This window comes from Podarcis liolepis (assembly GCF_965112155.1).
Source record: "Podarcis liolepis genome assembly, chromosome: 4".
Taxonomy (NCBI): Eukaryota; Metazoa; Chordata; class Lepidosauria; order Squamata; family Lacertidae; genus Podarcis; species Podarcis liolepis.
In genome coordinates, this window is record NC_139558.1 from 64,863,200 (window position 1) to 64,935,288 (window position 72,089).

The following is a 72,089-nucleotide window of genomic DNA, read 5'->3' on the forward strand; positions in this document are numbered from 1 at the left end:
AAGACTAGGCTGCTACTGCAATATGCTCTAATCAGAGATACTCTGAATACTTTTAAAAATACAGTGGTGCCCCGCAAGATGAATGCCCCGCAAGATGAAAAACCCGCTAGACGAAAGGGTTTTCCGTTTTTGCGTTGCTTCGCTAGACGAATTTCCCTATGGGCTTGCTTCGCAAGACAAAAAAGTCTTGTGAGTCTTGCCATTTTTTTTGCTCCCCCCCCCTTTTTCTAAGCTGCTAATAGCCTTTTAGCCGCTAAGCCTTTAATAGCCGCTAAACCGCTAAAAGGCTAATAGCGCTAATCCGCTAAGCCGCTAATAGGGTTGCTTCGCAAGACGAAAAAACCGCTAGACGAAGAGACTCGCGGAACAGATTATTTTCGTCTTGCGAGGCACCACTGTATGTTGTAAACCACCCCTGACCTTCGAATGACATAAGTAATAATGAAGAAGCAGTAATCATTGGAGAACAGGACAGCTTGTTGGGGCAGGTTGCTACCAACAGAATCTTCTCCTTTAGCTAAGTGGACAAAATTTATGGTGGAAATATGCTTTTTAGTTTGTCCTTGCCTTTTTAAGCATAGGTATAGCTTATGCTTATATCACAGGTACAAGATAATGGAAAATGAACCAATGGGGGGGGGGACCTATGATGGAAGCATATTTCTTTCAATGTTACTGTTGTTTTGCTAATAGCTAGCTAACATATTTCTGACAAATAAAATCTACAGTCCTTCAAATAATGTGCTTTTTTACTTCTTCAAATGATGTGTTTATCTTTAAAATACCTTGGAATAAAGATACACAGCTGCAGGGAAATCTGCAGCAGCACATTAATGTCATGAGATGAAAGAAAAGAAATAGTTGCCTGCCAATAGGTAATTTGGAAAGAAAGTTCAAATGCCTGCAAATCTGAAAATGGAATATGAACAGCCTGGTGTTTTAAAAAAGTGTAATTCATCACAATTAAGAATCTACACATCTGGATTTCCCCCCAAATCACAAGGATTAAATTACATTTCTTACCATAAGTTTTTTTTAAAAAAAATTAGGATTTATTTCTAAGCCAGTAATCCTATACACTGTGAAGATGGTTAGCCACATTGAAGACCATGTCATTTTCCATTCTTAACCTAACCCCTTCAGATCCAAGGCTACTGATCGTGGATGTGTATGCCAATAACCCACTTGTTACCTTCCATGGAGATACTGGAGAAAGGGAATTAGAGCCTGGAGATGGCCAGCTGAGAGGAAGGAGTAGGAAGTGCAGTGGTACCTCGGGTTACATACACTTCAGGTTACAGACTCCGCTAACCCAGAAATAGTACCTCGGGTTAAGAACTTTGCTTCAGGATGAGAAATCGTGCAGCAGCAGCGGGAGGCCCCCATTAGCTAAAGTGGTGCTTCAGGTTAAGAACAGTTTCAGGTTAAGAACGGACCTCTGGAACGAATTAAGTACGTAACCAGAGGCACCACTGTACTCAAACCATAAGGTTCCTGCCTTTGTAAACTATCCCAACAACACCTAAATAAGCTCCAATAGACAAGAGGGGAAGGCAAGAGCAGGTGGTGCAGAACTTAAGAGCACTCCAAACAGGCTTTGGAAGGCACAATGCATGGAACAATTCCTGTCACTCCCCAGAGGAGGAAGAGACGTGGTGGTGTTAGGTGACTCCCTATAGTAAGAACTGTTCTACAGTGGAAGAGTCTCCCTCGGGAGGTTGTGAACTCTCCTTCCCTGGAGGTTTTTAAGTAGAGGGTTGGACTACACGACTCTTGGGTCCCTTCCAGCTCTATGATTCTATGATCAAACTCTACAATCCTATGATCAGAAATGTCAAGTAATCCAAAATACAGCAGTCAGAATACTGGCTGGGGTTCCACTGAGATCTCACATAAACCCTATTTCAAAATAGCTGCATTGGTAATCAGTTTGTTTCTGGGCCTAATTCAAATTGACCATGGTAATGTTTAAAGCCATAAATGACTCAAGCCCCAAGTATCTGAAATACCACCTCCTTCCCCATGAACTTTCATAGGTGTTAAGCTCTGGGCAGGAGACCCTCTTGGAAATTCCACTGCCCTCAGACACTTCTGGGGTAGAGGCCCAGGAAGGTCCCACTGCCAGCACACAAATCCCTACGATTACTTTTACTTCACAGGGAACAAAAGTTGTCCACCCACCACTCTACTGCCTCATGCAGAGAGTGGCATCACTGAATGTATATGGTGCAGAACTAGGAACAAGCAACTCATTTTTCACTTGAATGTGAAGCTTGCTGCATTCTGGGACTCGAGTCATGTTACAATTACATGAAAATGTAGATATAGCCTATGATGCGCTCAAGGCACTTCAGTCAGCACGGAGTAGCTCTACGTGTCTGAGACATGACAGCAATAAAGGGTTCTAATGGGAAGTGCAAGTGATGTGCAGTAGGACCTGCCCCACTTGTCTCATCATTGTAGCAACCTCAGTGTATGCCACTTCATCGTGCCTGGTTGCAGCTACAAGCTTTATGTGTAAGGAAGAGACTTAAAAATAGGATTGACGGATAAAACAGCCAGAAGATGGGAGTCTATGGAGCAGTAGTGTCTATTCTCTAAATTCCACTGAAGACAAAACACTGATACAAAGAGCTTTTCTCCTACAACAGACACTCAGGCTAACAAAAATGCTGGAAACATACTCTTACTAAGAATGCAGCAAGATATCAGAATATGAAAAAGATGTAGCCACTGATGCCTACTTAACGGTCTATCTAGTTTTCAAGGTAATTATGACATTCTGTACACCAATTAGTATTTATTTTTATTCTTTAGTATATTTTGAATGTGGCAGCTAAATTACTATTAGTAATACTAAATATTACCATTTTTTGTTGACAAAACTTGATTTTATTTTATTTTTATAAAATCAGTGCTATACTGCTTAAAAGAAAACAAGACTATACTGTATGAATTTTTTTGGGAAATGGTATACATCACTGAATAAGATTACAATGGGAAATTACAAAAGCAAAGTTCTGTGTGAGATTTATATTATTATAGCATGAAACATAAGTCTCTTTCAGCAGTGATCTGGATCTTGTTTAGTTAATTACTACATATAACGTATTGCATACTTTCTTTACCTATTAAGAAACCATTTATTTATTTAAACAAGAAGAAAAAATGTAGTATTTATGCTGTCATCTCTTAAATTTTACTCTTGCTTTCCCCCAAAACTGCCTTTTTCAATATGCAGAGATCATGCTTTTTGGCATACCATCATTTTGTGCCCTGCACACTGGTTTATTAACTGTACTGGGTTTGTCATGTCAGTTGGTTTGTTGTGTAATGTATTGATTGTATAGACTCGTGGAGCAAGGAGTGCGGCAGAAGGCAGCAGACAAGAGCCTCAGTGGCAAGCTGGCAGGTTCCTTTGGTGGGCTGGCAGGTCCCTCTCCTCATCTACACTGTACAGGTTCAAAATGAGCATCAATTTTAAAAAAATCCAGACAAGTAATCTTGGTCATTCAAAACAGCATGTTCAATATGAAATACGAACACCACACAAAACTGGAACAGCTCTACTGCTGCAATTGCAAATAGCGGTTTGGCATTTTGCACAGCATCTGCCAGCTTTATGAAGCATGCCACACTGAATTGTACGGCTGGAAGGGATCTGAACATCATTTCCTCTAATTCTGACAACCTGTATATCCAAATGTTACCCTGTAAGATTCTTCTCTAAGCAAACGGAGAGCCTGACATTATATTAGGGCACGTATGACAAACTTCTCTAATCTCAGGAGCCAGACTGGGCGTGCTCAGTGTCCTAACACTGACATGATCAGGAAGGGCTTTGCAATCATGTACCATGTGTCCTCGTGGCTTCTTACGGAAATATCTGCATATTATACACAAAACACAGATGTGTGAGATTGTACTTTACAATGTCGCTATTTCTTACAATTTGAAAATATTCTTTAAAAGACTTATTAGGGGCCTGCTTTGGGGGGCCATCTCCAACCTGCAGACTCAGCTGTCTCTCCCTGGCATTCCAGGAGTCAGGCAAGTCCCAGGCTGCGGTCAAGTACAACCCTCGCCGACCTCTTCCCTACTTTCCACACGGAAACACAGGCTGTACACAGAGACTGTACAGCCCACATGCTAAGAGCTACCCAAAACCACTGCATGGCATGGCGTCTGCCCTGCATTTCGGATTCAGCGAGGAAGCGTTTGGTGCCCCCTCAAACCACGCAGATGCGCCCAGAGTGCCGAGGCGTCGGGAAGCACCGCTGTGTGGCCGCCTCTGACACGAAGATTTAACCGACCCGAATTTACACGTGACCTGAATGCCTTTTTCCCCGGCCAATTTTCTATCGGTGGTGGTGGTGATGGCGGAAGTGGGTGTAAAGCTCGAATAAAACATCTGTTTCAAAACAACCCTCCAAAATGTTTCGACTGAAAGAGAGAGAAGGCTCGCGCGCTACATTTCCTCAAACCCGGGATTGTCGCTCGGCCGCTTTGCCACCTCGACGGCGACACTCTTGGGAAACAGGTTGTCGTGAGGCGCGGCGCTGTGAGGTATATCCGCCCGTCCTCCCCGTGTGTGTGTAGAGCTTACTACTACCCGCTCACCTTCGCCCCCCCCCCCAAAAAAACCCCAAGCACAACCCTACCCTGCTGCGTGAGGGGAAAGACGGTACATAGATAAATAAATGGATAATAAGTTAATAAAACAAACGTCCTCCCACCCTGAGGACGTGCCACCACCTTCGGAAAAAAACCCTCCCCCCTTCAACTAGGTCGTGTCATGGCAGCGGCTACCAACCGTTCCTGCCCCCTCACCGCTCGCGCGCTGTCACGTGAGAAACCGCCGCTCATTCCCCCCCCCCCGCTCCCCTCCAGCCCGGCCAGCCGCGAAGCCGACTCCGCTCGCGAGAGGGGCGGCCTCCTCTAGCCCCTCCCCTCACGGCAAGCCCCGCCCTCCGCGCCAGTGGCGGCACTGGGCGCCGCTGTTGCTACGGCCTCAGCCTCTTCCCGAAGGCGGGAGGCGGGCTTTTCTCCTGCTCGTCTCTGAGCTTGCGGCAGCAACAGCGGCAGCCTCCGCTTCCTGGTCGGTCACCTGAGGAGCAGGAAGGAGCCCCGGTGGCCCCGCTCTCCTGCCTCGGTTCCTGGGCCGCCGCCGCCGCCGCCATGGCGTCGCTCTTCAAGAAGAAGACGGTGGACGGTGAGTGACGGGCGAAGGAAATCTCCTGCTGTGGTGGGGCGGGGGGTCCTTTTTCCTTCCTTGGGGGTGGGCAGCCCTCCCCCCTATTCGCTCTCTGACGACACCGCACCCTAGCAAACGGGGGGGGGATTTCCCTCCACCCCTCGCCCCAAGGCTCCCCCCGCCCCTTTGGAGAGGTATTTCCCGATACTTCAGGGAGTGCTCGCCCCTGTGCGCTCCTCGCTTCGCCCCTGAGCTGAGGAGATCCAGCCTAGTTTGCCCCTAGAATATGACTTCGCCTCTCCCCATAGAAGTCTTCCTCCCTCTCCTTTCTGATTGCCCTATAGCTGTCGTGGTGCCTCCTGCGCTGCGTTCTTTGCCCTTTGCCTTAAATGGACCATCAGGCTTGAATTTTAATAATACAAATAAAAAATAATGATGCAGCTCAGAATGTAGGCTTGGGCACAATCCGTGTGTGTTGTTGGGTGGCAGTGGTGGTTGTTTGTGCATTGAGAGAGAGAGAGAACATGCATGACTCATCTCCTGATCATGTGTGGAAGTGTTACGTACAATGTTAATAAGCACAGCACACACAAAAACACCTTGTGGAACTGCCAGCACCAGGTTATTGAGGGATTGTGGCTGTGAGCACATGCACGCTTACCTGGGGGTAAGCCATGTTGAACACACAGTGGAGATTGCACTGCTCAAATGGAGAAAGAGCTACTGCAGAGAATGCCTTAGAAGTAGGGCAAGGTTCTTAAGAACTGTTTTTTTGCAGTAATTTTGAGAAATTGTTACAATAGATGACTACATGTAGCCACCTATTTATTTAATAAATAAATACTTTGTGTCGGATTATTGATTTTGTTGGTTACTCTGTTATGTATTTTTGTGTTTTTATTCTGCCCTGTGACCCTTGGATGAAGGGCAGTATAGGAATGTAATAAAAATAAATAATTATCTGTATTATCTGTATCAATTTCAGTAGCCCTAAAAAAAACCAAGGAAACAAGATGCATTGTTTTATTAAAACAAGAGCATTCTTTCCTATCAGGAACTGCCAGGGTTCTTCAGTGTTGCCAGAGAGCTGTTTCCTTGATGTAACAAAAGCTCTTAGTGTCCTCTTCAAAATGATGCCCTTTATTACTATTGCTGCAGTACTGGTTGATATTAAAAAGTGTTCCTTCAATATTTCCTAGGGATTATATTTGTGTGGTGTGTGTAGACAAAAATTCCACCTACTGCTGATTTCTAAAGAAGTATGAGTTAAGTCTTCCTTCGTTTAGAGAAAGACACTTCAAAGGAATGTTTTGAATTACATTGAAGCATTTGGCATATTTGGGAGGGAAAGAGCATATTTTGTGACTATTGCAGCATAATGTTGTGTGATCATTGCTGCTAAGTGAATTTTCTGTATGTGTCATGCACTATTACGTATCTCCCACCTCTGTATTTTACTGTTGGCTATGTCATCCATTCATGAGTCAAAACATGGACACTCATTTTCTTTAGAACTGGGTTCTCAAGAAAAGGTGACATTTTTATTTATCTTATATGTATATTGTTTTACAACCATAATGGTTATCAAAGTGGTTCACAATATTGAAATTAGACCTATAGTTGGATGATAGTGCTACCCCAATGACAAATCTGAAATACCAGGTAATGGTCATGTGGCTTCTGGTTCTTCTTCCCTGAAAGGTGTTGATGGCTGGGAGGAGGGCATATATTCTTCAGAGTCCTCTCTTGTTCCTCCTGTTTGTACATCTCTGAGCAGATAAGATGAACGACTCCCAGCACTCAGAATTCTCACAGTCATTAGCTCTTGAAGGCACTGAGTTGTCTAGTGATGTATAAATTTTTTTATCCCCAGTCCTGCCAGCTTTGCTGCCTCACTGTATTACTACTCAGTAATTGCAGTGCATCAAACATAAATTTAGTATTTTCTATAACTTGCCTGGTAAAGAGTTTGAGTACAAAATTTGATGGCACAGCTGGCTTTCTCTGCTTTCCACTGATATAAATTTGAAGGAGTTGCTTCTTTTGTGAAGCTTTTTGTCACACAGGACTGCTATAGGGTGAATAGATAACGAGGTTACCATATGGTTTGGTTTTCTATCACACGACCACTTGATAATCTATTACTACAAATGTGGTATAATTTCTTTTCTGTCACTTATTTTCATGTGTGGTGAATATATCTGGTAGTAAAGCTATTCCATATTTATTAATTGAAATAATTTATTTTCTGCCTTTGTTGTGCTCATGGCCGAGTGCAGTAACAAACAAAACACCCTGCCCCAAATAAACCACCCCATTAAAAGCAGAAAAACAGTAGTGATTAAAGCTGAACAATTGAACGGGACTCAATGGAAGATATATGTTCTGCTCCACTTCTGGAAGGCCAATGAGGTGTAGCACTATGGTTCTCGGTGGGGAGTTCATTGTAAAGAGCAGGGCTCATGGGAAGGGCCATGGCTTGGGTAGATAGCAGCCTTTGCATTCAAAGATCTTGTTCAATCCCTATATCTCCAAGTAGGCCTGAGAGAGACCATGGAGAGCTACTGTTAGACAGTGCAGATAGCACTGAGCTAGATACCAATAATGGCGTAAGTCAGCTTCCTACTTGTGGTAGAGGTTCCTACCTGAAACCTCAAGGTTCAACCTTGAAGGAAGAAAACATAAAAAGTATAAGCTGAGACAAAAACTTGTAAGTGTGAGTGCGTGGTCATAAGGATTGGAAAGTTGGCATTCTTTGACAAATTCAGAAGTAAATATATAGTTTCAGACTCTCAGTATTTATACCCTGGAAGCTGCTCTGTCTCTGGTATCCTTTTGTTTAATCAGAGTTAGCCAGCATAGTGTCTTCCAAATGTTGAACTACAACTCCAGTTATCCCAAGCCAACATGTTTAATAGGGATAATGGGCATCTAGAGGGCACTAGATTTACTGTCTGACGTAAGCAGATAAGTGCCACCTCCTTACCTCTGATCTGTGAAGAGGTGCTTTTGAGTAAATAACAAGGAACTTAAATTTTTGCATTATCACGGGATATTGAATGAAAAGTTTTGTCACATTTAGTGGTTTTGTGTGACAGCCATTTTGTAGACCCATTCATTAGGATTGAGTTTCATCTGGCCATCGTTACCACGAGGTCGTCTAGATGTAAAGCTGCATCCAGAATAGTCCCAACCTGTAAACTTCATTTAATCCCTATTCCAGATTTTTATCTCTCCCCCCACCCCTTCCCCCACCAAGAGTACATTTGTTTTGTCTGGTTTGAGCCTCAGTTTGTTACCCCTCATCACCTGCTGCTGATTCCTGGTGCTGGTTCAGAATACTATCCACTTGATTAGTTCCCTATCCCAATATTGACCAGGTATTCAACAGGATCACTGACTGGAGCAACAGGAAACTTTCCCAGGGCAGTCAGGAAACTATTTGAGCCCATTTTGTTCTGAAGGAAGATCTTCTGTAACACCCCCATACCTGCATCAGGAGTCCTGCAAATCTAAAACTTAAAATGTTTTTTGACAACCCCCAATACCCAGATCACATTCTCTTGTCCAAAACAAAACAAAACCAAAAAAACCAAAAACCAAACAAACCCAAGTTCAGGGTAATTCTTAGAGTTGTCAACTGAGACTTCTCATGTTCCCATAATTTTGACTCTTAAGTACGGATTTCAATCCAAATCAAGCCCAATTGTACAGTACAGTGGTACCTTGGTTTAAGAACAGCTTAGTTTATGAACAACTTGGATTAAGAACACTGCAAACCCAGAAGTAGGTGTTTTGGTTTGTGAACTTTGCCTTGGAAGCAGAACATGATCTGCTTCCTTTTGAGTGTGTTCCATTTGTAAATTGAGTCCCCTGCTGCTATAGGAAAGCATGCCTTGGTTTAAGAACAGACTTCCAGAACAGATTACGGTAAGTTCATAAACCAAGGTATCACTATACAAACTTTTTCATGCAACACTCTTGATTTTTCCCTATGATAATCATTCCATTGTATTTAGTACTTACATGAGACTAATTGTGTATAAGTTAATAAGGGTAGTATAGATGCCTCAACATTCCCTATGATAATCATTCCATTGTATTTAGTACTTACATGAGACTAATTGTGTATAAGTTAATAAGGGTAGTATAGATGCCTCCATTGTATTTAGTACTTACATGAGACTAATTGTGTATAAGTTAATAAGGGTAGTATAGATGCCTCAACATATATAGATGCCTCAACATATGAAAATGTTTCCTGCCAGGACTTCTTAATGCTGAAATCATTTCATCCTGGCATGTCTTGGAACTGTATCTAGGAAAGAAGAGTCTTTGAAGAAAGGATTAATGTAAAATAAATCTATGGCTGCAGTTCATGCTTTATTCATTTTTGACAGTCTATATTGTGGGAAGCAACAGCAACAAAATCCTATCATTATTGTTAGATTATTTTTTTAGATTGTGAAAGCAAGATGGAAACTTACTTTTGGGAATGCTTCATTTTCAAAAGAAATGGGATTTTTAATAGAATAAGACAAGTCATCTCTGTAAAAGCGCGGGGGTGGGGGGTTGACTCTCTTCTGAACAACTCCAAATAAATTATTTTGACTTTATTGTGTGCTACTTTGAAATGGCCTCAGGCATAAAAAAACCCACAAAACATACTTTTTTATTATGAAGAAATAGATAAATGTAATCCTTGACTGGCAGTCCTATGATTTAAAAACTTCATTCCCCTCTAGAAGCCATAGCCACTAGTTCATGGGAATGTCACTTGCTTCTCTTTGAGTAAAAGAGGATAAACACTCCCAGCCTGCAAAGTGTCATATCTTTGTGGTCTAAAAAGACTTTTAGAAAGTCATTACAAGTATTCTCATCTGATAAAACACAACTTCTCAATTTATAGCTAAGAGAACAACCCTCTTATCGAAATGAGAATTCCAACTCTGTTTGCAAATAGTATTTCAATACAAATATATATACTTACAAAGTAGGCCACTGAAAGCTTGAATGTTATGATTCCATAAGGTTCAGATTCTTGCACTCTTTCTATGTGGAAGAAAGTGCTGGTTTATTAAAAGGCTAGAAAATATTTGTGCTGCAGGTGGTATTTTGTTTATGCTGTGTTACAATTTCTTTGATAGGGAAATTAAAGGGAAATTTCCCCCAAAAAAATTGTAATGTGGAGAGCACCCTTTCTATAACATCAGAAGGATAGAAAAATGAGAACAATCAAGTGCTGGTACTTGGGCACAGAAGATGGGTTTATCTCTAGTCTATTTATACTGCATTGAGACAGTAGCAGTTTTCTTAAGTTGATATATAACTTATTTAATAATGTATCTGGCTATGATTATATGTACAGTGAACATCTTTGAAATAGGAAAAAATGCAATAATGGGGATAACAAATAATACCAACAGTATGAATTTATGTTCAAGCAATAATGATAGTGTCAAAATAGTAACGTAGTAGGTTGAATCCAAAGGTGCCTTTCCTCCAAGGCATACATAATTCAAATATAAAATTCCTCAGGGTTGGATCCAGAGGAAGCCTCTGCTTTCCTGTGGATTTAAAACAGTATGGCTGTTTTTTAAATTACGTGTACAGAAAATTTGTGATATCATTTGGAGTTTGTGTGTTCACAGAAATCAAACTGCTAAGCCCTTTTTAACTTTGCCAAGCTTTTCGTGTGGGTTAAGTTTTATCTCCCTGTTTCTTTGGTGAATGCTTTCATATTAATTATCCACAGGAAAAATGAATTGGTTTTATTGTGGTTTTATGCATTTTATGGTGAAAACATTGTAAGCATTTTTCAGTCTTTATAAAATAAAGATGGGGCATTCATGTTTGAGTCATATTCACAACTTCAGTCTCAGGTGACCCAGTGAGCCATGTGCATTAAATGGAAGGCCTGCATAGCAGCTGTGTGTGTATAACACTCTCCTTCTGACTGAGACCCTAAAAAAGCAGGATACCCAATCATGTGAATTTAGGGGGATTTTAAACACATATTGTCTGTGCAGGCCTTCAAATGTACACAAGTAGGTTGTGGAGTCAGGACGGCATATGATTCTGTTCCCCATATGTACCGTAATTGGTTACTTGCAACTGAAGACTATAGTATTTCTATCAAGTACAGTCATACCTCGGGTTGAAGTAGCTTCGGGATAAGTATGCACGCTGTGGCGACCTGGAAGTAGCGCAGTGTGTTACTTCTGGGTTTCTCCGCTCGCGCATGATGTCACGCGCATGCGTGAAAGCGGTGAATCGCGACCCGCAGAGGTGGGTTGCATTCACTTCTGGATGCAAAAGGGGCTCCAAAACGGATCCCATTTGCATCCAGAGGTACCACTGTATTATCTTATCTGCCCTTTACAGTAAGGTCCCAGGTAATATACAATTATAAAACAAGTACAACTATTCCAAATGGAACAAACACCAATAACTGAATAAAAGAGGTGGGTCCCACTAAACGAAATACCTTAATTGTCAAAAGGCTAGGGTAAAGAGGTTGCATTCAAAGGTTCAGCATAAAGCAGTACAATGAAAATGCTAGATGCACTTCTGTGAAGTGAGAGTTGCACAAATGAGGGACTGCCACAGAGAATGCAGTCTTCTGGGCCTCCATCCCTCACACTATTCTAGTAGTCTGTTTTCCAGTTATTCCAGTAGTCTATTTTTGAGACATCAGTGATACTGCTATTAGGAATGAAACACCTTTCACCTAAAACTTATGTTTTCACCATGCATGTCTTCACCACACTTCCTTATCCATTATACTAACTGTAAATATTTTGTTTCTTAGATATAATTAAAGAACAAAATAAGGAGCTAAGAGGCACCCAGAGGGCAATAGTAAGAGATCGAGTAGCTTTGGAGAGACAGGAAAAGCAACTGGTAAGTAACTGGAGAATCTTAGTTCATCTTTCACAATCAGTGCCCAAACTGGTTATGGTAAATGATAGCTTGTCCATTTCCTTAACACCATTTTCCGCCTGTACTCCTAGCTTTTAATTTTGTAAACATTGTATTTTTTTCCTTTTTTCCTTTTTCCTCTTGCATGTCTAATAGGAATTTGTTTGAAAAAAATCAACTTTTACTCATTAAACTATCATAGTATTTATGCTGGAAGATAAAAAGTGAATACAAACTAAAAAACAGTTTTCCTTTTAATAAATAGGAATTGGAAATAAAGAAAATGGCTAAAACTGGAAACAAAGAAGCCTGTAAGGTTCTAGCAAAACAGCTTGTGCAACTGCGAAAACAGAAAACTCGAACCTATGCTGTTAGTTCAAAAGTTACATCCATGTCAACACAAACAAAACTGATGAACTCACAGATGAAAATGGCAGGAGCAATGTCAACAACAGCAAAGGTAAGCAATCAAACTTAAGTATCCCAAATATTGTTCATAGGATTCTGGTTTTAATTTACAGAAATCTGTGTTTCAACTGTGGTTTATCATGATGGGATCAAATCTAGGCTTGTGCATTTCCCCCTCCTCTGGCACTGCAGTAAGTGGGAGATGAGAAACTTTCACTTATGTTTTTAATTAACTGCAGTTTAGCATTATCCTCTGAAATTTAATCTCAGCTATGGCTTGTTGAAGCAAGCCAAGCCAAGGTCATAAACCCTGGTCAGAGTTGTCTTGTTTTAAACAAACTATGTAAGATTAACCACAATTTGCTGGGTTTCGACAACAACAAGCTGCAGTTAAATGGGGGGGGGGGTGAAAGCTTCTAAATTCTGTCTTGTAGCTTCACTTGAGGGGGGTTCATGTCAGCCTAGGATTGTTCCTGTTGAGATAAACCACAATCTATTGTGATGTCTAAAACATAGCAGCATTTTCACCAGTAATATACTTCTGAGTGAAGTCGACATCACGGTCTGCTCCTCATACTGGTCCTGGGTGATATATTGATATATCACCCAGGCCTACTACCTGCCCTTCATCAGCAGGTCCCAGGTTGAGTTACAACAAGTACTCTGCAAAAATCTGACAATAAAGTACAGTAGTACTTTGAGTTACAAATGCCTCAGGTTACAAACTCCGCTAACCTGGAAGAGTTACCTCGAGCTGAGAACTTTGCCCCAGGATGCGAATGGAAATCGTGTGCCGGTGGTGCAGTGGCAGCAAGAGGCCCCATTAGCGAAAGCACACCTCTAGTTAAGAACAGTTTCAGGTTAAGAACGGACCTCCTGAACGAATAAAGTTCATAACTAGAGGTACCACTGTAGTCTGCAATTTATGATGAAAATAGTCAAGGCTTTTATAGAGTATGCATGTCTAAAGAAGCTAAACTGATTAGCTGGCAAATAGCTTCTCACAAAAGAAAAAAGGTCAATATGTGACACGCTGAAGGCATTTGTACTACCATGTAATTAAATGTTTAGGGAGTCTTTTGCCTGTGGCTCCTATCCTGACCCAATCCCTCACTGTCATTTTGCAGCTGGGTAAGCACACTGTAGTGCTATATTGAGTTGTGTACGTATGGAAGCAGTGTTATGAGTAGTAAAGTGGATGACTAAGCTTACGGATGTTCTGTTTTGACTCATGCTGATCCAAGAGCTTTTGCTCCCCCAGCTGAGCTGTCAGTCTCTAAATTGCTTGTTTGTATTTATATGGATTCACAGGCTTGTGCAGAATATTGGCACATATGCATCCCATAGCTCATATGAGGAATTAGGGCAGAGTACACAGGGATGTTTCATTTTAGCTTTGCAAATTCACGTTGTGATTACAGCCTGATATTCTAGTGAGAGAGCGACTTGTATGTGAAATCACTTAGTGAAAATTTGTGACTAAGCAATGGTCCTTCTGCTGCTTCTAAAGGAATTTGGAAGCAATTTAGAACTTCAAATAGAATGTAAATTTCTCTTTTTTGTATATTTTGGTATCTTAAATATTTATGTAGTTATGAACTTATAGAAAAATATTACTAAAAGTACAAATAAACAGTTAATTTTTCATTTTTGTCACAATATTTTAAGTTCAAGTGACAATTTAGGAGTAAGGATGTCTGTGGCAAAACCTTTATTATCATCATCTCCAGTGCTTTTTCCTGGGGGGACGCATACTCCTGAACATTTTGTGAATCTAAGTTTGGCCTCACTGAGGGGCAGTATTTCAATATGAGTAAAAAAATGAGAGTACCCCTACACATTTTTTTAGAAAAAAGCACACCTCACACTTCTTTGCTGTGGCTTATATTTCATTTTTCTTAATCCTTAATCCTTTATTATGAATACCATTTATTTTCTTCGGTTTACCCAACAATAGCTATGGTTAAGTATAGGGCAAAACATCACAGAGCTCAAAATATAAAGTAAAAACAAAGTATAGTATATCTTACTTAAAACTGTTACATTAATAAGCATGTATATATTCATCCCTACGTACTTAAACTAGGTGATTAACTTTACTTTGTTACTGTTACCTTAAAAAGGAATACACTGTTAGTTTTTAGTCACTCAAAATTATGTATCAAACACAGTAGGATTCCTGCCACTTTTAAGAGGAAAGTTATGCAAACTTCAGTCCCATCCCCACACCACCCCAAATCCAAACCTAAATCCATTTCACTATAATAGTCTTTATCAGTTAACACTTAGGAACTAGGGATTGAGGTCAATACTTGCACTCTTCTGTCAGGTCCTTGAGTTCTTCCTCTAAATTGACTCTTCAGTCTTCTCTCAGGACTTCTGCCAGAGTCCATCAATCCCTGTCACCTCAAGTTCTCAGCAATCCTACTGATGCTTGACAGCTGAACTCCCCTGAAGGCTACTGCTAGAGTCACATGCCCTTCTCCACAAACCTAACATCAGGTCTAGATTAGTGGCATTAGCTCCTGGCTTCTCTTTAGCTTCTTAAGCCCCTTGATATGCCCTGTCTGACCTCAACTTTCAGCTCTTCCATCAACTGACCAACAGTCAGAGCCTAGCCTAGTCTGCTGTCTCATTGACTAGAGCCTGGCCTTTTATTCGCTCCAGTCAGAGCCCACCCACCCCATAGCCAATCATTTCAATTTGAGTAGAATTGTGTCCTCTCATTGGCCTATAACTGATCCAATAGGACGAAGCAGAATGTCAGCAAACTCACCAGTTAGAGTCTACTGGATTCTGATGCCTTGGCTCCTTTTTATCAAGACAGAAACCTCATTCATGTAATCATCTCTTGTTTGAAACAGTGCCAGCATAGTATCTCCACAGCTCCTGGTAGAAATGCATAGCCATTATGTTCTGTTACACTATTTTAAAATGAAAACTCTACCCCAAACTCTGATTTCTCTGTGCTGTCAAATAATCTTAGAAGAATTTTGTGAATGTATGATTAAAGGAGGGTATCATAATAGCATGTAGAGAAGGGCAACCTTGCAAATAAGTCTGTAACTATTTTGTACATCATCAACCCAGACTAGACCCAAACTATCCACCTTCAATACCTCCTTATCAGAATTGAGCTTCAGTTTATTGGCTTTCATCACTGGGTCTAAGTGGCTTTTGAATGCTCTACTGCATTAAAAACCAAAACAAAACTCTGCAGCTGAAAACCTAGCACAATAGGAAGCGGGCTGGAATAGATGGTTTCTACCTGATACGCTTACAGATAGTTTAGGGCATATGTGGGGGGAAAGAAAAAAGTTATCCTCCACTCACATTCTGAAGTTATACAGTTTGTTGTACAATTCAAAATTTTACCAATTGATTCTGGGGCATGTGAAGTGGTATTAAAGGACTGGTGGAACCCCTTTCTTCCAGTTTATAAAAGCATTCCAACCAGTTCATACGCAGAGAGGGGACGTAGCTTTCTGGTAGTATGTATTCCTTGCATGCGGATGATGCCATGTTTCATCTGCAACATTTCCAGTTAAAAGTTGGCAGTGCTGATTAAAACCTATTGCCAACAACACTAGAGAGCCACTGTCAGTTAGCTGTATGGGCTGACCGGCATTAAACCTCCTGAGGCAGCTCAGTAAATGCTAATCACTGCCACATCTTCCTCCTCCTACCCTTTCTTTAAGCGCTTTTGAGATTTTGAGACAAAATGACCTCAAGAGAGCCCCAGAGGAAAGCCATCGGTTGCTTAGCTGCAGCAGCAGATGCTGTCTAAAGTTGAAAACCCTTCCTCACAGTGAGTCATTGGAGCAGCAGGAGAGGAATTGATGGGCAGTGGGTGACCCTGTGGTAGGCTGGGAACAAAAACATGTTTTGTTGCTGTTCCTGATCCACTGCCTGACTGCTAGTCAAAATAGGCAGCGCTGGGGTAGACACACTAATGGCCTGACTTGATATAAGTCAGCTTCATGTGAGGCAAGTGGTTTACTACATGCTTGATGACGGATAAAGTTTCATAGGGCCAGGAAGAGGTTTTCTAAATTGTAAGGCATAAGAGTAGAGGTTTTACACCAACCATAGGTTCTTCCTTCTCACAATAGCTGTGTTCAGCCATAATGCTAAACAATACCTTAGTGTTACATGAACAACATTATTCATCCCATGCCACCCTCCTTCCCTTATCTGGCACAGCCATGATAGAAGCTTTCACTTCCATTTTAAACAAACTGTTGATGGTCTTAACTATAGCTCACAGAAACAAGCCAATTCTAAATCAAGGTGTATGATTGTTCCAATAAAACCATAATTAATATTAAGCAGGGTTTAGGATTTGGATTTGACACTGACCTGCAGTTAATTGAAAACAAATGAAGGCAGCACTGGAGGGAGAAGAACACCAGCTGAGATGTTGTTAATGTAATGCTAAATTATAATTTAGTATTACATCCAAACCAGGTCAATATCAGGAAGACCCACCAGCAGATTAGATTTTGGAAAATTGATACATCAGATGGATTTACAGAAGAACTGACTGCTACGCAATAGTGCATTCTACTCTTTTTCTGATAGTTCTAGATGTGCAAAGACTAAAGGTTTTGTTGTATACCCCACGTTACATGGGAACTTGTATTTTCTTCTAACACCTTAAAAGTATTCAAATATTATGACATTTTCAGCAGTTTTACTGTACTGTACGTTGGCCACATTTATTCATAAAGGTTGTTGTTTATTGCTAGACAATGCAAGCTGTTAATAAAAAGATGGATCCACAAAAGACATTGCAAACTATGCAGAACTTCCAGAAAGAAAACATGAAAATGGAAATGACTGAAGAAATGAGTAAGTTATGCTTTTCCATACAATGATTAAAACTGTTCCCTGCTTCCTTTTTGGGTTGGCAAGACCACCAAATCAAGTTAATAATTGGTTCATGAGCTTGTGTTTAACCTACGTTTGTTGAAATTATTAATTGCAGGAACATCCATCTTCATAGCCCTTCTTATTACTTCGGTATGGGCTACATAGAGAAGAGAGGCAAGGAAACATGAAAATGGATGGCCAGAAATAGAGGGGCAATGTTAATGTCATGGGAAGAGCCATGTGGAACACTAAAGCCTTGGCCTGCTCAGCCCATTCAGATTTCAGGAGGACATATGACGCATTGCATTGCTGAAGCATTAACTACTGCTGCTTTTTAAGTGGAATTCCACACTTAAAAAGTGAATCACTAGGTGCAGAATATACATACATCATGGGGGATGTTGTCCCAGTTACGCTATCAAAACTGCAATCTTAAAAATGAAACTGCTTTAATAGCACAAAGAGCTACTTTCCGCAAACTATTCCATAGTCTTGTGTGAGGTAAATCTTTCCAGCTGTGCTCTGCCTGATCCAATATCATAATGTAGATGTCCACCATATGTAAAATAGGTAACATGGTTTTTCACATGGCTGATTCTCTGGAAGCCAAAATCCTTTGAGGATAATGGAATGCGGAAACTGCCAATTCTTGGGTTGTTTTCGCCCCACCTTTATGTTAGAATAACACTGTGTGAAGTTGCTATTCTTCACTAGCAATGGCTGCTATTCCCAGCACCATAACGAAACCATATCTTGTTGCACCATGACACTGTCTTAGCTGGATGCCTGAGTACAATGTGCATACTAGTGATGGCATGCTGATGCAAGTCTATTGTGTCCCCTCGTAAGTGCTTATCTGCCAGTATAGAGATTTTTTAAAATGTTTGATTCGGATTCAATTCAAACCCATGGTTTAAGCTACGCAAGCTTATGCTTTTATTCTTCCCTCTTCATGATATCTTCACATAGAAGGCTGTGGTTTTACTTTAGAAGTTCATCAAGAGCTGGAAACAGTGGCTGGTTCAAGCTATGACTGTTAAAAAGAAATCAGGTTCAAATCATGGCTTTGATGTCCTGATTTGCTGACTAGGCTGTCTGCTGGTGAAAGCATGTCATATTGGGAAACAAGCCAAGGATCATGGAGGCCTGTTAACTTCCATTATTCCTGACAGTACACAGATGGTTTTATTACTACTGCTGGGGCAGGTGAAGGGTTGGTGGGATGGAAGGGAGCTTGGTGGGTTGCAGGAGAATAGGGAACATTAGTGAAATTGTCATGAATAGCCAAGCTATTTTTTGACTTTGGGGGAAATAGCTTGGCTTATTTTGGGAGCATTCATAGTCAAACGAGCATTAAATCCCTAACTAAAAGCACATTGGCTTTCAGAGCTAGCATTGGAAAATTATAAATTCTCCCTTCTAATGGATTTGCTTTTTGGCTCTGTTTTTGTATTATATATGTTTAAAGTCGTAAGCTGCCTTGAGGGCCAAAATCACTTTTAAATGGGGTGAACTCCCATTGCTCGGTCCCTGCTCCTGCCAACCTAGCGGTTTGAAAGCATGTCAGAGTGCAAGTAGATAAATAGTACCACTCCAGCAGGAAGGTAAACGGCATTTCTGTGCACTGCTCTGGTTTGCCAGAAGCGGCTTAGTCATGCTGGCCACATGACCCGAAAGCTGTACGCCGGCTCCCTCGGCCAATAAAGCGAGATGAGCGCCACAACCCCAGAGTCGGTCATGACTGGACCTAATGGTCAGGGGTCCCCTTTACCTTTCTAACAGTATAAACCCACATATATTATTGCTTACATTATTTTATTTCACTTTTCTTCAAAATAAAGCTGTTAATGTGTGCTGGGATGTAAAAGTGGTATGAAAGACCAAGGTAACAATTATACTATTACAGTTCTAATGAAGCTTTTGTTTTCATTTATCTTTAAGTCAACGATACCCTGGATGATATTTTCAATGATTCTGATGAAGAACAGGAAAGTCAGGATATTGTGAACCAAGTCCTGGATGAAATTGGTATTGAAATATCTGGAAAGGTATGAAGAAATTATCTCCCATTGCTCTTGGAAAGTAATCTGCCCTTGTCCTTACATTTTTGTTGACTTTTGTAGTGCCTTCCTTTTTGTCTCTGTGTTCTATCATTTTGATTACTGTGTCTCATCTTGCTTGCCTAAATGTAACTTTTCCTCATTTTTCTTTCTAATAGATGGCCAAGGCTCCTTCAGCTGCCAGAGGCATGCCATCTGCATCAGCATCCCAAAGTGCCACAATTTCTGATGAAGAGATTGAGCGGCAGCTCAAAGCCCTGGGAGTAGATTAACCCCGTGGTGACGAGCAGCCTGCCTTCTGCAATTGCTCCAGTGCTGGCATGCACATGAATGTGCAAGACCAGTATCAATAAAAACCAAATTCCTTTGCAAGATCTTGCCCGAGCCATCTTTGGTGACAATGAATTCTAGAAGCAGTTGGAACAGTTAGTTGGAATCAGTTGAGACAGAACATTACAACATGCAAATAATGCAGAATGACCAAATCCAATGACCAAATTGGATTCTGCTGTAAACAGGAGCAACCGTTACATATGATCTAAATTTGGATTGGGTACAATTAGCTTTTTCTCCAAAAAGCACCAACACTCCATTTTCCATTCAGGTTTCTAACCTTTCTGAGGCTATTGCAAGCAGCCTTTCTGGAGGCATTTCATTTACGTATCTGTTGCAAGCACACCAGGAGACTTCTTAATTTATGGTATTAAATAAAACCTCACTTTTTCTTTCATTTGGAAGGTGGCTGTTGTATTCTTCAAGCAGAAGATGTATTTAAAAGTATAGTGGGTTTTTCATTAAGCGCCTTTCTAGGAAATCATTTTTGATTCAGCCTTGTTTTAAAATATACATTTCTAATATAGTCCCAAGATTTTAGAACAATACTGATATGTATTTATCTTCTTGGAATCAAGGTTGTGGTCTAATGATATGTTATGCTAGGAAAATGGTTTGTAAGGAACGTACTAAATAACTTCCATTGTACTGTAACACAGCTAACTTGAAGGAATTCTGTGCCTTTGTGTACATAGGGTGAGATCTTCGTGCACTGAGGTTCCTCCTTTCCCTTACTCTCTCTGCAGCCTCCTGTGTGCCCCCAAAATCTGCTCTGGGGTGCACAAGGGGGCTAGAGGGTGAAGAGAGAAGCAGGAAGTTGAGTTGCACATGTGGGTTTCCATTGCACAAGGAGGTGAACATCATTGGATGTTGCCCATCGTGTTTGGTTTATTTTAATTAAGCTTAGAATTGTGGAAATAATGTAATGTTAAAGCCATTATCTCAATTTACATAGCACTGAAAGAGTTATGTGAACTCAACTGCAACCGCTGCTACAAAGTATGTAATCTACTACCAACACCTGAAATTACATATTTTTCATTGAATAGCATTGTACATATTGCTATGCATTTTTTCACTGAACAAGTGTTAACTTTGAAAATATACTTTATTGTCCATATAGTACGTTTGTTCTGTTTTATATCCAGTTGTTACACACTAATTGGAATTATGTATGCTTGACTATTTAATGGAAATAGGTTCACTTGGTTATAAAATTGCGCCTAATATAGTAAAACAGTGGGTAACTTGATGTATTATAGGGAACATAATTCACATTGTGAATTACTGCCGGTTGTGAAAGGGGATTTCTATTCCTGAACTTCTTTGTGGCCCTGGTACTAATTGTGAGAATGCAAATTAACAAGAAAATATCTGCTGATTATTTATGAAGAACAAAAAAGAACGTAATTACTGTGACTATCAGCTCACAAGATACGCCATAGGAATACGGCAACAGCAGCCTAGGTCTTCATTTTAGTATAGAATTATGATTTTTCTGGTTAAACGTAGGATCAAAGCAATCAAGTACATACACAATTTGGTTTACAATTTGGTTTTGTAATTACATAAAATAGACTCTATGTGGCTACCTTCAGCAAGATCTCCTTTTTATGGATTTTGTAAAAATCAAATAAAAGCTTTTAGCTCCTTGAGTGCCATTTTTCTGTTTCATTATTTTTAAAAATAGTTTTTTAAAAATACTAAAAGCATCCACTAGTCAATGATTAAGGATGCAATCCAAACCCCCAAAGTGCTGAACTGGGGTGTGTGCCTTGGATGGGGCAGAGGTTTCCCTCTTCCTTGTTCTGCCAGCAGGGTGATGACAACACTACTTTTTGGACTGCTTGTGATTTCCTGCCAGCAGTAGCCTGTGGAAAGCCCTGAAATGTACCTTAAATGTGAGGCAGCAGCTGAGGATCCACTGGATTCCAAGTCAACCCCACTCCCATCTCTTAGCAGCATTGAGTCCAATCCAGGACTTGTGTAGCCAGCAGGTGTCCACCAGAATGAGTGACAGGGCCACAGAGATGGTGGCTTCACGGCTCCATCATGTTCTGCTGCTGCCCAGCTTGGGTTTGGATTGCCCTGAATGGCTGTGGCTGCAACCCTAATCCCACTTACCTGAGAGTAAGCCCTGCTGAATTGAAAAGGAGAGGGTTAGGACTGGGCTGTGAAAGAGGCATAAAGAAAACTAACCGATGTGCATTCATAGCTTTGGTATTGCTCAAAATGTAATTGTAGCCAAGAATTCTTGGGTTTTTGTAGAGAAAGTTATGCTAATGCTAATGACCAGTGAAAAAGTAATTCATCCACTCTAGTGGGAAAGTTAAAGTATTACAAATGCTGCCCAACTAAAGCTGGACAATCAAACAATACTTGAAAATGTTTTGTCAATGGTGGGTGCTGAATAAAAACGTTGGAGGGAGGGAATGGAATGAAGGAATGCCTCCTAAATGAGGTACTAGTTAACTGAGTGCCTCCTTTGTTTCAGTTTCCCTAATAATGCTAGATCTAAGAGTTTCAACTCTCTTCTTTCACAGTTGTCATTGTTTTTCGGAAGAAGGCTGCTACTACGCATGTGTGCCATGCAGCTGTTAAAAGTACGGGTTCCTTAGCAGAATTTTATTTCTGAACAGTGTGTTGATCACCATAACATGGAAGCTGGAACATCAAATTCATTCAATAGCAGCTTGAAGTGTAGCTGTACTGCAATTTTGAAAGAAAAAAACACTAGATAAATAATACCAGGACAACAGAAGTGATAGATATCAAAACATGTATATTGCAATTCCTGTTCTTGCCAAAAACGTGTTTTATCTTAGGCTTCTACCCTGTCAAATAAAAATGTAGAAGTATGCAATGCTGAAAGTTTTAAACTGGCTGATATACTACAGAAGAAATTACACAGCAAAATAAACATTACACAGCTTGGCAATGATGCTGTGTTTTCCAACAATTCCTGATGCTTGTTTATCCATTGAACAATATCCAGACAACACAACTTTTGTTTTAATTCACATTGAGGTATGTTCACGCATCACATTAAACTAAGGCTGAAGAACCACAAGTCTGTCAGGTCCCAATTTGGCCTGAAAAGCAGTTTTCCTCGAATCATACCCAAACACACTTACTATCAGGGTGTGGAAACATAGCTGCATTGGAACAGGTGAGCTCTTTAAAGTGCACACCTCACAGTTCCTGGGCAAGCAAGCCTTGCTGTCACCACCAACCAGCTGATGACTGGCGCTTTCAGCAAGCCTGCTGGAATTGGCACTTAATAGCAAGCTCCAAAACAGCTTGCTATGAGCACACACATTCATTTGCAATGTTGGCTTGAAGTGAAATTGGTGATGCAAAGGATCTGCCTCTGCAGACACAACTCAAGCCATCCCTGCAACGATAGATAGATAAGGTCACCTTGTGATTGTGATGTCTGGGGATTGACAAGTGGAAGGCTCCACCCTCCTGTCAAAATGGCCTGTGGTGGATGATCAGAATCTTTCCCTTAACCTTGCCTGGATGCTGTTTTCCACCACAATTATTTTAAACCAGGCATAGGCAAACTCGGCCCTCCAGCTGTTTTGGGACTACAACTCCCATCATCCCTAGCTAACAGGACCAGTGGTCAGGGATGATGGGTGTTGTAGTCCCAAAACATCTGGAGAGCCGAGTTTGCCTATGCCTGTTTTAAACTATGGTTTGAAGTGACATGAACCAGGCCTTTATTAAATGAGAATGGGGAGAACCACAGGCATAGCTCAGTCGATAGAGCACGAGACTCTTAATGTCAGGGTCATAGGCTTGAGACCTGTGTTGGACAACAGATTCCCGCATTGCAGGAGGTTGGGCTGAATGATCCACCCAACTCTACAATTCTTTGACTCTACCTTGTGCTCCTTGGAGAAGAATGTGGGATCTAAATGCAATGAAATTAAAAAATTGTGGTTTTTGTTGATTGCCAAATGCTTGTTTGTACCTAGCTGTGTGCGTCTCCCGTTCCATGCTATGGTCATTTCCAATATGTGGGTCACATGGCGTCTAGCTTATTAATAAAGGTCCCAGTTAGAGACCCCCCCCCTATAGTACAAGGTGCTTTAGCACAATCCTTTCATTTTTAGGATGAGGCCTCTAAACTAATACATTACTGGCTTCCCTGTATAAGCCAGGATAGAGGTAATTGCCATGTTTATTCCAATGTAGTTTAAGGAATACCTCTCATTGGGCCAACTGCCTTTTGGTAACAGCAAGCTTTTAATCCTGGCTGGACTTCACAAAGCAAAAAATCAAAATGCAAAGGTAGAGTGAAGTAGCTTTAAAGATGAATGTACAGAATGCAGATGTTAGATAATGCCTCCCTATAAGCCTTTCCCATATTAAAAGTTCTTGGCGATATTTTAACCAGCAGGCCCCTCACTGTTTGCTAAAACTGCTCATTAGGCGACAGCTGCTTTAAGGAGCTTTTAGGTTTAAGGATCCTGTCAACTAGGAGAGTCCTCATCAATGCCACCGATAAGCCTGCCCCAGTCGGAGCTGACAGTTTTTTTCATCCCCCCTCTGAAATCCCTTGATTCCTGTCATCTTTTCCTCCCCTCCTATGAAATCTCATTCTTGCAGAGGAAAAGGCTTCATGCTGTAACTTATTTAGCGAGTTCAATTAATGTCTAGGGCGCTAATGAGAGTATTTGGATTAAAGGACTACAGCATATAGATGTCAGCAGAATTTCCCCATAACCTCAGGCTTTTAAATATCCCTCCCATCTCAATCTCTGTCCAAATTGATTAGGCTGGTATAAGTTAAATGGCGTTTTTCTAGTCTGTGGATCTCAGTGTAAGTTTCAGAGCTTACACTTCAGGATCTAGGGAATTTCTGAAATGCAGATTACAAGTGAGAGAAACCTCCTCCCCACCTGCCTGTTTCAACAGACAAGGGATTATGGGAGGCACAAATTTGAAGAGTAGCAATGTGGGTGCAGCCTGCAGCCTTGGTGTTTTGACTGCAAGTGTAGTTCCCCACACCTAGATGGATGAATATTAACTGGGTTGGAGTGGTTTAGGGAAACTGACCATAGGGGATAAATTGAATCTGTTTCTTCCTTCTTAAAGAAGCAGTAACTTTAGCTGTAACCATTCTGTGTTAAACAGTAAACCATGTACAGTAAGGTTACCAGAATTTTTTTTCAATGAATCCAGGGACACTTTAATTAATTAATTACTACATGTTCGGAACATTGATACTGCAACGATAGTGGTGGCAGAGGGGCGGCTGCCGTGTTGACCTCAACCTCCACATTTCCCCTTCCTCTGAGGCTTCTATCTCCTATCTCCATGAGCCTGGGCAGCCCCTGAGTTGTTTGTTCTTCAGTGGTGGTGGGGAAGCAGTGTGCAGTGGGTCAGGCATACAAGACAGAGCAGGAGGGCCGAGAGTGGCAGCAGCAGCAAGGCTCGGGCAGCGCGATGCCTCCCTTTCCATCGGAGCATCCCCAATCCCATTCCTACTTGCGTGCAAGCAGGAGGGGGCGGGGATCCCTCAGCTGGGAGGTGAAGCTTCACACTATCTTTCAGAGGGAAGGTGGAGGCAGCCCGGAAGTTGCATCTTAGAGCCCCTGCACCACCATCATATGGGGACTTCCAAGCAGCTCCTGAAGCCAGCCAGAGTGGACTGCTCTGGGTTGCTGAGACTGCCGCTGCTGTGTTTCCTGGGGACATTAGATGAAATCCAGGGACATCCCGGGGATGGAATTTGTCTGGGGACTTATTTGCAAATCCAGGGACTGTCCCCGGGAAACGGGGGCGTCTGGTAACCCTAATGTACAGATCAACATATAGTATCTACACAAGCTAAGATCCTCAGCTGTTTATACTTAAAATAAATAATAAGTTACTCTGCCTTTTACTTTGAAATGGAGCCGGTGCTGTTTTGTACCACGCTGATCCACAGCTAGCTAATGGGATTTATAACTGACTTGATATTTAGATACATGGTGGCAGCAGTGAACAACTAAGTAAAAGATTTTAGCCTAAAATAAAGAAAGCAAAGCACTTGGATGTGTGAGAACACCCCCTCCAAAATATGCAAGTATTATTCACCACAGTAGGCCACCCTTTAAAGGTGAATATTTAACCACCTAACTTCTGCATTCTGCACCCATAGGAGTCATCATCACTCTCCAACACTATAAACAGTGGTATTAAAATAGGCCAAGCAGTCTTCATTCCTGCTTTGCCTATTTTCGAATTTTGGCATTACTAAATTGCACAAGGTGCTACTGCACTAGGCTGTATTGACCACACAGTATTTAAATGAAGCATCCCTAAAATTATTTATCATTAAGCTTGACAAACTTGTAAAAGTGGTAAGCATTACATGCCCGGCATTTATGCCCGTTTCTTTTCCTGGGGGGGTGGGGGGAAGGATTGAGTCCAGTTTTCAAAGTATTGCTGTCTAAAACACCCGCTTCACTCTAAGAAAGTCTAGTGGCAGTCTTGGTGGTCCTTAATCATGGAATTGAAGGTGTTCTGGTGCAAACTGGTCTTCACTCTCTTCTCTCGCTGCCTTCTGTTGCAGAACCAGACCCTCACTACTTCTTTCTCCAGATTGAGCCCTTCGGCCATCCTCATGATCTCCTGAGATGAGGGCTTGCTTTGTTCTGCAAAATGGCTCTCGAGAGCTTCTTTGGCTGCAATGCTAGAAAGGAGAACCATAACAATCTGATCATATTCTTGGTATCTCAGGCTGCATGGAAACTATGGGCCAGTTCATGCAAGGCGTTTCACATACACAACAGGAAAAAAAGTATGACATCCACATGTCATTTGTAGCCTGGGCTGTGTGATGCAAACAGGAAGCATCATCCGTATTTATCCCTGTGCTTCCAATACTAGCAGAGAGAAAAAGAGCAGCACCAAATTCAAGAGAGCAAAGAGAAAAGCAAGGCTCAAATTGGTGCTTTAAAAATGGACAGTACATTGCCAAAGGTGTTTTAGTGAAAACTTTCCTTGGGAATATCTCTCACATGTCCAGAGAGGCCTCGGCCACTTCCGCCTTTGGAGGCCCCTAGCCATAATAAAAAATAAAAATGACAACACTTGAGCAAAAAAGGGTAATCTGTACCAGTTAACACAAAATTATGTGTTTTACCAAATCACTTTTTAAATTGGCTTAAATTTGCAGTTCTAATCTGAGAGCGTAACGTTTAAAAACAAGTTGGAAACCTTGTTACAATTTTATATTGCCTCATTTTGGGGGGGAAACTACAAACGAATGTTGAAATTGCCTCCAAGCTGCTTGTTGTGCTTTTCAGCCCAAACTGAAATATTGTGAAAATATTCAGATATGTGGTATACTTCTTCCAAAACCAAGTGGAATAACAAAAAACAATTCCCTCCGTAGCGGAACAATTTTTAATTTTGACCACAAGGGGGCAGCATTATACTTTATGTTTGACATGAAAGGGGCTGAGCAGAGCAGGTAGGATTCTGATGCAAAACAGCCGGGATGGTACGTTCCCTTTTCAGGGTTTCTTTTTAGAGAAGTTGTACTTTGCAATGTATTTGTGTTGCAGAGGTTAAACAAACCAGGAATGGGTGGGTGGATGGGTGTATCAGTATCGGCAGGGTGGTGGAGTAAAACAAAACTTATTTATCGATTCAAAATCGTAGAAGATTGAATTAGCACGGGTCTTTTAAAGGGACCATAAACTCAACTGTAAGTATATGGAAGAACAAAATAAAAAAATTCCTTTCAGTAGTACCTTAGAGACCAACTAAGTTTGTTATTGGTATGAGCTTTTATATGCATGCACACTTCTTCAGATAACATGCACACGAAAGCTTATACCAATAACAAACTTATGTGCTACTGGAAGGAATTTTTTTATTTTGTTTTGACTACGGCAGACCAACACGGCTACCTACCTGTAACTAGATATATGGAGGAAAATAGTGTGATGTTTTGGACCTCACCCCCCTGCAACCAAATATAAGGACTGTCTATGTAATTAACAAGACAATCCTATACATGTGTATTTGGAAGTGGTGCAGTGGGTCAGGGCATCTGGCTATTAACCAGAAGGTTGTTGGTTCGAGCCCACCCAGGGAAGGCTGTGGGCAGGATTCGGTTGCACTAGATGACCCTCAGGGTCATTCAATTATTATGTTTCTATGCCACTTTTCACTTACGTGAATCACAAAGTGGCTTCCAACAATAAACAACATAACAGACCATCACAATTACAACATAAATCACATAGAATAATTAACAGATCGCCCGTAAAACAATTACAAATCATCAGCAAAGCAGCCATCTTCTATAAAACACTTACGGTATTTACAAAACAACTAAAGAGAAAAAAGCTAAGCAGACTAATTCTACAAGCCACCAGAGGGGGGGGGGGGCTTTCCAACTCTACAATTCTAGGTTCTTAGCCTCCGACAAGTGTTTTATAGCAGGGAAGGGTCCCCTCTTTGTGCCTAAGGGCTGCATTGCAATAGTGGGCCGGGCCAGAGGCAATAGTGGGCCAATGAGGAAGACTCTTACCTTTCCACAGGAGGCTACATTCTAGCCACACAAGTCAGAGGTTTACACACCCCTCCATCATCCATCCAGATGAGTAAGACGCGCAAAAGCACCCATGGGTGGCATGGAGCAGGGCCATTGGGGGTTCATCCTAGGGGACGTGTGGGGAAAGTCTTGAGGACTGACTAGAAAGACCAGGTAGGCTGCCTTTTGCCCCTGACCCAAGGTCCCTAACCCCTGGTATGTAGGATGGCAGCCTTAGGAGGCTATTCCTACAGATGGGAATACTCAAGGGCTGACTGCCTGCGTTTCCCAAAGCTGAAAGGCCCAGTTCAGCATCCAGCCGCATTACCTTATGGTTGTTCTGCGTTTCCTTTTCCGCTCATTCACTCCAACTTTTTCATTGTATAAGGCTGCAGAACAGAACATTGTGAGAGAAAGCGACTTCCAATGATAACATGCACAGTATCAAAAGCTATTGTGACCTGCAATTCCTGTGAACTAAACACTCACATTTCAGTGATTTCAAAATAGGACCCACACCTAAGACCCAGGGGGCACTTTGTCACCTGGTTCATTGGCACCTGAGACAGAGCTAGTGGGAACAATCCTGCTTCCTCCCTTGACCAAATGTGCTAAAGGGGTTGCTGGAGCAGGCCTGTGCTTTCTGAAAATTGTTCTCTGCTCCGCATCAGTTTCAATGCACACAAGCAAGGAAATCTCCTTTAGAAGAGCCGTGGATTTTTGGGTTATACCTCCTACTTGTTCTGCTTCCTCCAGCCACTTGGTTAGGATGGATTTAAGTTTGCAAGCATTCTTGAAGCTCAGCTGCAAGTTTTCAAACCGGCAAATAGTTGTTTGGCTGAACTCAGAGCCATGCACAGCAGCCAAAGCCTCTCCAACATTAGTTTGGGTATAACCTGCCAAAAGAAAACAATCCTACAAGCTCAGGGAAGGATGCTGGCATAGGAACACTTTATCTATCTATGTATTTATCAGTCTACCCACCCACCTATATATATGCATACACTGATGATTTTGAAGCTCTTCTGGAATTTTTCTTTCATCTAATAAAACAAATCTGATTTTGATTTCACACCAATCAGACACAGAAAAGGTTTTCCAGTGGGGAAGCCATTAATCTGTGGCTGCAAAAATAACAAAGAATCCTGTGTCACCTTGAAGACTGCATTTGCTAATTAGCTAACCAATGCCAAGCTGTCCAAATTATCAACTTTGCATGAATGGCCACTGGTAATGCCATAATTCGCACTCCCTGTACCTCTCTGCATTTCTTTTTCTTCTGACCTCAGTGAGATCGGTAGAGAGGATGATTCTGCATCTATGGATAATGCTTAATGCATCTACAGCCACTTTATGCACCACATGCCACAAAAGTTATGCCAAAGTAAATTTCTTTGTTTTTAAGCTGTCACAAGACTCCCTGTTGCTTGTACAAAATAAAATGTTTTAATTTTAACACAGAAGCAGACAAGCTAAAAAGGGAGCCTGGGACTTATCCTTGCACTATACAAGGCTTGTGCTATACATTTCCTACTACTCAGAAAAGACATTCACATTTAGATTTCCTACATAGGATCATTTATATCAGCGCACCATTTTTGAAGAATGTGGGAGGCTTGAAAAGTTCCAGTATTGGGTAAAAACCCAGTTCATTTGCAGTAGTACTTAGACATGGACCTTTCACACTGCCCTTTCTACTCTGCTGCTGAAAGTTGACCATTTTATCATGATCAGTACGCCACAATCCATGCATTTGTCACTATAGCATAAACAAAAGATTTTTTAAAAAATCTCCTAACATCTTTAGTTAAATGAGTCACATACCCAGCTTAATTCTTCTCAGCTTGAACTCGTTGGCAAACTTTTCTAGTTCCCTGATTTCAGGAGAATCCATGTCTATTGGTTCTTCTATTGACTTGTTCTTCTTGCGGAATTCCTGCTTAAAATCAGTGACCGAGTCATCTCCAAGGATGGAGGGGTGCATGGAAGGAAAGCTGTGGCCCAGAGCACATGAACTGGCGCTCAGCGCATGGTCAGGGAATTTATAAAGGCAAGGGGTGAGGCTACCTGTTGGAGAACAAAAACAGATGCTATAATTTCCTAGCTCACATCATTTAGCAGCAGTGCAATCCTAGGCAGACTTTTACTTAGAAGTAAGCCTCACCAAGATCAATGGGACACACTCCCAGGGAAGTGGCATGGGATTGAAGTCTTAATAGCTTATTCTCGTTTCATATTACCCAGGTCTTATGTCCACTGGTCTTATTGATTGTTCTGTAAACTGTTCTGTGGCCCTCTGTGGTGAAAAGTGGCCTATAAATATTGGAAATGAATAAACAAATAGACTGTGCTGGCTTCCCAGTTTGCTTCCAAGCCCACTAAAGGTGCTAAAACCCTAAAAAGCTGAGGGCCAGGCTATCTGAAACACTATCTCTTCCCATATGAACCTTCCCACAGGCTAAGTAGTCCTTTCGTATCTCCCACCAGAAAAATAGATTTGGTTAGTGAATAGACAAGAAGGGGCCTTTTCTGGGGCAGCTCCTGAGCTTGCAGAATTCCTTCCCGATGAAGATGACTAGCTCCAACCACAAGGTCCCTTTTAGTCATCCTTATTCTGTATGACTTTTCATCGTTTCTAAATAGCTGTACTTGAGGGACAATTACAACCGATTCCACACGAAAAACACTTAGGTCCCTGTGGAGATGGCAGTACTGAATTGGTGGCGCATGCCCTTCTGGCTTGCACTCTTTATAAAGACTTGAGGAATGAGATTATCACCCCTTTTATTGTCCATTACGGGTCGCCCAACCACTGCCAGAGTGTCGCCCAACCACTGCCAGAGTGTCCTTTCTCTTGGCAGATCAAGATGAGCAGGTGACAGCAAAGGTTGCAAGGTTTTTAGCTGGGGCAAACAGAATAAGTTCCACTATTTGACTATTGATTATAAACCCTAAAATGCATTTTATATAATTGTTTATTTTCATTCTTTGTATATCGTATTGTTGTTTTATTGCTATGGACGATGGCTGAAACAAATAAAGATCCATTCATTCATTCATTCATTCATTCATTCACTCCCAATGTTGATGACTAGCTCCAACCACAAGGTCCCTTTTAGTCATCCCTATTCTGTATGGCTTTTCATCATTTTTAAATGGCAATTAAGATTTAAACCCTGCTCCTTTTGATTTTGAACTACTGCTGTTACAGGAATGCCTCTCGGGCACTGAAGCCTTTTATGTAATAAGGTTAATCAGTTAGGGAAAACAAAACAAAATGAAACAGGACAGACTTGCCTTGCAATGTGCCAACACCATTCACAATGTTGGGATGGGGCATACTGCAGGTCTGCAAAATGCGGCTTTGAGAGAGGCTGGCTGCCAGCATATCTGGACCTGCAGGCTTGATACCTGGGTAAAAAGGGGGAGGGGGAAGTTGAGAGTGCAGTAATACCATTTCAGTTGAGACAAACTGAATTAGTTACAGATGTATCCCGCGCCCGCCCCTGCTTTTTGGGCCCACTGGTTTTAAGAGAACATTTCTTACCTGCCATCACGCCGTAGGCAGCTTGCTGGTTTCCATAATGGCAGGAAGGGATGGAATAATGCAGACCTGATACAACATTTCCCAGTGTCAGCATGGAGAGGTATATGGAGGAAGATTTAGGGGTTGGGGTTAACAAAACAGATGAGACTGGTAAGAACATGTATAAAGACCCGAAGATCATCCATTCAACCCAACCAAAGTACAGTGGTACCTCAGGTTAAGAACTTAATTCGTCCTGGAGGTCCGTTCTTAACCTGAAACTGTTCTTAACCTGAGGTACCACTTTAGCTAATGGGGCCTCCTGCTGCTGTCACGCCACCGCCATGTGATTTCTGTTCTCATCCTGAAGCAAAGTTCTTAACCTGAGGTACTATTTCTGGGTTAGCGGAGTCTGCAATCCAAAGTGTTTGTAACCCAAGGTACCACTGTATACTATGTCACTGAAATTCTACTCAATATTGACCCAGAATAGATTCCAATGTATAGTTAGCAGAGTAAAACCTTAAACACGTTGCAGGATTACCCCCCAAAATAGACCAGAGGCAATTAATATTTCATCCAGCCGAGCTTTACTGCTACTGAAGGCAAATAAGCATAATGGTCACAAATCCAATACATTCAGGATTGGCACTGTCCATAAGAAATCCAGCCGCAGCAGACTTAACTTTAACTTATAATAACTTATAATAAGTCTAAAACCTTAACACTAAGCATGCCATGTACAGAACACCACACCAGAAGGAAAAGATATAGAAAGAGAAAGTGAAACCCGGGCTCCTTCTGGCCCTACTTTTATAGCCAGCATGACCTTGACTGAAAAGATAAGAGAACCAGTTTAAGCCAGCTATACTCAGCTTCTCTGAAGGAATAACTCAAAATATCAGGAACTCCTGCTTGTTTCTTCCACACAGAGAAGCTTCCAGAACCCTCTTGAATTAATTAGAATAGGAAAGATCTCTCCACATCAGATCAATACTTTCTGCACCAAGAAATGCAAACTGGGACCAGTGAACTAGAATTGCCTTGACCCACATGTGCTCATTTGACCTCTTCAGTTGAAGAATTAGCACCACTACGGGTGCCACACAAGACCTGTTTAGTGTGGCAGCATCTACACTTTGGAACTTCCTGCCACTTGAGATGAAGCAGGTGCCTTCACTCTTCTATGTTTGGTGCCTGCTAAACAAATTCCTGTTTCAACAAGCCTACCCAGACACTAAGAAAGTGGAGCTAATTTTACTCAGCTTTAGTATTTTACCTTCTATTTATATGCTTTAAAAGTATGGTTGTAATTTCCCCCCTTTATTTTTTTTTTTATCTTTTTGTAAACTGCTCTGAGCGTTGTTCTTTTTTTTTTACAATCAAGTTGTGTACAAATGTTATGAAATAAACAAGCAAATAAATAATATATTATATTCACATTTTGGATCTGTCTTGAGTCTATACTCTACCTTTTGGAGAGCATCTTAAGAAAGTGTGTAAATTTGAGCTGTACATTCAGGGAAAGCAACTGCATGCACCCAGCTTTCAACGCACCTCAGATTTACCATGCAGGACAAAGTTGTTGAAAGCAAGTGGAGCAGAAGTCCCGTAAATGTAGGCCATCGTGTGCTAGTTATAGTGATTACTGAAAAGCTTGACACATAAAATATAAATTATGCTTATGAGATTTTATTTTATGGTGTAAATTTTACAGAATAAACCTTTTTTGAAAAATAGCCACATCTGATGTGGGCAGATGATAAAGGAATCAAAGGAACATTTGACTACTTCTTGAAATATGAATGGCTTCTGCATTAGTCAAATATACCCATTGTTCTTTGGTTTGATTCCATTTTACACAGAAGGAACTCCCCTGCCGCAAATCAGTGCATCCAGTTTTACTTCAAAACAGAGCTGTTTGTTAAAGATCACACATGCAAGTTTCAATATAGTTCTGTACTAATCACAGGCCAATCCTTATCTGGCAGGCTGGTCAAAAGTCCACAGTATGAACTATTCACAATTTTTTTTTAAAAGCATGTATGCCTATCTGTGTGGCAGGGGGTTATGCACTGCAAATAAATGTGACAAGCCATTTTTGATTTTCATTCTTTCAGCCACAGTTCTTGTTTTAAGGCATTGAAATAGAAATGAATTATATTCCTGGAAGGATTCTATTTCACATTAAATTAAAACAGCAGTGCAGCGTTCTGCTTCTCTCTTCATTTCTTTTGAATCCACAAATTGGTTTTCTCCCATGTAACAGAAAAAAAAGTTTTAACTTAATGATCTTTGAAATAGTTGGATACAGTATAATATACTTTCAGGGTCATCTGCTTTAATACACATCTTGATGCTTCTCTGAAATTAAAAACGGAGAGCTCTTGAAGTAACAGAAAACCTAAGGAACTGAAAAGAGCCTGGCTTAAATTGCCTGCAGGGGAGAGGAGAGCATAGCAGTTTCTGAGCACAATGACTTTCATGCATCACTGATATAACTCATTTGGGAGAAACCAGATGTGGAGCGATGAAGGAACGCCACACAAAAGCCTCTGTCAATGGGACATGGATCTCTACCTTAAAAATCATATTTCCCTGCCTTCCCAAGGAGCATCTATTATTCTAAACCAGCACAAGGCATCCTCTGCCTCCTTCTGAGTGGTCTGTCTTATTGTTGTTGATGTGGCATGGCCAGTCACTGGGACCATAGTGCAGCATTTAGTTGTGAGTCCACAACTACCAGAAAATTATTTGGAGGGTGGTGGTGGTAGTGTTAGTGGGGAGACGTTGGTGAAGTCGAGGTTGACCAGGTAGAACTTTGCCAAGGTAGCCCTCAAACCTAATTCTGGCGCTTCTTGAAACAATTCTTATTTTGAAAAAAATATTCTGAAACTGTGAACTCTCTGGCAGGTTATATAAAACCTTGCAAGTGTTTGAAAGTATGACTTGAGACAAATGCAGATGTGGCAGAAAGTTCAGAAGCCATGGCCCACTTTTCCAGTTTAGACTGACCTTGGATACGGCTGTGTTTCCAATCCCAGTTCAAAGTGCCAAATACTGCCTTTAAAGATTTAGGACCAAGGTGTTTTAAGGATCATCGTGCGATCATACCCAATTTCTGAGATCTTTGAGGCCATTTCCAGCTGGGTTCAGACACGCTGGTGGTAGGAAAATGGGACGGAGTATCTATGGTTGCAGCCCAGACTATGGAATTCCCTCTAGAAGACTTGCTGGCTCCTTCCTTATCAAACTTTTATTGGTTGTGAAAACTCTTTTTGATGTACCTTCAATATAGATTAATTCCCACTCCCTGTGCCCCTTCCTGGGTTTGAGGTAGCAGCTTTTTCATTTTGAAAAATGATTTTATTTAAGATTGAAATGTCATTTCACACCACTTGGAATAAATTGATGCTTTTGATCAACTCTAAGGGCACTTCCAAGCATCTTTTTTATTGTGCTCTCATGATTATTTGGTATCAGGGAGGTTATACATACAATCCCACTTTCAATACTGTTTGTGTCCGCAAAGGTTTTGGAGGCAGACAAACTCTTCTGTTCCCAAACAGTGCATGTTCCTGCTAAAACCCTTCAATTTTTTATACCACAAACATTCCAAGTTATTTTTTGTTTTTCACTCCAGATAGCTTTTATAGCACTCTTGTTCAAGATGTGTAGCTCCAGATGACAATAATGCAGTAACATTGGGGAAGCATTGCAGAACATCTAATAAAGCAGAAGGATGTGTGGATGCTCCAATATAAACCACCACAAATTCAGTATAAATGAGTCAATTACATGTTGCAGAATATACCACCACCTAGAGCAGCAGCAACAACAAAAATAAAATGTCATATGGAAGAGTCCAAATGAAATGAAATTTAATTGTTAATAATGTCATACTTAGACATGCAACTGAAAACAGGATTTATTAGCTTGGTTAATATTTTTTATCACCTTAGATTTTGAGTGCTGGCATATGTGCAAACTGGCTGGTTTTATTTTCCACTTCATAAAATGCATCTTCCCATTCTTTAGTATGAGTTTTTGAGAAGTAGAAAATAAGACATTTTAGATTGTAAATGGTTTTAGGAATTGTGATACGCTTTTACCATTTCGGATTTATGTTTCGTCTTGTTTTTAAATGGTTTTAAATTTTGTACGTTGTGTGAATTGATTTTATCCACACGTTTGTACACCACCCTGGAATCGTCTGTTGAAACATTTAGGAAACACTTTAAAGAAATACGACATCGGATAAGTAAATAAGACACCAGCCTTTTGATCTTTTGATGGTGCATTATGACGATCCAGCTTCGCCATTGTGAAGATTTTACTGGAAAGCTAATGTGGCAATTAAAAAAACGACTACACCATACGCAATTAAACCTGGCACGCTGGTAGTTTTAGTTTGAATTATTTACTCAGAGAACCTGATCTCTTTAAAAACTTTTCCCTTCAAGGGCTTGCGTAGCATATGAAAGATGCCAAGGCATGGCACATTGAGAAGAGCAACACTGATAGAATAAAAAAAGTACCTGTTGAGACCACATTGGTGGCATGATTGGAGACGGGTAAGCACTCTGCAGCACTGTGATGCATTATCAGTGGCAGAGAAGGTGACGAGTCTGAATTCAAAGGGATGAAGGTGTCAGCTGAAGGAAAGGCTTGACAACTCATTCCCACAAGCAAACAGAAAAGGAAGACCGAAGAGATGCCTTGCCTTGCTTTTCTCCCAAGTCTACCCTATGCAGTTCCCAGCAGTCCGGATTCGATTGCTACCACTTTCCCTTGCATATATACATAACATGGGTTATGGTGCACAGGGAAGTCGTGTGCAGGTATTTATACTGTCAGGAAATCCCTTTATCCATTTTAATGTGCTTTGCCTGGCCAAGTTGCCTGATCACTTAGGAACCTCCTTCCTCCCCACCCAAATGCAACAGACACCCAATTAATGAGGGGAAACCAGAGACCCAATTTTCCCCCAGGTTCTTTTAAAGCAGGCTTTTGTGAAGGAACAATATTGGATAAGGCTGCAGGAGGGAGTCTTTTTACCCCAATTTCTGCTCATATGATAGTTGCGGAAAACTCCTCAGTGTTATCCAACCGTATGAACACCTGCCCCAAAAGCCAAAAAACAAACACTCAAATCACGCAGAGATCCCCACTGCACAAAGCAAAAGGTTGAAAAACCAAAATCTTACCAAAAAACCCCCCCAAAATCCAAAAGTTATACATGTAAATTAAAACCAAATACTATAGAAGTGAGATTTGGTTCTTAATTTTTGGATTATATGAAGAGATCCGTAAATAGATGTTATTCCATGAAGAAGGCTTCAAATGTACTACTCTGGGAATAGGAAGTACTAAGTGTTTATTGAGACTAGTCAGACTTGGACAATACATGAAAGATGTGTTCTTTTAAGGTCCTATGGGAATAATAATATCAACAGTTCTCTGGAACAAACATAGATATTTAAAGTTGCATTTTACAACCTTTTGATTTTAAATGTTGCTGTTTTAAAAAAGTTTCAGAGACTCACATTCAAAAGGCATTGTAATAAACATAGCTTCTGATAAGACCAAATGTAAGATACAAGATCAGATAAACATTCACCCTACTTTGAAGTCATTAATACATTTTTTAAAAAAGATATTTATTAAAAGTTTTCAAGATATAACAAGAAATAGGAAAAATAAACATACAAAATAAAAAACAGTTAAAAACACACATTGATTTTCAATAACATATCTTCCATACACTTATTTCCTCGGACCTCCTCATACCTCCCTTCTTTGTATTCCAGTTCGATTTGTTAGTTCAGCAAATCCTTACCATTAAACTTTTACCCATTTGTAAAAAATTTCATATCTCTTAAAGCATTACAGCTGGAAACCACTTAGTTTCTATCCAACATCCTTCTAACATTCATTAATTTTACAATGTTTCTGTAAGTAGTCTTTGAATTTCTTCCAGTCTGAAGTCATTAATACATTTAAGGCATACATATCATCCTAAAACAGCAGTGTTATGTATTCACCAGTCAGCAACGGATGCTGAGATGCATGATTGATCAAAAGTACTAATTGTAGCAGGACAAACATGAATAAGTTTCCATCTACAATATAAGCCCAAAGTGGGTACAGTCTGCTGTCCAGGCTTTTGGAAGACATGATACAGTGGTGCCTCGCAAGACGAAATTAATTCGTTCCGCGAGTTTTGTCGTCTTGCGATTTTTTTCGTCTTGCGAAGCACGGTGTCGGGAAAGTTTTGGAAAAGCTTCAAAAATCACCAAAGTCTTTAAAAACCTCAAAAAAGGCTACCACACCGCGTTCTATGAGTTGCTCCTCGAAGTCAAGTCGCAACTGTATTAACGGTGTTAAGAAAAAGGAAACAAACTTGCAAGACGTATCCATCTTGCGAAGCAAGCCCATAGGGAAAATCGTCTTGCGAAGCAGCTCAGAAAACAAAAAACCCTTTCGTCTAGCGAGTTTTTTGTCTTGCGAGGCATTCGTCTTGCGAGGCACCACTGTACTACCTGGAGAAGCATAAGGCACAAGAATAGTCATTGCCACCAACTGGAAGAACTTTGTTTGAGAGAAGATAGGGCTTTTCCACAAGCAGAAAACCTCGCATGTTACTTGAGTTTTTGAGCTAACCATTTCTGCTGCATCCTGTATTGAATTCAAAGCAACACTTTAAAAGTGTCATTCATATCGACTGATAACTCACAGATATTGTCACTGCAATTATACAGTTCTGGTTCCACATTTGATGGGTCCCTCCCATTTTCCCAGCATGTTCCATGGATAAAAATTAACGTTAATATGAAAGAATTGCATCAGTCTGGTTATATGAAATAGACAAAGCTAGGGTTGCAAATGGGGCATATGTGTGGAAGGGAGGGAAATTATTACTATTGTGGGAGCCCAGAGCTCCGAAGGGGATAACTCAAGGCGGCTGTCATGTGGGCAAGAATCACACCCCACTGAGGAGAAGATTGAATGCAAATCGTGTTCTGGGCCCAGAAGATTCTGTTGGTTGTTGTTGTTTAGTCATTTAGTCGTGTCCGACTCTTCGTGACCCCATGGACCAGAGCACGCCAGGTGCTCCTATCTTCCACTGCCTCCTGCAGTGTGGTCAAACTCAAGTTGGTAGCTTCAAGAACACTGCCCAACCATCTCGTCCTCTGTCGTCCCCTTCTCCTTGTGCCCTCAGTCTTTCCCAACAGCAGGGTCTTTTCCAGGGAGTCTTCTCTTCTCATGAGGTGGCCAAAGTATTGGAGCCTCAGCTTCAGGATCTGTCCTTCCAGTGAGCACTCAGGGCTGATTTCCTTCAGAATGGATAGGTTTGATCTTCTTGCAGTCCATGGGACTCTAAAGAGTCTCCTCCAGCACCATAATTCAAAAGCATCAATTCTTCGGCAATCGGCCTTCTTTATGGTCCAGCTCTCATTTCCATACATCACTACTGGGAAAACCATAGCTTTAACTATACAGACCTTTGTTGGCAAGGTGATGTCTCTGCTTTTTAAGATACTGTCTAGGTTTGTCATTACTTTTCTCCCAAGGAGCAGGCGTCTTTTAATTTCGTGACTGCTGTCACCATCTGCAGTGATCATGGAGCCCAAGAAAGTAAAATCTCTCACTGCCTCCATTTCTTCCCCCTTCTATTTGCCAGGAGGTGATGGGCCCAGTGGCCATGATCTTCGTTTTTTTGATGTTGAGCTTCAGACTATATTTTGCATTATCTTCTTTCACCCTCATTAAGAGGTTCTTTAATTCCTTCTCACTTTCTGCCATAAAATTTGTGTCATCTGAGGTTGTTGATATTTCTTCTGGCAATCTTAATTCCGGCTTGGGATTCATCTAGTCCAGCCTTTCGCATGATGATTTCTGCATATAAGTTAAATAAGCAGGGAGACAATATACAGTCCTGGGCAAAGCAATAGCAAATCAGTTATCACAATGAACCACCTGAATCCTTGCAAAATATAAAGCATGCGTTAAGACTCCCTAGTTTGTTATACCTATTAAGAAAACCATAATTAACAGTTTGCATGACTGGACAAATGGAACGATTCCTTTGACAGTCTGTATCATAGATGGGCACATACAGTGTAGCAAAGACACCTGATAAAGAGAAAGGATTAAGAGATTTCAGCGGAAGACACTTTCCCATGCACTGATCACTTTTTAAAATATATAGAAGGTGCATTAGCTCCTGTTGCCAAGCTCTGGTTCATTGGGTTTTGACTAAGACCAGGCATAATTGCATTATGGCTGACAATAGTCTTAAAGCCCAACCGATGGGGGAAATGGGCCTACTTGATAAAGGATAAAAAATTAAGATAATTTGTTTTCCTGGGGCACCTGTCCTCACACTAGATCGCTGAAAAACAACCTCTGCCTGTGTATCACAGATTGCTTATGTGATTTGGTATAGGGTGCTCCCACGGTTCTCAATGCACAGCTAAAATGAGGGGTGTGTCCGTGAGGGAAAAATATTAGTTCCCCCAAATTCTGTGTGTTTGGACACAGTGCAAACCCCAAAAAACCAAAAGTTTTTGAGCACAAAATGTTTTTAATCAGTAAAATATAAAAGACTCTAACAGTGTTTTTCGTATTTGAATTTGTATGAAGCATCGCCCCCTACTTCCAAACTTATTTGATCTTACATACTCCTTAGAATGCTAATAGCATGCTTAGATCTAGTGTCTGCCATAACATTGCTTGGTGGCAATGTTTCTGATTATGAAAAAGGGGGTGCTTTGGTTCACTTGAAATGAAACTCCTTTGGTATTGGTTGGAAATTTAATAAATCCTTGCTTTGTCTTGTTGACAGGTCAAGATGCTGGTCTTAAACCTGAGGTCACCAACATAGTGCCTTTGGTTATCATGGAGTGTTTGACTTCCCATGGTACCCACAAACCCTGAGCTGCCTCATCCTCAGTGTGCCCTGGTGGGTGAAGGTGGTACATAAAGCCAAAGGAGGAAATTAGAAAAGCCATGCTCTCTCACACTTCCTGTTTCAATTCCATTTCCTTGTAAAGCTCTGACAGAAAGTAGGGGAACTGAAAAGGTAGGAGGGAAAACCACCAGACTATCACAGGTCATCACTTGGCCCACAGTTATGTTATCTGATTTGTTGGTGATTTTGTTGTCATGCTAAGGAGAATTCATGAAGATCCATGTATTAATTTTACTGTGCAGTCTACCAATGTAAACTTTCATTTGATTTGAGGGGCGAGACAACCCCACCTGAAATCATAGAACTAAAGCAGATCCATTTTAATTCTATTGGATCTGGCTCTTACCCAGAGACATGGAAAAGCAAACAACAGAAACTAGAGGTGGGGTCCACAGCACTCTTTCTAAATTTCCTATGAGGAAAGGGTGAAGAAGTTGAGTAAGAAGCAACATGAAAGGCATTTTAAAACATTTGAAGGGCTGTCACATAAACTATGGATCAAATTTATATCCTGTCATTCTGAGGGTAGGTCCATTATGTCCAAAATACAAGAAAAATAATTTAGACTAAAAACGAGGAAGAGCTTCCTAATGATATACCGTATTTTTTGCACCATAACACTCACTTTTTTCCTCCTAAAAAGTAAGGGGAAATGTCTGTGCGTGTTATGGAGGGAATGCCTACGGGTGGCATGCCTACGGATTTTCCTCCTCTAAAAACTATGTGCTTGTTATGGTCGGGTGCGTGTTATAGAGCGAAAAATACGGTAGGTGGTCTGATGGACTGGAACAGATTGCCTCAGAAGATGTTAGGTGAGAAAGTGGCTGGGCATTAGGGATGCTGCAGTGGGCTTCCTGCACTGACAAGGTTTGGACTAGAAGCCCTTTGAGGTCATTTCCATCTCTATGATTCTAGGAACTCAAACAGGAGAAAATCATGAAATATTATCAGGTTTAAATAAAGTTTGGAAAACGAGCCCATCTTTTATTTATTTATTTAAAGGAAAATTGACCATAATGAGTGAAGGTTCAAAGTGCTTCCAGATGTGTTCGCACGCACACAAACGTATAACAGTGAATAGTGAGATACTGCTTTCTCTTTCCAGCAGCAGTATAAAGAAAAGGTCGTGATGGTTTTGGAAAGAAAATCAAATGGAGATTATCACATGAGCATCCTTTAAATCCTATTTTTCATCTATATTCATACATGAACTTTGGTTCCAGATTGTAATAATGAATATTAGGGTACAAGGGAGAAAACATCATCTGTTCAGCATGGCTAGTCGTTTAGAGTTTCATTACAAAGCAAAACAACTTGCAAGCAAAGTGATTTCATCAGCATATTCAAGCCACAAACCAGCTTCTCCTGAAGGTCATTCAAACACTTTTTTAAAAAGAGAAAGTTATGCTTTTGATCCAGCAATGGAAACTGTTTTCAGCTCCCCACTCCACAATTCTATAAGAGTAATGCAATTCATTTCTAAAAATAAAAATAAAGGAAGACAGCTGCAACTTTATGATCAATAATTCTTCAAGTGAAAGCCATTTTTTTTTTGTTAAAAAAAATCTCAATTAGAATTATTTTTGTGCTGTATTCTGCTCCAAGTACAAAGTATTTCAGTGAGGCCTGTATCTTGTGGTGCTCTGTGTAAGGACACCATCTTATCCTGGCCACCCACCTCCCAGCTGCCAAAGACTAAGCCAATCTTAGTAGACCTAAGACCAACAATCTATGCTACATGCCACATAGGACCTATTTAATGTATTTCTTTAAGTGATTCTCTCTAGTGCAACCAGAAACAAAAGACAGTAGGTTTCCTGAAATGTTAAACCTTTTGTGGAACAAAGGAAGTTTGTAGAAAAATGTTTTGCTTGCTATGCAGGGATCATCTGTTGAAGTCATCTTCTACGGTCTGCCATTGGTTGACTAGAAGTACTCATTCACATGAAACACATCTTACAACTCTTGGAGCCTTTTTGCTTTCAGAATAACACAAAATAAAAAGGTGATCTCTGCTGTGATTCTACAGGTTGAAGAGCAATGGCTTCAGATTGACAGAGAACAGATTTGCATTGCGATCCTTAAGATGTGTTACTTTAAGGGATTCCAAAAATGTAGCTGAATGTGTTGCGGGATCAGATTTAGAAGATGTTTTCTTGATTCCCTTTAACTTTGAAAATAATGTGTAAGAATGGCCTTAATCCTGCTGACTTTCGGAGATCTTTGGGATGTTTTAAATTGCTTTATGTTTATAAAATTGGTCTGGCCTTTTGGATTTAATGTATTTTGAAGATTGTGAGAGCTATGCCTTAGAAGCCAGTCTTAAAATATTTTAAACATATAATAATACACTAGTGTGGTGTAGTGGTGGACTAGGATTTGTGGGACCAGAGTTCAAATGCCTTCAGTCATGAAACTCACAGGATGACCTTGGGCCAGTCACACTTTCTTAGCCTAACCTACCGCACAGGATGGTTGTGAAGAGAAGAGTTAGGTGTGTCAGCTTGAGCTCCTCAGAGGAAGCTGGGATTAAATGAATAAATAAATAACTGAGAAGACATTCCACTCTGCTAGGATTTGTACAGAAATATATTAAAATAAAACCTTACCTAAAAGGCACACACACACACACACACACACACATTGTAGGATTGATAGAACTGAGAATACAAGACAACAGAGACTTTTAAAAAGACTGGGAACTATTTATGTTGTATCTACAGAAACAATGTAAAGAAATGGACTCACTAGCACGGTTTGAATAAACACTTACAATTAACAAAACAAATACAGAAATTATAAAGATGATGTTAAAATGATAAGAGTATAGCAATGTTTAATATAAAGAACCTAAGCTTAAGATACAATAAAGCAAGTAAGAAAAGTTAATATGCAAAAAAACCAGAAGAAGTAGTTGAGGGAAGTCAGGGGAGGTGTGATGGCCTGGGATTCCGATTCGGAGGATGAAACAGAGGAATCCCAGCCTGCACAAGAGTCCCCGCCTCCAGGGCCGGCTGAACTGGGGCAAGGCCTAGATGCTGAAGAACCTGCACCTGTGGCAGTGCATCAGGAGCTGGCCCCAGGTGAAACCCTTCTGGCCCCAGAGAGGCTTGACGACTCAGTGGCCACAGGTGAGCCTCCTCCAGGGCCCAGTAACCCTTCGGCCTCTCCTGATCTGCAGAGGCTTAGGGCAGAGAGGCGAAGGGAACTGGTTGCCCCCAGGAGGAGTGCTCGCCTTAAGGCCAGAGGAGGCGGGGCTCCTGGGGGCCGGGACCGCCCCTGGCCTTAGAAGAGGATAAAAGCCCAGTCAGCCCGGCCCCAGGTTGCGGGAGCAACGTCGTTGTTGGCTTCGGACCTTCCTGTGTTCCTGATCCCTGCTCGGCCTCCTGTTCCTGACTATCCGGTACTCCTGTTCCCTGCTCGGCTTCCTGTTCCTGACTATCCGGTGTTCCTGCTCCCTGCACAGCCTCTTGTTCCAGCGTTCCTGTTCCCCGCCCGGCTCTCTGCCTCGGACCTCGCCCCTCTTCGTGTGGACTCTGCTACACCCAAGGTACCTTACCCCCGGGACCAGCACAGTTTGCTCCCGCCACACCCGCACTCCCCCTTCGTAGGGGTGCGTTCGGGAAGAGCCAGAGGCCATGGCTGAACAGGCGGCTGCACTGGTGGCTTTGGCCCAGAAGAACCAGGCCTTGACTCACACCGTGCAGCAGCTCAGTGACGCGGTTGTGGCACTTCAGCAACGCTTGGAAGCCCTACCGGCTCCTGGGGCCGACGCCCCGGCTCCGGGCAAGTACCCAGTGGCTTTGCCTGAGAAGTTTGATGGAGCCCCGGCCAGCTTTCCCATGTTCCTGGCCCAGGCCAAGCTGTATATCCAGGGGCGAGCCCGGAACTTTCCTGACGACCGCACCAAGGTGCACTTTTTGATTAGTTTGTTAAAGGACCAGGCGGCCAAGTGGGCGTTGCCGCTACTCAGGCAGGACTCCCCCTTGCTGGCAGACTATACGGGGTTTTGCAATCGTTTGGAGGCCGCGTTCGGCAACCCCCAGAAAGGGAGTCAAGCCAACCGGGCGATTCGGCGTTTGAAACAGGGCAAGTCCACGGTGGCCGCATATACCACGGAGTTTCGGCTGTTGGCACAGGACTTGACCTGGAATGACTCGGCACTGCGGGACCAGTATCTCGAAGGGCTTTCGGACGAGGTACTGGACCAGTTGGCCACAATGGAACGCCCCACCATGCTGGACACCCTCATTCAACGGAGCCTACAAATAGACGACCGGTTGGAGGATCGTCGTCAGGCCCGGGGTCGCCGACACTTCCAGTTCACGGCACCAGCTTTTTCCGGCAGCCCCACAGTCACAACTGATTTAATGGAGGAGCCTATGCAGCTCGGGGCAGTGCGGCCACGCCTTTCCCCCGCAGAGAAGGCGCGGCGTCGGGAGGGAAATCTCTGTCTTTACTGTGGCGGAAGTGGACACTTCGCTCGGTCCTGCCCTGAGAAACGCCAGCCGCAGGGAAACCGCCAACCCCAGTAGCTGATGGCCCTAGCTACCGGGGGTCCCAAACCGTACAGAATGGGCCCGCACCAATGGACTTGCAACATCTTATGGTTTCGGTATGTTTATACCCTCCAGGGGGGCCCTGGATCCTCACCCATGCTTTGGTAGATTCAGGGGCAACCCGCTCCTATATGGACGCTGCTTTTGCCACCCATCATCAGGTGCCACTTCGGAACAAGCCAGTACCGATCCAGGTGGAAGCGATTGACGGACGACTTCTGCGTTCAGGTGCTGTTACTCAGGAGACCCAGCCCCTGGTCCTGTGTCTCCAGCAGCACCGGGAGTTGCGAACTTTGGACATTGCCTCTATGCCCCGCTTCCCCCTGGTGCTCGGGATGGACTGGCTGGAAGCCCACAACGTTCAGATTGACTGGGTCAAACGGACCGTGCACTTCCCAGACCCATGTTCCCATGCTCAATCCGGAACGCTGGCGGCCGCGCCCTCAGAGGAGGCAGCACCCACGCTCCCAGCCATGTACCAGGACTACCAGGACGTGTTCGAGGAACGGGGGGCAGACCAGCTGCCGCCGCATCGGCCTTTTGACTGCGGCATAGACCTCCAACCCGGAGCGCCTTTACCAGTGAGTCGCTTATATTCCCTAACAGAGCCAGAGCGCGAGGCTTTGCAGGACTTCTTGCGCAAGAACCTGGAGCGTGGGTTCATTAGGCCTTCCACCTCGCCTACCGCGGCCCCAGTGCTTTTTGTTAAGAAGAAATGTGGGGAACTCCGCCCTTGCCATGATTACCGAGCCCTGAACAAAATTACCGTCCCAGACCGGTACCCCTTACCCCTTATCTCGGAGCTGCTGGAGCGGGTGCAAGGGGCACAGGTGTTCACCAAGCTGGACCTCCGAGGGGCCTACAACTTGATTCGGATCCGAGCCGGGGATGAGTGGAAGACAGCGTTTGGGACCCGGTACGGGCAGTTCGAATATTTGGTTATGCCTTTTGGTTTGTGCAACGCGCCTGCTGTGTTCCAACGCTACATCAACCACGTGTTTCAGGACTTGTTAGACAAGTACGTGGTGGTGTATTTGGATGACATACTGATTTACTCCCGTGACCCGGCTCACCATGAGGGACATGTCCGGACCGTGCTGCAGCGCTTGCGTGAGCACCATTTGTACGCAAAGCTCAGCAAGTGCGAGTTCCATCAGCGGACTGTGGACTTCCTTGGTCACCGGCTCTCTCCGGATGGGGTGCAAATGGACCCGGGGAAGGTGACAGCGGTTCGAGAATGGGCGGCACCCCGGAACCGCAAGGACCTACAGCGTTTCCTGGGGTTCGCCAATTACTACCGGACCTTCATCGCTGATTATGCTCATCGCACCACCCCGTTGACCCGGCTACTGCGCCCAAAGACGCCGTTTTCCTGGGACAAGGAGGCAGAGGAGGCGTTTCAGGGGTTGAAGGCCTGTTTCCAGAGGGCACCAATCTTACAACATCCTGACCCCTCTCGACCCTTTGTGGTGGAGACCGACGCCTCCAGTACGGCTCTCGGTGCCATCTTGTCTCAACAGATTGGGCCTGAAGCGCCACTCTTACCCTGTGCCTTCTATTCCCGCCAGCTCCTACCAGCGGAGCGTAACTATACTGTGTGGGAGCGGGAACTACTGGCCATCAAGGTAGCCTTTGAGGTCTGGCGCCACCATCTTGAGGGGGCACGACATCCGGTGGAGGTGAGAACCGACCACCGGAACCTGGAGTACCTCCAGACCACCCGCAAGCTGAACCAAAGACAGATCCGGTGGGCGTTGTTCTTTTCCCGGTTCCAGTTCCGGATCCGCTACATCCCTAGCTCTCAGAATCAGAAGGCGGATGCCCTGTCCCGGAAACCTGAAGACAACGCAGACACGGTACAGCAAGCAGAACCCACCATGATCCTACCTCCGGCTGCATTCCTGGCCACCCAGGAGGCGCAGCCACTGCAGGTTCGGGTGCGGGAACAGCAGCGGGTCGACGCTTGGGCCCAGGATCGGCTCCGGGAGCTGGCTGAAGGGTCCAGCCCACAGTATCCGGGGCTGGTCCTGCATCAGGGCCTTCTGCTGCATCACGGTCGTCTGTACATCCCGCCTGGGCCACTACGGCTGGAGGTTCTCCGGATGGCCCATGATGCCCCAGCAGCGGGGCACTTTGGACGGTATCGGACCACCCATCTGGTCAGTCGTGAGTTTTGGTGGCCCCGCCTGAAGGCTGACGTGGCTCGCTACGTTGCTGGTTGTGATGTCTGCCGGCGCGCCAAGGGACCTACCGGGCGACCCCCCGGCCTACTTCAGCCATTGCCAGTTCCACCGCGCCCTTGGCACACGGTTTCATTGGACTTTATCGTGGACTTACCCTCGTCTCGTGGCTGTACCTGCCTTCTGGTTTTCTCCGACCATTTCACCAAGATGGTGCACTGCGCTCCCTGTCCATCTGTACCCACAGCCAAGGAAACTGCTCAGCTGTACCTTCAGCATGTCTTCCGCTTGCATGGCCTACCTGAGCGCGTGGTGTCCGACCGGGGCGTTCAGTTCACATCCCGGTTCTGGCGAGCATTACACCAGACCCTCGGGACAGAGGTCTGCCTCTCGTCAGCCTACCACCCACAGACCGATGGCCAGACGGAACGGGCGAACGCGGTGCTGGAGCAGTACCTCCGGTGTTACTGCAGCTACCAGCAGGATGACTGGGTCGACCACCTGGCATTGGCAGAGTTCGCCTATAACAACGCGGTGAATGCGTCCACCCAGCAGACCCCGTTCCAGGCCAGTTATGGTTATCATCCACGGCTGTTTCCAGAGGTGCTGCCGGCGTCCGCGGTCCCGGCGGTGACGGAGTGGCTTCAAGAGCTCCAGTCCCAGCAACAGCTTTTGGTGGAGCAACTGCACCAGGCCAAGGAAGCGTACAAAGCCTAGGCCGACCGCCACCGCCAGGTGGGGCCGGAACTTCGCGTCGGTGACCTGGTTTGGCTCTCCACTCGCCACCTCCACCCCTCTCGACCTTCGCGGAAGTTGGACGCCCGCTTCACTGGCCCGTTCCCTATCGTAGACCAAGTCTCTCCTGTGGCATTTCGTCTCCGGTTACCCGCAACCCTGAAGGTTCACCCGGTCTTCCACAGGTCCCTTTTGAGTCCGATGGCCCCACCCGACGAGTTCCACCCGAACCGTCCCCGACCACAGCCAGTGTTGGTTCGGGGAGAGCCTGAGTACGAGGTGGAACGCATCCTGGACTCCCGATACCGCAGGGGAAAGCTGCAGTATCTCATTGACTGGAAGGGGTACGGACCGGAGGACCGTTCCTGGGAACCAGCGGCCAACGTCCACGCACCTGCCTGCCTCCGAGAGTTCCATGCGACGTACCCCGGCAAGCCGGGTCCGGACCCTCGGTTGAGGGGGGGGCCTGGGAGGGGGGATGGTGTGATGGCCTGGGATTCCGATTCGGAGGATGAAACAGAGGAATCCCAGCCTGCACAAGAGTCCCCGCCTCCAGGGCCGGCTGAACTGGGGCAAGGCCTAGATGCTGAAGAACCTGCACCTGTGGCAGTGCATCAGGAGCTGGCCCCAGGTGAAACCCTTCTGGCCCCAGAGAGGCTTGACGACTCAGTGGCCACAGGTGAGCCTCCTCCAGGGCCCAGTAACCCTTCGGCCTCTCCTGATCTGCAGAGGCTTAGGGCAGAGAGGCGAAGGGAACTGGTTGCCCCCAGGAGGAGTGCTCGCCTTAAGGCCAGAGGAGGCGGGGCTCCTGGGGGCCGGGACCGCCCCTGGCCTTAGAAGAGGATAAAAGCCCAGTCAGCCCGGCCCCAGGTTGCGGGAGCAACGTCGTTGTTGGCTTCGGACCTTCCTGTGTTCCTGATCCCTGCTCGGCCTCCTGTTCCTGACTATCCGGTACTCCTGTTCCCTGCTCGGCTTCCTGTTCCTGACTATCCGGTGTTCCTGCTCCCTGCACAGCCTCTTGTTCCAGCGTTCCTGTTCCCCGCCCGGCTCTCTGCCTCGGACCTCGCCCCTCTTCGTGTGGACTCTGCTACACCCAAGGTACCTTACCCCCGGGACCAGCACAGGAGGGGGAAATTTGGGAACTGTATTTTTTTGTTATTTGATATGTTGTTACTAGGATAAAAATGTAAAACTCAATAAAATTATTGCGTGGACAGGCGGAGTCCCCAGATCCCGAGCGGTCCCCCCCCCCGTCATGTGGAATAACGACTCAAGACAGCGTGCTATGGGATTAAATTGGCCACAACTTTATTAAATTTCAAATGTGGGTAGACCTTGGCTCAGGCATTGGGCGTTCTCCCTCCCCAGTCCCCAGCCGGGGACCTAGGGAACATCAGGGTTATCCAGGGGGGGGATGGGCCGGCTCTGGAGAACATATGTTCAAGCAGAGATAGCCGTCCCCGTTATGCCGCCGCCGCAGGGGAGAGCAATGATGACCTTTCGGCGTATGGTCAAAGCCTCCCTTCAGAAACCCCTTTAACAGGGAACTCTGGTATCGCCGCCGCAAAGAGGAAGATGGACTAAAGGATTCTGCCCAAGGCCTGATACCGCCAAAGTTGTGACGTTTTTGCTACGGGAAAGGCGAAACCTGCCAATGCAGGGAGATTCCTTTCCGGCCCTTTAACAGCGACCTTAACATAGCAGCGCCCGCATACCTGTGAAGAAAAGTTAACCTGCAAAACCTATGAAGAAAAGTTAACCTGCAAAAGAAGACATTAACTGAGGGTGGGTAGGGTGGGAGAAGCTCTGGAGCCAAGTGAGGATTCCCAGGTAAGATCCTCCCTCTATTGCGTGGGCAGGTAACCCCTCCCCTACCTGGCCTGGTCTCCTTGGCAACGCTTCCCCCAGGTGGGATTGGATAACTGACTGAGGTAGGCGGAGACCTCCAGGTATCCCACCTGAGGGAAGGCAAAGCCAAGCCTATGCTGATGGGGCCGCTCCAGATCTAGGGCTGCGCGCGTCCACGCAAAGGGCACCCGCCGTTTTAAGCAGGGAGCGGTCATTATTAAAAAAGGAGAATACAAGCAGAGTGAAAAGTGCACTATCTCCAGGAATTGGATGAATTTCGAGGACCTTCCCCCCAATTTGTATAATAAAATATATTTTCTAAGTTCATTAGGTTATGAGGTAGTAAACCAAGAAATAGAGACGGTGAGAGGGAAGGAACACAAATTGACAAGGAAGAAAACCAAGCTTGTTCCAAGATCTCTGGATATAATTCTTCAAAATTTATCACTGTGGCTGTTACTGAATAAAGTTTATTCTCAGCAGGAAACCAAACTGGGAGATACATTACCTTCCATTTATCTTCCTAATGAGATCTAGAACTCCCTGCTGTGACACGGTTGTAAAAAGTGGCAAGCTACTGGACGCGATCAGCTTTAAGACTATTCCTGCTTTCAGAAAAGAAGCAAACCGACTGCATAATGTCACATAATCCTAATTACTACAGAGTTTTCACAAAAGTGCATGCTTCTCAACATGTTTTTCAACAAACGATCACAAAGTGCATTAAATCATTCATTTTCATAGCTCCCCTGGAAATCAGATATTAGATTCACTCACATAATTGCTAATTCAAAATTATTATGTTTTGTCAGACTCTGTATCTATTAGCACTTTGATGAAGCTAAGGATGCCTGCATGTATCTACACAAGTATATGCGGATATTCTACATTTACTGAACTAAATTTAAAGAAGCTTGAGTGGAACTCAGTTTTTGAAATGAGAATTCCCTGCATCCTCTCCCATTTTGCTGCCTATGTGCTGTCCCCAAAGAAAGCCATTCCTGCGTGTCAGGCGGCTGCTAGAACAGTGTGGGATAGTCTGCAACAGAAGAGAATTTGTTGAACTTGGGGAATGGGTCTTCTGCAAACAGAAGTGACCTGCATTCGTACAGGACTCCCTGGATCCCTTTGTCTGCGCACCATCTTGCATGTAAGAAAGGAAGGACAGAACTATGAACATTTATAATTCATCCACAGAAAATAACAGAAAAGACCCACAACGCTAGGATTTTGGGAGTTGAAAACTTCCTGTTCCAATTCCAGAACATTGCTGTTCTTCGTGGATTAGTCACAACACTTCATATTTGGCAGTAACCGAGTTCAGTGACAATGAATTGGACTCTTAAAATAAAAATGGGTGCATGGTCCTTCAGATTTGTCTAAAATGTCTTGGAGTGGGAATAATGAATCTGGCAAATATTTGACATCCCCTCCCCGCATTGGAGTACATCCTTCACACACACACACACACACACACAATTCCAAGCCTTTAAAAAATCTTACATCTCTCTGAAGAAGCTAAGACATGCCCATGTATACATCCTTGCATTATGACCAGTTCTCCAGAAACTAGATATGCAATGGATTTCCAAGAACACTGCTATCTTTTTTTAAAAAAATATGACCAGCCTCATGTTGTTATCAAAAGCTATTTTTGTTGTGTTATACAACCCTCAGACAGACCATTCAATCAAGCAAAACACTTCTATTTCATGAATTAAGTCCCTACTGTGTGACTCTAATAAATTACTGGTGAATGTTTTATAAGTTAGTTAAGACCAGTGAGCCTTGCATTTGCTAGAAATACCATGAAGCTATCTTACTAAGAAATGTATGCTTTCAGTAATGCTCCTTATACCCATGACAAAAACAGTACCTGAATGGAAGAGATCTCCAAAGCCAGCCCTTAATCTGGTTCTTAATCCGGCAATCAACGGTCTCCTTTTCACATCCACTAAACATCAACATTTTCCCTTTCTTCCCAAAATGACTGACAACAGCACACCCTTTGTACACGGGGCACTGCACATTCTGGTCCCAAGTGTACAGCTCCATGCATTTCATGTCTTTGGAGTGGTTAGCAAACTTTATATAGAGAATAAATAAATTTATAAAATGAATATTTCATATTAGAAAGGAGAACTGTTTGATATTACTTAGTAGAGTGTCCACCTGTCAGAGATTTGTTCAGCTTTAAATAATCATTCCCAAATGATTGTCTTTAAGGCTGCAATCCTATACACACTTACTTCAGAGTAAATCTCATTGAGCTCAGTAGGATTTACTTCCAAGCAGCTATGCATAAAATGGCACTGTAAGAGACATGTTCACCACCTATTTTCACTTTGAGGGTGGGAAATGCTCTTAATTGTTTAGATAACTTGGAAAAAAAGGTTTGTTAGATAATGTTGCTGAAGGGTTTATGTTCTTCACGTTTCTTAGAATCTCAGTCTAGCCAAACACTTTTAATCCCCATTGTCTTCATTAAGTGAAGCATATGCTGACATAAACATCAAACACTCTCCTTACATCGAACCTTTGATTTTAGAAACATTAAATTCTATTCCCCTCCAGCCCAGATAATAAAATTTATTTGAATTCACAATTTCCCCCCTGATACTGGTTCTCTACCTTTAGCCTAACAAGCTAAAATTCTAACAACAAACTGCAGTGACAGGGGAAAGAGTGACATGTAAAGTCACACCTGTTGAATTTCTGCCCACCTGTTAAAGGCACAGGAGCCTACAGGAAAATAATTTGGACATCTTAATTTCATTATTTAAAAGGTTGTACACTAGATTTCCAAGTAGCTGAATAGCAACCTCTCCATCGACGCTGAACTAGTCAAGTGTGTTGGCAATGGCTTAAGACTCCAGCAGGACATGGGAGAATGTGGTGCTAACAACCAATGAAGGTCTATCAGCCTTATGTGTTGAGCATGCTGCTTTACGGAAATGAGTCATGGGCAAGCTTCAGTCACCATGAGCAATGCCTCAGTGCCTTCCACATGCAATGCATCAGGACAATTTTGGGCATCACGTGGCAGGACAGAGCCTCAAACAAAGATGTGCTCTCCCAAACTCAAGTCCTCAGCATGTTCACTGTCCTGTCTCAGCGATGTCTATGCAGGCTTGGCCAAGTCCACAGAATGGAAGATGACAGGATGTCCAAAATGTGCTCTACGGGGAGCTCTGTGTTACAAAGATGTCTTCAAATGTGACATGAAGGTTGGCAACATCAACCCCGCCATGTGGGAATCCCTTGCAGACAACCACAGTGCCTGGAGACAGGCAGTCAGATCATGTATCCATAGCATTGACCAGAGGAGGAATGACTGCTGGAAGGAGCTCATAAAGAAGAAATGCTATGATACACCTGCATCCGCACAATCAGATGCTGTCATCTGCCCCAGCTGCAACAAGACATGTCTCTTCCATGTTGGTTTCTACAGCCACAGCAGGCGCTGTATCTCTCAAATGGTTTGCCTTCACCCCTGAAGTCATACCCTTCCATTGTCTTCTGAGACAGACTGATGCCAGCCTCAGTAAGAATGGCTTGGCAAGAAAGTCAAATTCTGAAAAACAAAACAAAAGGAATTTATTTTAAAAGTGTTAAGAGGTAAATCAGTGAGTTACTATTCTGAGCTATAATGAAATGTATTATATACATATCACTCTTGCACACACTCTGTAGAGAATCTTGAATAATGAGCCTTCATGATATGAGAAGATAAAAGACAAAAAGAAATCTAATTTATCTCTCAATTATTTTTTCTTCCAGTTGTTGACCAATAAAAGTGCAATAAAAATGGCTCTGATGAGATCTGCCTGTGGTTTACAGAAGTGGTTGGCAGCATTCCTTGTGAGCCTGGTATATTTTATGACATTTTGAGTTCTTTTGCACTTCACAGATAGACATAAAAATGAATTGTACACTGCAGAAAGAAACCAAATAAGCAAAGTGAGATTATGGATAGATAGACATATGTGAGCGCACTACATTTCTGCCAGTTTCACAGCCACAATTTTGTTTCATCAAGCAATTTATGCTGCCTTTGACTTTCAAGATCTGGATTCCTCTCCACAGAGAAAGATGTGATTTCTTTTTGCAATTCCTACTGGCCATCCAGAAGCACATATCAAACTAGACTTTCAAGTTCAGTTCAAATTTTACATTGTAGATAGATTTGAAGATGCTTTCATCAAAAAACACAAAGGTTTAACAAGAGAGGCATGTCTCTAAACACAAGGCGACACATGGCGGTTATGAAGGAGGAGAGTGCTTGGTCTATGGCAGTGCTTTTCAAATTATGTGATGTGGTGCACTGGGAATTTATTCCCCGTAATGTGCTAGGGATCAGTACCATATTTGGTCACCGAAGTATCCCACCCAACTTGGGCTGTGGATGGGTGGACCAGCACTAGAGCTAGAGCCAATGGCTGGGCGATCAACATCAATGCACCCTGCTTACGATATGTCACCACACCTGAGACTACACTTCATACTTTAATGGTTGCCTGACATTTGCCTCTGTCTTGAGAACAGATTTAAGAACATAAGGTGAGCCTGGTGGATCAGGCCAGTGGCCCATCTAGTCCAGTATCCTGTTTTCACAGTGACCAACCAGATTCCTGCAGGATCTGAACTCTCCTCACATGTAGTTTCCAGCAACTGGTATTCAAAAGCATTACATGGAGACAGAGGAGTAGTAGTAGTAGTAGTAGTAGTAGTAGTAGTAGTAGCCTTCTCTGTGAATTAGTCTAATATATTTGAAAGTCATCAAAGTTGGTGGCTATCACGGCCTTTTGTGGGAGCTGTGATGAGCTGTGTGAATAAGTCCCCCCCCCCCTTTTATGTGTCCTGAATCTTCCAACATTTAGCTTCACTAGATATCCACAGGTTATAGTGTTTGAAAGTCAGGGTATGAATTTCCACATCAAAAGAAATGAATTTCCACTTGCCCCTCTCCACAAGTTCACTGTCCTCAGTACACTGACCCCGAAAGGCCTTCAGGAATGAACACCTGATGTGCAGAGACCATTGCAGGGAACAGATGACCTAGTCCTGCAGAAAAATGAAGAGAAAGCAATCAGAACATTGCAACATTTGGTCATTCACTGCTGTGTCATTCTTTCCCCAGCTTGTGTCATTGTGATAGGGTATCTCCCCAGCACAAATTTTGAGTCACTTATCCTTGCCCTACTTCTTGACCAAGCACAGCATCTTTCAGATTAGTACGACACAGCATGTGCTTTTGACGGGTCTTTGAAACATTGTTTTGGAAACAGATGTCAGGCAAAAAGGACTTTATCTCATTTACAGGCTAGGTCAGGTTGAAGAAAGAATGAGCAGAACAAGTTCACGCCTTCGTGCTGTTCTGTGAACTGTTACACACACAGACTAGGAGTGGAAGACTTTGCACTGCTTAGTATGTAGAACTTCATCACAGCATGCAAAGGTATCTCAAGCCTGTATGCCTGCTCATAGTTCCTCGCAGGAAAGCAATTCCTAATGGCTAAAGTGCCAAACCGCTGCCCACTGCAAGGCAAAGCCTGCTGTGCATAGAGACTTGAGAATTTAAAATGGCCATACCGGCCAGCTCTTTCCACTGGGAATCTGAATGCTGCCCACAGGGCTTCCTTGGCAGCACAGAACTGCATGCACTCCCACCCCAAAATTAAGGCTTGCTTTGTGCATATGGAAGGGGCCTCAGGTATAAACTGTTAAAAATATTGAATATTTGTTAGGTATTGGGATAAGCTCAGTTGCTGATAAAACCAAGATGGTAGGTTCAATCCCCATATGGGATGGCTACATATTCCTGCATTATAGGGGGGCTGGACTAGATGATCCTTAGGGTCCCTTCCAACTCTACAATTCTATGATAAGAATTTTAAAAAATGTCTGCCAGAATAGTCAGCCCAAGTTCTGTCTTTTCTCAGTGCCAAGTTTAATTAGAATCCACACATCCACAAATACAGGTTTTCTATGTGTTCCAATGCAACTTCATGTATTGATGGATGTGTGCGTATGTGTATGTTTATTGTGGGGTAAGGACATCAAAAATGTGTTTTTCTAGGTTTGAAATGAGTTGAAATGCACAGTAATTCAATTCTTTGTGTTTTGGATGACTAACAGAAAAGTACACAATTGATATAGATAAAATTAACACATCCTACTTACACTATAGGTTTTTTTGTCATGTGAAGTTTTGGATGTCCTTTCCCCACAGTAAACACACACACATTTTAAAGGAAGTTTGGTTAAGAAATAAACTTTAAATATGGAATAAATTAAAGGCTAAATTATAACAGCTAAGTCTTCTAAACCAAAGCAAAGTCTTTGGAGCAGAACTCTTCTCAATGGAAATTTGAGATACTTCTCAATCCTCTTTGCAGTTATTAGACAAAGCCAATATAGCTTCACTGAGCTGCAAATTAACTGTGTCAACAAACTATTGCACTTCAAAGAGTTGGAAATTACTTTTTTTTTTTTGCTATCAGTCTTTTTGCAAATTGAACCCAGAGATGAATACAAAAAAGAAGCAGCTCACTAAAGAAAAACAAATTGCTGCTATCCTTTTTCTGAGTCCATTTACATGCCTCACTCAATCCAGGCAAACCATGAATTTTGTTAGCCCACTCTGACTTTCAGTTAGGCTGTCGCAGAGTGTGGTTGTCCAGTGTGTGAGGTGAGCCAGAAGCTGGGAGATAAGCCAGTAGTCAGGAGCAAGAATAAGTCTTGGTGGCTGAGCACATGCTTTCCTTGCTGAATCTCCAAGGTCCAATCTCTGGCACCTCCAGATAGGGATGGGAAAAATCTGAGACTCCAGTGCCAGCCAATACAGGCAGCACTAAGATAGATGAAACAGTGGTCTGAATCAATGAAAGGCAGTCTCTTATGTTAGTAAGTATGCAACAAAGGACAAACCAGAAGGTAGGGTTGAGAAGAAAGCCAGATGTCAGGTCCAAAGATCTACTGAAGACCAAAGGACAAAGTCAAGAGGAGAAAAGATTTGGGAGAATCCAAGAATACAGGAAGACTCCAGGAAAAATCTAGTGGAGGGGGAAATGTTTCTTACTACAGTATTGTTATTTTCTTCTTATAGATGTTGGATTATCCTTGTTGCATCATTTAGCTCTGTACACCCATTGCATTACTTGCCTGCACTGGATAGCTGTGTCTTATCTGTACACCTGTACACATCATATGGAAAAGAAATTAAAAGGTTTCAAAACATGGATCAATTAAACAGTAAACTCTTTGTGAAGTATTATGAGGAATTGTGTTTTTAATCCCACCAGGCCTTTCAACCAGGCCTTTGGCTCATTAAACAATCTATGGCTTCTTATTTTATTTTATTTTATTATTTTATTTTATTTTATTTTATTTTATGATTTATTTTATTTTAAAAATATGAGGGTGATCTGGCTGTGACATCTGTCACCCCATTGATTGCCGGGGTTGATTTGGCTGATGTGGCTGGATAGGCAGGTGTCCTCTTCCTCCCTCACTGCTCCATATGCATCCCTCCTGAAGTTGCGAGCTCGGTGGAAGAGGACGACTATCCCAGATAGAAAGAGTGTACCATTCTGCTTCGGTCAAGGATATACGATAGCTGTGCTCCTCTGCTAGAACCTTCAAACAAGCTCAAGGTCCATTTGTAGGAGAATGTAAGGTAGTCAAGCTTCCAAGGCTCCAGACACATCCAAGTAAGGTTCTGAATGTGGCAGTTTGCCATTCTTTTTAATAAAAATATATTTTGTGGTTTAATTTGTGTTTTTATGTTGTAAACTGCCCGGCGGTCTTCAGATGAAGGGTGGTATATGCATTTAATAAATAATAATGGTAATAGTAATAACCAATCCAAACTTTTTGGAATTTCACTCAACCAATGCCTTAAATATGTTATCATTCTACATTAGCTGCTTTTCTAATGGACACTTGGAGGGCTTAAATTTCCCAAGCCAAAGAGGAGAGAAGACGGCACGATCAGCAAAAGCTTAATCTTCTTGCATAGCTTTGAAAATCTTATACTTATTTTTCCATGCAAAACGTTTTTAAATGTATGCATTACTACAAAGCAGACCCTGAACATTGCCCATCACTAAAAATCTCCCACCCTAACCTGCCCCACGACCCAGAAAAATAAAGTAATTGCCAATTAAAAAGGGAATGCATCTCATTAAAAAACTACAATTAGACACTTTGGTTATGTTAACTGGTCTCCCATGAGAACCTTTGTTTAAATTAACACTTTTTTTTCTATTTCATCTTGTGAGGATGCAATTTTAAAAAAATAACAGCTTTAGACTTTAGAATCAGTGTTATTATTATTATTTTTCAATTTTTGGTCACTGTTTTATTTGTCCAAACAAACCCTTTATGGTTTTGTACAAAAAGTAGGAAATCTAAGGTCATATCCTAATGGGGAACCTAATGCTTTATGCATATAGACTCTATACAAATACACGATTAGGTTTGACTTGATAATAAAAGTAGTGGAAATCTATTTTTTCACCTGCAGATGGCATCATAAACAAGGAACACAGATTTTAAACCAGCAAAATCATGAATAAACCATGAGTTATCCTGGAAAGTTTAAAAATGCTATTTGTATTTTATTTTAAAAAACTGTATCCCCCCCCAAAAAATACCACAATTGCATTTACACACACAAACACACACACACTATGAGCACCAATACACCTTCAGAGGGGATTCTTTGCCTCAGTCTCAAAAACCATTTAGCCCTATGCATATCCACTCTTTTCACCCCATCCCTGACACCTTGTTTAGTCCTCTTTCAACCATACTTTTTTATAAGGAGACTCCATAACAGGGGTCAGCAAGGTTTATCTTGCCTGGGCCAGATTGGTCCCACGGAGATCCCTCTGTGGGCCAGATCGCACATGCACAGACGCAATTTCCGGTGCTGCGGAATCGAGTCCCTGCATCGCGCTGCGCCGGTTTAGCGCAGCGCGCGAGGGGGCAACTTCGTTCAGGGGCCGGTCAAACGACCTCCGTGGGCAGCTTGCAGCCCATGGGCCTTAGGTTGCTGACCCCTGCTCCATCACATGAGCTCCTGCCTGCATGTAGGGGCTATGGGCAACTGAGGTATGCGAGCACCCTGACACATGGATTTTCTTTACAGATCACCCATGTGTCGTGGGCAGGAAAATGCAAATTGTCCTAGGACAATTTTTTTGTCCCAGGAGAAAAAAAGAAGGCCCTGGATTTGTTGGCAACCCATGTGAAAATCATGAAGCTCTTTAGAAGTCTATGCTCCTGGATGGAGATGGGAGACGTGAAGTTGCAGTTTGCAAGAGAGAGCAGCAAGGGGGGTTTCTCCACTTTGCTGCATTCGCTTGCAAAACGGAGCTTTGCATCTCCTCTCCCCGATGCTTGATGGAGATGAGAGAAACAAGACGGTTGGTTTTAGGTGTAGCAGAGAGCTACCAAACCCAGACTCAACACATAGGACCTCCTGCTTAGTCTGGCTGCGCCACAGAGCCCCCTGCAGGAGTGAGAAATCAATGTGTAAAAATTATGGGATACGGTGCAGAATCAATTGCTATTTCAAGCTTTCAATTTGCTAACTGCCTCAGTTTCCCCATCTTTTGACAGGAGGACAGAGAGATACTCCAGGTTTTTCTCTGAGTTCAGCGATAAGCAGGGAAATATATATTTCTGCCGTTTCTCCCCCACCCCTGAATGCCAGCTTCAGTGTATGTAAGGTAATCACCTTCCTTATCAAGATTCCTGGGTAACACTATAATTAAATGTATAAATTTCAGAATCAATCGTATCTTCGCTATCAGAAGTCATGCTTTATCTGTCCTGGGAGCCCTTGGGAACAGAAGGGTGGCAAAGATCAATAATCAGTCCTGTGTATGATTAAAAGCAATAGGAAGCCTGTGTTTTAGTGCCAGTGGCAAAGACTCCGACGTCAAACAGACATTGCCTCTGCATCTGCCTAGCGACCACTCAAAAGATAAGTGGGTACTCCTAACCAAATGTGTGTGAACAGATGTGCCTCTGATCTGATAGAATACATGGGAAGTTTTCAAAGCCACTTTAATTGCACACTTCCAAGGACCACAAGCGGAATCATGTATGGAAATCTCATTGCTCTGTGCTATAAATGTACCGCTGAACAGAAGCTCTATTAAAATCCTGCATTTTCTCTGCTGTAATATGGAGCTTTGCTGATATAGCGGTTGCTATTTCCATTCCACTCTTTCTAAAGGAAAACAGCTTTAAAAAATATGTTGGCATTTCAAAATTCCAGCAGCTGAAAAGAAATGAGCACCTGTCAGGAGCAGGAACATTTTATAATTGTTTAGAAGAAGCTCTCATACATCTATATGAAATAATCTTAAATAATTTTTAAAAAAATGTGCCACTAGCCATTTAAAACCAACCACTACTAATTCTTGCAAAAACCCTATAAACAGGTCAGTATGTGAAAGCAGACAAGTCATAGGAAGAATGAATTGGCAGCTTTTAATTATAACATCAATATTTTCATTTTAAGATTGATGTATATGATGCTTTGAAATGGATGGAGAGATTTTTTAAAAAAATACATTTGTAATTATTCCCTTTGTTCTACAGTCCTGTTAAATGGTGCCTTCCATTGCTCTATGCTAGTTCAGTTATTTAATTCTTGTGTTCTTAATTTGGAAATATAATTGGAATTATCTTTGGCAATTTGTATCTCATATTGCCGTCAGTGCTGATTCAACTCTGTGGTTAGACATAGCTACCTGCTGCTAGCTGCTTAAGGCTGCACTCCTATGTACCTGGGGTAGCACATCTGGTGACCTCCAGTTGTTGCTAGGCAATGACTTCCATCATTCTATCCATTGGTTATGCTGACCAAGGCTGATGGGAACTGGATAGGGATGGAAAATCTGTCAATTCTGGTTTCTCTCCATTATTCATTTTCCCATCTTAATTCAGTCCTCCACATTTCTGTATCAGTTTGGGGATTTTTTTTTAAAAAAATGTCTTCATGGAAATTCTTAAGAATTTATCCTAATATTTATTTATCCATTTTCTGTTTTACATATTACATCCATTCATGTCTTATATAGACTTCCTGGCTTATCTTCCATTGTCATCTATTTTATATTCCTAGTTTGCTACATCTCCTTATGTTTCCTCCCCCACCCCTTTATTATTTCCCTTTTCCATTCCTTTGTCTTGTCTTTTGCTGCTCACAGGCTTATCCCACTTGCCAGTTAACTTTAATACCACTCTTTTCAAAGCATTCTTCAAAATGCTCCCACTCGCCTCTTGTTTTCTTTTCATCATAATTTCTTATTTTGGCTGTCAGGCTCACTAACTCAACAAACTCTATTAACTTGTATGCAAGTTTGTTTAATATACACATTTCTTGCAAAGCAGCTCTGTCTAATATAACACATCTTTGCATGCTGCATCCATAAGTATATGCATGATTGTGCACACTTCAGCCTAGCATTTGCATTTTCGTATGCACTACTTGGCTAGTGAACTGTACCTCAAAATTCAGAGACGTGCGAATTTTGAAAGACAGATGTGTTTTTCATTTGTGCATTGCTTTCAAAAGTGTGAATTAGGGTGCTTCCCCTTTAAATGCAAACTGACTATAATTTCTTTCCGATCCTTAGAGTTAGAGAACAACACTATCTGGCTACCCCTGCTTTGCATTCTTTCCCTGGAGAAAGTCCCCATTGGCACAGTTAGTGTTGGCAAGCAGCCATTAAGTGAGGAAAAAGACAGAGGTCTCCCTGTTCCTCAACTCCTTAGCACCTGAATACAGTAGCATTTCATATCTGTAGATGTGAAATGTCAACATTGTTTTGGTTATGCCCCAAGAAAGATAGGTGACTCTTGCATTTTATGCCTTTTCATGGCACAGTGCTGTCAAGTTAGTCCTCCTTGGTGGAATGGATCCTTACTCATTTGTGGAATGCCCTCCCTGGTGAAATGAGTCTATATCCTTCATTCTGCCTGTGGAATTTAAAACCTTCCTAGCTGAAAGATACCAGCTGTGAGGATATGTGACTGCTTTTTAGATGTTTCCTCTTGGTTGTTTCACTACCCTCAGAAGCTCAGTGGGGTGACCTAGACAACATCCTCCCTGGTATCCCCTAAGCTGTAGATTTTCCTCCCCACAGAGGTGCACCTGACACCTTCATGATGCCACTTTCAGTCAATGCTGAAGACACACCTCTCTGTCTTGGCTTTTGGTGCTTGAGACGTATATTTTTAGGACTGCCCCCCATTTCTATTATTTAAGATGTGTTTTTAATATTGTGTTTTAATTGTTGTAACCAACTCTTGGACCTTATGGTGCAGGAAGGGATAAAAATATAATATAATATAATATAATATAATATAATATAATATAATATAATATAATATAATATAATATAATATAATATAATATAATATAATATAATATAATATAATTGCTTTGTGGTTTGCCTTCCTGGGATACTTTGGGAGGAACAGCAGGATACAAATTTAAATAGCAGACTGTATTGGTTTTAGATATGTTAGGCTTAGGCCTGGTCTCCTTATGTAGCAGAATCCTGAGATATTACCACAGACTATACCACCTCAAACTACAGGTAGGGAATTCCATCTTGGCATTCTCCCCAAATTTGATTTGATCTGCCATCAAAAAGAACCAATCCCTTGCATTTGAATTGTGGCTACAAATTTGTCATAATGACCATTTGTGAGCTACTGTATTTCATCACTAGTTTAAATCGTTAACACCTGCAGCTGTTCTAAATAAGACCTATTGGAGCGTGGCCTTCTTCGAGGATGACTGCAGACCACCCAACATTTCTCCAATGAAAACAGGGACATCCCATTCCATCATGATAATTTTACTATTTATACCCCACACATCTTACTGCGTTGCCCCAACCACTCTGGGCAGCTTCCAACATATATAAAAACATAATAAAACATTAAACATTTTTTAAAAAACTTCCCTATACAGGATTGCCTTCAGACAGCTTGGGGGCCGGATAACTCCTAAGGAGAAGTGGGACATTTCACGATCAAATCAGAAACTAGGACAGCTTCTCTAAATCAGGGGTGTAAAATAGGGACACTTAGAGGGTCTGTGACTGCTGGGTCTTTTTCTTGTTGTTTTGCTGAGTGTGGAAAATAATTAAATCTCTTAATGGCGTAAAACATGCTGCAAGAAAGGGGTTACGGCTAAGGCTACAGAGAAACAATAACAAGACAGAGCAGCTCCCAGGATAGAAGGGACTATAGACAGTGGGGGAGAAGAGGCTGTCTGGTATCTGCCTGTCAGCTCCTACTAGAATATCTAAATGGCCAAGTATTAAAGTTGACGGGGAGGTCACATAAATTCAGAAATATTGTCTCACCTCTGCCAAATGCCACAAGGAAGTCATCCAAAATGTTGGCTACAGCTGTCTTAGTTTCGCGGCTGGCTCATAGCCAGACTGAAGCAAGCAAGAAGCCAGATGCTACTGGGAGCACCTTTCAGTCTTTTAAAGTTTTTGCTCAATTTACACCTGCTTAGTTAATTTTTCACAGTGAGGAATTCTTGAACCATAAAACAATTTAATCTTCAGAGAGAAAGGATGGGGAGAGTGAGGCGAAGACAATCAGAGACGCAGGTTCATTTAGAACATAAATCATAAAAGTGGAGCATTTCCAAGCAGTTCTCTGCCATGCTGGTCTCCAGGATTACAGTTCCTAAAGTGCAAAAGGTCTGTCGTTGAACTGAAAATGCTTCCTCTCACAGCTCCATTCACAAGTGGCAAAAGCGGAGAAGCATCTTAAGCCGTTTTGGGGTGGGGAGGGAAATTCATAAAATTTGCAGAAATCAAGGAACTTACCTAGTGAAAAGCAGCAGTTCCTCTTCCACTTATATTTTTAAATTTACCGTAATTGCTCTGTTGCTGCTTGAGATGACAGAACAATGAAGTTTATAATTAGAAGGGGAAAAAATCAAAATGTTGCTGCTGCCACATCATGTCTTGCCTCCCTTATGATAAACACATATATAAAAGCCCCCAGTACAGGGAATTATCGTGTAGAGATAAAGGAATTGAGGTATCACTTGCTCAGGAAAGACTAAGAAACCCTGTGGTCATGAGTAGCCTATTGTCCTGGGCACACCCAGCCAAGAAAAGCAAATGAAAGGCAGCGCTTTGTCCTGGATCTTAGGCAGGCCAATAAAAAAATCATGGTTTTTTGGTGTTTTATTTTAAAAAAGCTCAAGAACTTTGGGATTTGAAATATGGCAACCCCAGTGCTTTTTTCTGGGGGTACACAGGGGTACACATACCCCTAACCTAAAATTGTACTTTCTCCATTTACTGTATTTATTTTCCCCGATTTGAACTATAAAATGGTGATTTTCTTGAGTCAAAATGAGAGTACCACTAAACATTTTTTTTTTTTTTTAGAAAAAAAGCACTGGGCAACCCTATCCTAAGGTGCACATGACACACATACAGACAGACAGACAGACAGACAGACAGACAGACACACACACACACACACACCCCTACATAGTTGGCACAAACATTTCCAGGTTTGTGCTCAGCAGAGCTGTTGTAGCAAAAGCTGTACCGTCCCCACCAGACTTACGTACTGTCATCCGATGGAGTGTGCGCACGCAACCTAAAACTTCTCCTGCACTGAAGTTAACATTGTGCTTCCCTCTTCAAGCCCCTCCTGGTTCTAGGAACCAGCAGGTAAGGTGATGGTAGGGATTTGACCAGCCTGCCTCTTGCCTGAACAGCCTCTTCCTCCACTTCTGACCTGTCCTGCACCCCGACCTCCATCTCTCACTGCTGAGACCTCCCCCCACAACTCCTCCCTCACAGGTGGCACTAAACACCATAAACTGGTGGCCCTCTCTCCTGGGCCCACCACCATCTCCCCTGCCTCTATCACACACTCGCTAGAACCCTGCCAGAGCCCATGCACCCTAGGGTGCTCAGTATGGAGAGAGGGAGGTCCAGAAGTGCAACAGTATCACAATGCATACATTCACTTTGCATGTGTAACTTAGTGTGCAAGGGGGATTTGGATGGGATCCTATTGCATCCAGCAGGCAAAAGGACAGGATTCTATGGAAGCCCTTCATGTAGATTACCCTTCAGGTTTCAGTTATATTTTTCTATGGATTCTGAACTTAGTTGACAACTTCCAGAGTTCATAGATTTCACTGTGGGAGGGGGGAGATCTGCAGGTCTCCCCCACCCATCCAGTAAGAGCAGCGAAAGGGGGGAAATGGGTAAATTCAGCTTCCTGTCATCCCTATCTGATTTTTATTTGCCAATGTTACTCTTTAAAGAGGAAATGATTCATGAAAACTGTTTGTGCACGCATGCCTGTGTCTGTGTAGACATGGAGATGTCTACTTCCAAATGTTTATTTCCTATTTAGAAGTGCACTGGAGCATAATTTGTGTTGCTAATGACATCTGTAGATGTCTTGGGTACTGTTGGGGGACAAAGTCATAGTAGCCCCTGAGAAAGATTCTGTGATGCTTGCAAGCTCATAAAAATCCAAGACAAAGCCACTGAAAGTTTTGCTTTTGACACCAATAGAATTGGAAGCTGTTATTTTACTAAGTAGAGGGAGATTTTATATGGGTTTATGGGAGCTGCATGTGTACAAGGTGATTATCTTAGAGGCATAATGCAAAGTAATCCCCAAGGAAGAGATTAATTTCAATATATTCATACCATGGAATTTATTCAAAGCCTTTTCTTTGAACCTGTTTGAGGTCAACATTAACTAATTAATCCCAACTACCTCTGCTGAAGTGTTAATACATTTGTTTGCCTTTATTCAAATGTTTCACAGTCCTGTGTCACTGTGGCTGGAAAACATGGAGGTAAATAATGAAATACAATAGTTTGACTTCCATTCATAATCAAGGTATTATAAAGATAATTTGTGCACACAGTCCAGGTATTTGACAGCTTTCTCTCTGCATAGCTCCACATGGACAAGGAGTATCGTCCAATGAGTAGTCTATGTGTTCCTTGGGTGGAACCAACAAACAAGTAGCACCCCTACCATTAGACAACATGAAGCTAGTCATTCCAGGAAGCAGTTTTTGTGTTCCATTAAAGAACAGCAAATTGTCAATTTTTTCACTTAGTGATGTGAAAGACTCCTCCAGCTTGCACTGAAATTCCATTGAGGTTTTCAAGCATTCCCCACCCCACCCAAGAATCCAGTGTTGTTGTTGTTTAGTTGTTTAGTCGTGTCCGTCTCTTCATGACCCCATGGACCAGAGCACGCCAGGCACTCCTGTCTTCCACTGCCTCCTGCAGTTTGGTCAAACTCCTGCTGGTAGCTTCGAGAACACTGGCCAACCATTTCATCCTCTGTTGTCCCCTTCTCCTTGTGCCCTCCATCTTTCCCAACACCAGGGTCTTTTGCAGGGAGTCTTCTCTTCTCATGAGGTGGCCAAAGTATTGGAGCCTCAGCTTCAGGATCTGTCCTTCCAGTGAGCACTCAGGGCTGATTTCCTTAAGAATAAACAGGTTTGATCTTCTTGCTGTCCATGGGACTCTCAAGAGTCTCCTCCAGCACCATAATTCAAAAGCATCAATTATTCGGCAATCAGCCTTCTTTATGGTCCAGCTCTCACTTCCATACATAAGAATCCAGTAGGAATGCTTTAAAAAAAGAAAAAGAAAAGGTTTGTGAGCATGGTTCCTGTCTCCTCTCTGCCAGTTAGTTACCTAAGCAATATTTTCAAGTTGATGATTTGGGGAGAGGGGAAAGGAGCAGTGCTTTATTTTTTCTTTTTAAAAAATGTTTAGGGGTACTCTCATTTTGACTTAATAAAACCACCATTTTATAGTTCAATTCTGGAAAAATAAATACAGTAAATGGACAAAAGTACAAAGATTCACAAAATGGTTAGCGGTATTTGTACCCCTGTGTTGAATGGTTGGCATCCATCTGTCTCAGGAGATAATGGAAGAGTAAGCCTTTGGAGATAAGGTCAAACCACTGGAGAGTTACAGTACCTGCTGTGGTTGTGGAGACCAATACAGGAGAAACATGTTTTGTTGCAGCTGGGGCAGATGACAGCATCCAATTGTGCTGATGCAGGTGTACCATGGCATTGCTAGTTTTACTATGTCTTTTACCACCAGCACTGTGTGATTTGGACAGTCTGCTTCAGACACTAAATATCTTATTGGGACTATATTATTTTATTTTTGTCATAATAACAAGCATATAAATGTCTTAACAATTTAAGAAATTAAACTTTTTTGTTACAGGATCAATTAATTATCTTTTTCAACCACATTTGCTTCACTCCTCCATGCCAACATCCATTATAACTTTGCCCTTGTTTTTTATGTACCAATGATCCAGCTCAACTTTCTACAACTCTAGCTGATGCCCTCCAGATGTTTGGGGCTAAAATATTTATCGATTCCTGATAGAAGTACCATGCTAGCTGGGGCTAATAAAGTTCTAATTCAAAACATCCGAAGGGCACCAATTTAGAAAATGCCAGTCCAAATCTGAATATTCAGGGTGCCTTATCGCAAATGTATCAACAAAAATAATTCACATGCATGATTTACAAACAATTGCTCATAGGAAAATCCATTGTCCCTCTGTCTGTTTGAAGTTCCTATTTAAATGTTCATTGGAACGAAAGTGGGTGGCTGACTAACAGTGCATTTAATCACTTCTTTCTTTCTATCAGCCCAATTTAAATCTTCAAAGTCTTAGGCACATTCATCTTCCCCCTGACATTTAACATTCTATAACAGCATAATTTCTTCCTCCAGGCCACTGTCACCATCATTCAAAAATTTCACTTTCTCAGAAATGTATTCCTTCATTGTTTATGCAGGCAGCAAGCTTAAAACAACTGCTGGAGATAACCCAAGGAACACTGTGAAACAGTTTGCATTTTATTATTTGCAGTGTGAAAACTGTTGCAGTCAAGGTTCTGATGATCTGAAACACGCTTGACTAGCAAAAATGGTCTAATTTGTGACAATATTGGAAAATAGTTATAATCACCCACCATGTTGTTGTCATGTATCTAAACACTTGTGTCTTGATCCAACATGGAAAATATGGGAAGGCAGTTGATGAATTTCTTATTAGCATCTGTAAACTTTTGGCAATGTATCAGTAAAGAAAACTTCCACAATTGAATGGGATCTATATCCTCAATACACAAGATTCCTACATGATGAATGAAACTGCTAAGCAACTGGTATTTAATTTCTGACACGTGTGTCTCTACCATATTGCTGTTAATAGTAGCAGATTTCCATGGCCTTCAAGGACAACTTTACAGCTAAGGAGAAATCTGTGATGCAGAACCTATGCATAATTACCATGCCATTTTTTTAAACAAAAAATAATAATACAGACAAACACTAAACTGCCTGTAATCAACATTCAGGAGTCCCTTTATCCAGGAGTATTGGCCCATTGTCAAAGCTTTGCTTGCATGGAAGTCTTTTATCTGAACCATCAGTGCTGCACATAAACTTAAGTAATGCAAGCTTGTATGTATGTGGTCAGCTCAATCCGTAACTCTTGTCACCGCAGTGTAGCAGCAGATCTCATGGGCACTGCCTTGGTTATCCCACAGTCAAATCCTGCAGTATTCACAAGCACAAATGGGAAATATATGTGCACAGAAAAGTTCAAGATCAGAAGAAGAAAGGAGAAAGATGGAAAGGTAGCAGGAGAGGAAGAAGAGTCATATATCAGCAGGAGATCCAAGAAGATCCTGAAGGATAAGTTATAAACTGATAAAACAGTTGACTAAGCTGCAGGATGGCATTCTGGGCTCATTGAGGCATTTTGGTACCATAAATGGAGTTCTCAAGCTAGGTGTTGGAGATAATGCAATTCTCATCTGGCCCTAGAGCTCACAGCCAGTGCAAGCACCCAGCCACCAATGCTGACCATGCCAGTCTTCCAGTTTTCCTCTTAGCAGAGCCCTATTTTGCAATTGAAGGTTAGATGGATGGGGGCCTCCTCAATCACTGCATTCCCATCTATGGAGTTCTCATCCCATGAAGGAAAAAACCTTTCACCTGTCTCCTATTCTGGTGACTTTAAGGCAGCAGGAAATTCTTTTTTAAAAAATCTCAGCCCCGCTTTAAATTATTTCAATAGATTTCACTGTTCTGCTGTTTTAATGACTGTAAATTGTCCTATTATGTACTTTGAATTTTTTTTTTTTTATTTTATTGTTTTAATGCAACACAAAAGGGCAGAGCACAAGTATGGTAATTCAAATGAATAGCTGGTATGTACCTAACATCCAAAAATCTCCTTCATTGTGGTAGGTGGGAATGGACGACAATGAATTATGTGGTGTGAAACCAAACAGGAGAACAAAGGTGACTGTGGTACCTTAAGTTCTTAACCTGAGGTACCACTGTAACTAAAACATAGAACTTGTTTAATCTCACCCTACAACCTCTCTCCTGTTTCTATAGTGCATTGCTCCCCTCATGCTTCTCATTTTTTCCTTCAATAACTTACAGAAGGCAAGACCACATACCCAGGAACTAAAGATTCTTATAACCCCATTCTTACAGAGACAATGTTAGTATATACAGTCCTAACAGAAAATCTAATCAATAACTGAATGGTAATATTTCATTTCTGCACTCATAAACGGCCTAAACAAAACCCACACAATTACCAGAAATCTTAATTAACTTAGTCAAATGCTACTTAAAATGCCACAACATATGTATAATCAGGCAATTAAGCTGTCAAAAACAATAATTGTTTCAGAGCTACGAAATGGTGGCAGTGGTGAATTAAGCAGCTACCCAGATTACAATCAGCCACATTTAATTCCATGAGACGAGGCATGGAAGAATTAAAATATTAGGGAGACATTGCAGCCAATCAGCTGGGGGCAGGAAACCTAACAGTGCATTATTGAATATGCAGATGATTTATCTGTGTGTCTTTGGGTAGATCACTAAATTCAAGAACTGGAAGGTGAGATTCTAAGTAATGAGGACTCTGTGTGTTTTAAAAAGGAAGCTTTGAGACTCAAGAAGAATTTCTTATTAGTAAGTATACCTAATAATTCATATTGCATGATGGAAAAAATAGGTTCTAATTTTTTTTAATGGCTGTACACCTCTGGAATTAAAATTAGGACACAACTTTATTAAACTTCTGAATGTAGGAAGACCTTGGCTTAGGCCTTGGGCATGTATCACTCCCAGCCCCCCAGCCAGGGGAACTGGGGCACATCAGGGTAAATGGGATATGGGGGTGCTCTGTGAGACATAAGTGTAGCAGGCAGCCCAGCCCATATTCCCGCACTCAGGGTAGTTCACTGACAACCTTTCAGTGTATGGCCAGAGACACCCATATATGTAACCCCTTTAAGAGGCGACCCTGGAATCACCATCGCAGGGGGGTGAGTCACTACTTCACGCCCCCTCCCATTATAAGGAAGAAGAGACTAAAGGATTCCACCCAAGGCCATAGCTGCCAAAGTTGTGAGGAATTGCTATGGGGAAGTCAAAGCCTGCCAATGCAGGAAAATTTCTTCCCAGTCCTTCAACAGCAACCAAACATGGGCCATAGCAGAAACAGAAAGAAAAAAGTTAACCTGCAAACAAGAAAACATTAAACTAAGGGAGGGTAGGGAGGGTGAATCTCCTATGCTGACTGCCTGGCTACTGTCGGCTCTACCCCTTATATATATGGGACTGGCCCACCTCCCAGCAACGAAACTTGACGACTGAGGCTGGGCGTGAACCTCCAAAAATTAAGACTGAGAGGCAGGCCAGTCCCTGTTTGCCAGTAAGTTCCCTGGGAACTGTAGCACCATGCACAATCCCACAAAGGGCACCCACAATGTAAAGTGTGAGTGCTCATTGTCCAAACTGCTATTGTTTCTCATTCATCCAGTTGCACACTAAGGCACCGTTATGTGTATTTTATCCTGTCTCAGCATTTGCTACTAGGTGCAAGGGTTGCATCACTCATCAACATGAACATACTCTGACACTGACTGTAAGCAAGAACAGCCATGTGTTATAAATGCTACATTTGCTGCCTAACCTTTTGGACTGAGGAATGCATAGATCATGTAGCTGTGAGCTTGCTTTGAAGTGAGGACCACTGAAAGCAATGGGACATTATTATGGAGGAATGACAGGAAATTGCACACATCCTTTTCTTGCTTCTTTTAGCATGTTCAGCACTTTCTTGGGTGGGGGGACTCAGTGGCGTAGCGTGGGGGTGCAGGGGGGGCCGGCCGCACCGGGCGCAACATCTGGGGGTTAGGGTTAGGGGGCGCAAATCCATGGGTTAGGGGGCGCAAATTACTTGCCTTGCCCCGGGTGCTGACAACCCACGCTACGCCACTGGGGGTACTCCATGGGCTGTATCAAATGCTATTCCTCTTCAATGTTAATGAACATGACTAACCCTGACTGAGTCCAGCTATGAAGGTTAAGCCTGCTGAAGAGGCCAGAGGCCATCTTGGCTGTGAATCCTAGAAGACCTGCCCCCTTCCTTGCAGGCCTTTCTCCACCTGGCCTGGTAGGGCAGGGCCCTGACTGACTCCAGCTGCAAAAGCTGAGGCTACTAAACAGAAAGTTGGGCTGGAATGTTGTTTAGGGGCTTAACTCTTTTTCGTTTGTGTGGGTTTTGTTGTTGTCATCATTTTATTGAGGGAAGGGAGATGTGTTTGGGAGGAGAGGAGCTGGGGACAGCACTGGGTTGTGGGGGGGCAATCACAGTGGTTCGGGGTAGGCAGAGCTTTGGTGCAGGGGTGGAGCAGGCTGGGTAAGGGGCACACGACACAGGCAGTTGCCTTTTATTGTTATATGATATGGTGGGATTTATTGGATTTTTATGTTAAAATTGTCACCGAAGGTACAGCATATAACATTTA

The 72,089-nt window shown here is 42.5% G+C and overlaps 2 protein-coding genes across 3 annotated transcripts; one reads left to right on the top strand and one right to left on the bottom strand.

Moving 5' to 3' along the window:
* Positions 1 to 4,948: 4,948 nt before the first annotated feature.
* CHMP2B (charged multivesicular body protein 2B) lies at positions 4,949 to 21,443 on the top strand. Its single transcript, XM_083500142.1, has 6 exons — positions 4,949 to 5,212; positions 12,006 to 12,097; positions 12,381 to 12,575; positions 17,272 to 17,374; positions 19,337 to 19,443; positions 19,614 to 21,443. The coding sequence occupies exons 1-6, from the start codon at positions 5,179 to 5,181 to the stop codon at positions 19,725 to 19,727; spliced, it is 645 nt and encodes a 214-aa protein (XP_083356268.1). The 5' UTR covers positions 4,949 to 5,178; the 3' UTR covers positions 19,728 to 21,443.
* A 4,806-nt stretch (positions 21,444 to 26,249) lies between these two features.
* POU1F1 (POU class 1 homeobox 1) lies at positions 26,250 to 36,536 on the bottom strand (the record flags this gene model as incomplete). Of its 2 annotated transcripts, none has more annotated exons than XM_083500115.1 (7): positions 26,250 to 26,476; positions 28,659 to 28,719; positions 29,062 to 29,226; positions 30,155 to 30,393; positions 31,624 to 31,741; positions 31,878 to 31,943; positions 36,395 to 36,536. In XM_083500115.1, 7 exons carry the CDS (start codon positions 36,534 to 36,536, stop codon positions 26,263 to 26,265), a joined length of 1,005 nt encoding a protein of 334 aa, XP_083356241.1. In that variant the 3' UTR covers positions 26,250 to 26,262. The 2 variants fall into 2 exon arrangements, with proteins under 2 accessions (XP_083356241.1, XP_083356242.1); XM_083500116.1 differs by having other exon boundaries at positions 31,878 to 32,024.
* Positions 36,537 to 72,089: the final 35,553 nt, after the last annotated feature.

Bases quoted from the DNA above. Each gene is read 5' to 3' on its own strand.
- CHMP2B (XM_083500142.1), top strand. From the start codon at position 5,179: ATGGCGTCGCTCTTCAAGAAGAAGACGGTGGACG. The intron at 5,213-12,005 runs GTGAGTGACGGG...TTTGTTTCTTAG, and splicing joins CAAGAAGAAGACGGTGGACG to ATATAATTAAAGAACAAAAT. The intron at 19,444-19,613 runs GTATGAAGAAAT...TCTTTCTAATAG, and splicing joins GTATTGAAATATCTGGAAAG to ATGGCCAAGGCTCCTTCAGC.